This window comes from Mercenaria mercenaria, chromosome 16 (genome assembly GCF_021730395.1).
Source record: "Mercenaria mercenaria strain notata chromosome 16, MADL_Memer_1, whole genome shotgun sequence".
In the NCBI taxonomy this organism is placed as follows: domain Eukaryota; kingdom Metazoa; phylum Mollusca; class Bivalvia; order Venerida; family Veneridae; genus Mercenaria; species Mercenaria mercenaria.
In genome coordinates, this window is record NC_069376.1 from 32,097,814 (window position 1) to 32,169,902 (window position 72,089).

The 72,089-nt window shown below is 34.1% G+C and overlaps 5 protein-coding genes and 2 non-coding genes across 8 annotated transcripts; 1 reads left to right on the forward strand and 6 right to left on the reverse strand.

Moving 5' to 3' along the window:
* Nucleotides 1–1,016: 1,016 nt before the first annotated feature.
* Nucleotides 1,017–17,336, reverse strand: LOC128549591 (uncharacterized). The gene is made up of 10 exons (XM_053526597.1): nucleotides 16,906–17,336; nucleotides 16,331–16,426; nucleotides 14,703–14,881; nucleotides 11,788–12,584; nucleotides 11,220–11,352; nucleotides 8,301–9,639; nucleotides 7,468–7,622; nucleotides 6,681–6,844; nucleotides 3,932–4,047; nucleotides 1,017–3,131 (listed from the first exon to the last, which is right to left on the reverse strand). The coding sequence occupies exons 1-10, from the start codon at nucleotides 17,141–17,143 to the stop codon at nucleotides 2,989–2,991; spliced, it is 3,360 nt and encodes a 1,119-aa protein (XP_053382572.1). The 5' UTR covers nucleotides 17,144–17,336; the 3' UTR covers nucleotides 1,017–2,988.
* A 1,896-nt stretch (nucleotides 17,337–19,232) lies between these two features.
* LOC128549287 (uncharacterized) lies at nucleotides 19,233–38,043 on the reverse strand. The gene is made up of 10 exons (XM_053525851.1): nucleotides 36,780–38,043; nucleotides 35,832–35,927; nucleotides 34,238–34,416; nucleotides 30,035–30,831; nucleotides 28,827–28,959; nucleotides 26,583–27,921; nucleotides 24,795–24,949; nucleotides 23,383–23,546; nucleotides 21,465–21,580; nucleotides 19,233–20,892 (listed from the first exon to the last, which is right to left on the reverse strand). The coding sequence occupies exons 1-10, from the start codon at nucleotides 37,015–37,017 to the stop codon at nucleotides 20,717–20,719; spliced, it is 3,393 nt and encodes a 1,130-aa protein (XP_053381826.1). The 5' UTR covers nucleotides 37,018–38,043; the 3' UTR covers nucleotides 19,233–20,716.
* A 2,853-nt stretch (nucleotides 38,044–40,896) lies between these two features.
* On the reverse strand, nucleotides 40,897–44,083 carry LOC128549846 (SPRY domain-containing protein 3-like). Its single transcript, XM_053527521.1, has 3 exons — nucleotides 43,973–44,083; nucleotides 42,536–42,680; nucleotides 40,897–41,984 (listed from the first exon to the last, which is right to left on the reverse strand). Exons 1-3 carry the CDS (start codon nucleotides 44,071–44,073, stop codon nucleotides 41,853–41,855), a joined length of 378 nt encoding a protein of 125 aa, XP_053383496.1. The 5' UTR covers nucleotides 44,074–44,083; the 3' UTR covers nucleotides 40,897–41,852.
* A 661-nt stretch (nucleotides 44,084–44,744) lies between these two features.
* Nucleotides 44,745–52,384, reverse strand: LOC128549288 (uncharacterized). The gene is made up of 5 exons (XM_053525852.1): nucleotides 51,355–52,384; nucleotides 49,003–49,073; nucleotides 47,788–47,846; nucleotides 47,111–47,211; nucleotides 44,745–44,896 (listed from the first exon to the last, which is right to left on the reverse strand). Exons 1-5 carry the CDS (start codon nucleotides 52,292–52,294, stop codon nucleotides 44,745–44,747), a joined length of 1,323 nt encoding a protein of 440 aa, XP_053381827.1. The 5' UTR covers nucleotides 52,295–52,384.
* A 3,293-nt stretch (nucleotides 52,385–55,677) lies between these two features.
* On the reverse strand, nucleotides 55,678–55,750 carry Trnat-agu (transfer RNA threonine (anticodon AGU)). Its single transcript has one exon. It is a non-coding gene; the product is annotated as a tRNA-Thr (tRNA).
* A 2,032-nt stretch (nucleotides 55,751–57,782) lies between these two features.
* Nucleotides 57,783–57,855, reverse strand: Trnat-agu (transfer RNA threonine (anticodon AGU)). The gene has a single exon. It is a non-coding gene; the product is annotated as a tRNA-Thr (tRNA).
* Nucleotides 57,856–59,891: 2,036 nt separating this feature from the next.
* LOC128549592 (C-type lectin domain family 7 member A-like) lies at nucleotides 59,892–70,485 on the forward strand. 2 transcript variants are annotated; one of them, XM_053526599.1, is made up of 8 exons: nucleotides 59,892–59,947; nucleotides 60,162–60,378; nucleotides 61,277–61,352; nucleotides 61,783–61,878; nucleotides 62,305–62,387; nucleotides 62,782–62,878; nucleotides 63,899–64,042; nucleotides 70,346–70,485. In XM_053526599.1, the coding sequence occupies exons 1-8, from the start codon at nucleotides 59,943–59,945 to the stop codon at nucleotides 70,459–70,461; spliced, it is 834 nt and encodes a 277-aa protein (XP_053382574.1). In that variant the 5' UTR covers nucleotides 59,892–59,942; the 3' UTR covers nucleotides 70,462–70,485. The 2 variants fall into 2 exon arrangements, with proteins under 2 accessions (XP_053382574.1, XP_053382573.1); XM_053526598.1 differs by having other exon boundaries at nucleotides 59,910–60,051.
* The last annotated feature ends 1,604 nt before the right edge of the window (nucleotides 70,486–72,089 follow it).

A 72,089-nucleotide genomic window follows, 5' to 3' on the forward strand; every position in this document is an offset into this window, starting at 1 on the left:
GCCATATTTTTCAATGGATCTTCATGAGAATTGGTCAGAATGTTCACCTTGATGATATCTAGGTCAGTTTCGAAACTGGGTTACGTGCGATCAAAAACTAGGCCAGTAGGTATAAAAATAGAAAAACCTTGTGACCTCTCTAGAGGCCATATTTTTCATGTGATCTTCATGAAAATTAGTGAGAATGTTCACCTTGATGATATCTAGGTAAAGTTCAAAACAGGGTCACGTACCTTCGAAAACTAGGTCAATAGGTCAAATAATAGAAAAACCTTGTGACCTCTCTAGAGACCATATTTTTTAATGGATCTTCATGAAAATTGGTCAGAATTTTTATCTTGATAATATCTAGGTCAACTTTAAAACTGGGTCACATGAGCTTAAAAACTAGGTCACTATGTCAAATAATAGAAAAAACGACGTCATACTCAAAACTGGGTCATGTGGGAAGAGGTGAGCGATTCAGGACCATCATGGTCCTCTTGTTTAGATAAAGTTAGTGGGAGATCCTTAATTGATCAGGAAATCGGACACAACGAAAGAATAGCAAACTGATTATTTATATTTGAAGGTGAATCTCATTCCACAATAAGAAATAGGTATGTTATCAATCAAGAATATATCAGTGTGAATGCGATGAGCGTTATTTTTACGTTAAACTGTCCAGCACGAATTACACGTGAACATATTTAAAAATACGTATGTCCACCATGTTTTCTATAGCCAAAGAAAGAAAAGGCGTTTCAACCTTATACATTTTGTATAAATTTGAGCGACTAAAGGTACCACATACTTGCATTTTCATCCAGTACACTGTCGGGACACGTTTTTGTGTTTTATTAATACTAAACAATTTACTTAAAGGGATATCAGTTCTCATTTATTGATTTCGTTTTTATCACCATGCGTTTCTCGTGCTGTTTGGACGATTTCAGTGTTACAATAGAAATCATTTTTACATTATGCACGAATTAATATGTGGCTAAAATACTTCACAAAAGAAAGCAACCACCGAATATATTAATAATTTTAATGATCCAATGATATGTCACAAAATGTATTCAATGACTATTACATTATGATCTAACAAATGCACACAATATATATAATAAAGCTGCATACAAGAGCTTACTTAAGCAACAGTCAAAGGTTCAATTTACAACTTTTCAAAATGACATCCAGCTATTAAGAAAAGCTCGAATGCTTTACTGAAATGTACTATCGATCTTACATCACAGGTGTAGGGATAGGGGCACGTGTGAGTGTGGTTTTTGTCCGAACATTTTCAGGGAAAGGCCGGTTAAGTTTAGCTGGCCGGCCTACCCAATGCCTACCCCCTCCACCCAGCTTCCTTCGTCACTGTACCCGTCTCAAATAAATCATGTACAAAAAAAAACAACATTACATATATCAAATGACATGTATTTTCTAGTATTTTTATATATTATTTACAAGAACTGTAAACTTACCTTTTTATATAATTACTGCCTGCGTACTTTTAAGAAAGTGCCAATTTCTTTAATAGTCAGCATAGGCTTTTAAACATCTTTGAAAGTCACATTTTTACAATAGGTTATACATCCAACTTACTACAGAAACATTTTCTCTATTAGGAAAGATTAATAAGAATAAGGAATGATGAATAAGAATTAGGATTGATGAATAAGAATTAGGAAGATTATTAAGAATTAGGATTGATGAATAAGAATAAGGATTGATGAATAAGAATTAGGAAAGATTAATAAGAATTAGGATTGATGAATAAGAATTAGGATTGACGAATAAGAATTAGGAAAGATGAATAAGAATTGAATGATGAATTAGAAACAGATTGTATATAAAAGTCACACTTTGCTTATGTTCTTGCATGACTATATGTTATGACCTTTTTGTGTCGACTCGCCATACAATCAAATAAATTGCGAAGCATTAAAATTAAGTTTTTCGTTCATCTCAGTAAAAAACTTCAATGTCTTTTATATTTCTCAGCGCGAAAACTGGCGAACATCAGACAAACAGCTAACGATTCAGTAGCATTGTTGTCATTATAAATATTTTAATATAGTAATATATGCTTTTAAAATAGTCCAATGATATATTATAAGCACATACCGTAAAATATCTTTTATAATCACGAAAACAAGTAAATAAAAAATATCCAATGACCTGTGCTTATATTCATCAATGTTTAAAGCATGAAACTTTAAAATACTAAATCTTTCATTCATTCAGTACTACAACTTTGCATGAAAGTACATTTTGCAGCTGAAGACAGATCTGAAATTTTTATATGCGTATATGATATCAACAAAGTTTTGGTATTGAATAATGGCCAATCATGTCAATGTCTTAAAAGTTTGAGTTAAAATCGAACCCTGAATAGAAACACTATGATTAGCCAATATTTCACACACTGACTGTCATGATCAGTAAAAATGTAGACACCATTGTTAAAGACCCACCACAACCTAGTGACCTACCTTTTTCCTACAACGTGAACTTCGTGAAAATCATTCTAAAAATACTGGTATAAAAGCTATTCAGCAAGATGGCAGGTGGACAATTAAGGCTTTCCCGGAATTAACGTGTTTTCACAACTTCACCTGCAAACTTATTCAGTCATTTTCTTTTCACTATATAGTTGTTAAAACATAGAATAGTAGCTATCTTACACTGTAGAAACAAAGTAAGTTCTAAACTCACCTTAATCTTTCAAGAAATGCTCACACTACCACAATAATTTAATTAATAATATATTAGACATTAAACACATTGTCTTGGCCTTATATATATAATCACTGTCAAATTGTAACGAGATACTTGTTATTTCTCAAATGTTTTTTTCATACAAATTATGTATGATTACCATCATGGAAATAGTTATTGTGTAGCCCGTCTTTAAAAAACTGAGTCGTTTGTACAGATGTACTTATGTTGACAGGCATGCTGTACAACACTAGTATTATAATACTGTATTCTATCTGTTGTTTATAAGGGTGACTGACTGTCCATGGGAACATATCTACGTTCATGGTGTGCCGGGATTTCCATGTAGATTTTACTGGGCGTGGCTTGATCTCTCGACAGATCGTCCTGCATCCTTGGTCTAAGGTAAAGGTCATTTCCAGTGTCTGAAAAAGCATGTGTAAACTAATTTTAAGGGAAAGCGGGCTATGTTCAAAATAAATTCATTAGATACCCTATTTTTACTTTTAATGACAGACACTTGCGTGCATGTGTAATGCATGCATTTTATAATTATTTACATTTGCAAGACTAAATTAATAGAATACCGTATTATGAACTGACACAGATGTTTGCATTGATTGAAAAGTAAATTGCATTTTTGGTGAAAGAAAAGAACAAAGAAATTGACTAGTGATGGGCTAGTGATAAAATTACGTATTTGAATAAGCTATATGCTTTTTCTTACAGCGCTTTGTGATATAGCACATTGGTTATGTTTAAGCAAAGTCATGTTGAACATGCATTCAAACTAAAAACAACCACGAATTCAATCATAGTTACGTAAACATATTCGACAATGTGTACTAAAAGCGACTATTTAGTTGCTAATAAGCCTTATGTGAAAAATCCATAATCTTGCAGCTTTGATTATTATCTTCCGAAATTTATACGTTCATATCCGAAATTAAGCAAGGGCCATCAACCATGTTTTCAATAAAAATACAACGTAAATGTGTTTAAAACAGTAAATAAACAAAGTGCATGCTTAATGAGAACCTAACGATACTCATATATTTATTTGTCAGCTACATGAAACATATTTCGAAAGAAGTTTATGAACTAAACATGTCTTAACTAAAAGAAAACATTGAAATTCGTAAAACATATGAAGTTCGACAAAAAATTGACGTTTTCCAGATATTCAGCATCTGTAAGAAACACGGTCTATATTTTCTGCTATTACCCTTTCTGCTTTTCCGTGCTTTGTGTAGTAATACGGCAAGGATGATGCCGACTATCACCGCTACACCTAGGATTACGCCAAGGACTAGGACCAATGTCTCGTAATTCTTCGTGTCCCTGTGGAAATGAAAAGTGAAAGTAGAAACTTGTAAAGTATTGAATATTGTTACCTAATTTTGTGGTCTTGTACGAAATGCTATTTTGTGAGAATATGGATTCGAGAATATTAAATTTTGAACATTAAATGTATGTCAGTATTAATTCTGCCACATTGAACGCACACACGCATTGAATATTACGCTATAAACCTACATTAAACCCTAATATTTAGTCAGTATATCATACACTTAACGTGTACGCACATCCAATAGGTAGGAATCAATGTTTGCGATTAAATGGATGGAATTTTTCTTTTTCGCACTGACAAGTTGCTGTATTAACTCAATCAGCATGAAATCCACGAAAATTAGTCCTCAGTGAATTTTAATCATTTTACAGTATATAAACCCATATCAAATGCAACCAGATCCTCACACCCTGAATTGAACACCCATTAGCAAGCTTGATATTTCAAAAATGCTTTTGGGCCTCCGTGGCCGAGTGGTTAAGGTTGCCGATTCAAATCACTTACCCCTCACCGATGTGGGTTCGAGTCGTACTCGGGGCGATGAATTCTTCATATGAGGTAACCATGGCTTGCGGATTGATGAAATAATGCACGGAAGGGCACCTTGGGGACTTTCCCATCATCAAAGCTGGAAAGTCGCAATATGACCTATAATTGTGTCGTTGCGACGTTAAACCCAACAAAAACAAACAAAAATGCTAAAAATAAAAATGTTATCCTGCTTAAATATGGTTAAATTAAAAAAAAAATGAAGAGGGCTACATAAAATGCATACAACATGCATAACATATGAGCCGCGCCATGAGAAAACCAACATAGTGTAATTGCGACAGTCGCAATTTTAAGTACAACTGATTTTAATCTTCCCGTATCATCTCGAATACATTTTTGTAATTTATATCTCATTGATACAAAATGGAATGTTTTGAATTTTTAAACATTACGGTTTTACGCTTGTAAGGGTTTGTGTACGCAAAAAGTAATACAAACTAGTACTATTTTCTACATTCAGTCGACTCTGGTTATCTTCCTTATTTGAAGATGAAAGAGTCAAATAAAGAGCGGTTTCTTTTTAAAAATGATCGACTGTATTTATGAAGAAGGCAAATAAACGTTAACTTAATTGATTATACAGTTGTACAAAACATGCTCGAGAAAATCCGGTTAAACTGAACAATAAACGCATAAAACGAAAATGAAACTTACAGTATTTAGACTGAGTTGTCCTTTATAATAATTTTGAATAAAATCTAATCCTATTCATAAATGACCTCGAAACCGTTTACTTTAAAAACTTCCTTCTACTATCACTTACAACTGAAAATTATTTTTTGCCTAACTTAACTACGTAAACATTATGAAAGCAGGAACGGTGAAGTTGATAGGTTAAGACATCTCCTTAGTAGAGCAAATCAGCTTTCAAAAGTTTCGAGACTACCTTTTTTTTAGATAAATTTATTGAACCCAAAGGACATTCTTTTCTTGAAAAGTACCTAAAATGAAAATACAAACTCCATAACAAAACTGTAATGTTTTTGTTATTTATTTCTTTCAAATCTTCAATTTGAAGAAGCCACATTATTGAGGTGTGTTCAGTTAGTAGGTTTATTTTTGAGAGTACGTCCCGGTCCTTTTTCGTAAAGATCAGGATATGGACGCACTTAGGAGTAGACTAGGTTGAAACATTTTGTAAAAATTCGTTTATAACGCAATTTCTGGTCCTTTGGGACCATGGAGAGCATTCGGTTTGACTTTAATTAAATTCCACTTTAATTGGTGCTGTGGAATGCAGTGGGTGTGAGTGCACGGTTCGTTACCTCTCATGAACAGACTCATAAAACCGAGTTTGCTATTGTTTTTTGCTTGGTTGCCGTTCTACGCTTCCAACTGATCGTTTCACAGATCTTTTTTTCAACTTGTGCAAAACATGTGGAACAACACTCTTTAACAATATGATAGACAAATTAATAGGCTATATACGTACGAGTGGTTCTCCAAATGCAATGCTTTTTGTGTTAATGTTCTGAGCAAACAGAAAACAAACCCCTCAAAACATCTCAGTCTTTTATGTATTCCCCTTATAGCCTTATGTAGTAAAGGGCGCTGACACCGCGGATCCTAGTGACTTTTTCAAACTAGGCCTGTGTGAAACTTTTAGTATTTCTTTAACATGCCCAAGTAGGCGGATTTACTATACCCAGAAACGTTAATCAAGTTTAACACTAGTTTAGTACAATTACATGATTATATATTTAATTTTTTGTTGGGTTTTACGTCAGGTAGGCACAATTACAGGTTATAAAGCGACTCGTGAAGACCCCCAAGTGCCCCTCCGGGCAGCATTTCTTCAGGAGCGAGCACCTACGTAAAACCACTGACCTTCCGCATGCCGGCTGGATGGCTACCTCGTATGGAGAATTCTATGCCCTACGCGAGGCTCGAACTCACATCAGTATAGGGAAGGTGGCCTTAACCACTCGGTCCAGGAGTCCCTACGCCCCGTTGAATATTTTTCTGAACAAAATCATAACGACCTGAGCAATATCTAAACTTGCTTACAACAGTCAGAACGAAGTAAGCTATAAAGTCTACATATTTACCCTTATTGCGCGTTAGTACTTACTCTTTCGGCGGACCCAAACCACCATTGCCATTTTTTCCAGGGTATACGGAGCATTTACTGCAAACTTGTTCATTCGGACATCTTGAGTTGATTGGTACATCGTTTGGGTAAATAATCTTGTCCATCTCAAAAGTAAAAGTACCTTCAAGTGGATATCGCCCAATCTGTATAGAGAAATAGAAAGCGATAATGCAGTGTCACATTTGAAAATAAAATATTTGTTCCACTCACTCTTCTTGATTGATCATAATTTTGTGAGGAGCCTCCGTAGCCGAGTGGTTAATGTCACTGAGTTCGGATAACTTGTCCCTCACCGACGTGGGTTCAAACCTCGATCAGGGGCGTTGATTCTTCATGTAATGAAGTCGTCCGTTTAGCTTACGGAAGGCCGATGGTTATACCCAGATGCCCACCAATGACGAAATAATCCCTGAAGGGACACCTGGGATCTTCCTCCACCATCAAAATTTGGAAAGTCGGCATATTACCTATAGTAGTGTCGGTGTGACTTTAAACCGAACAAAAAAAAAAACACAATTTTTGACCGACACTCTACAGAACATGAAACACAAAAAAACTTGCTTTTAAGGGAGTGGCTCGGCAAATTACAAATTCTCCGTATGCGATTTCGGTAATTTCCGATTTTTTACGGAAACCCACGAGCGCGTGGAGCAATATTTACGCCCGAAGCATGCCGAAATGTCTAGCGATAATACGTAATCACACGGAAATTGCCGAGTGTCATTACGGGTCCACTGCCTTAAATAAAGGCCACAGATAAACATACCTCTTTATAGGTAAGCTTTGACTGATCGACATCATCTTTCTGTATGTTGTAGATTCTGTACCCTATATTGCCGTCACCATTACCGTTAAACACTTTCATCTTGTTCCCAGACCCATCCAGCTCCAGTTTAATTTTCATTATTTCTTCTACCAAACCTGAAAAAAAGAAAAGCCATTTCTGATACTATAAGCATCATATTACATAATTATATATTTATTACGGACACGATACTTATACATCATAATACATAATTATATAATTTATAACGGACATGTAGTATACATGTATTCAAACTTACAATCATTTGAAACTCATTTACCCCTTACTGTAATATCAAATGAACTAATTTCAAACTTTGAACCGATCACAACCTGTATATTACCATTTCAAGTAAGGATTATCATCATGCTCTAAATCTCATATCAAACGAGCTGTGATATAACCCCGTATGCCTCCGTATACTAGTATGTGATATGTTGAGAGTGTTCTCGTTATGCAGAATATATGTCTACATACATTGTAGTCACTCACACTGGCATCAGACCGGTGAGAAATGTGAAATTGAAATGCATTATTACGCTTATCCGTTCATGACCATGGTTCTTATAGTATACCAAGGGGTAGAGTGTAACAGTATAACAGTATATAGTGGCTTATTAATTCCAGTTTGGTGCCAGTGGTGATTCATACGTAACGACATACAGACATGGTATTCGCACTGGCAGTGTGACTTCATTCCACTATACAGTGAGCGAGTGATAAAAAGTGATATTCATAGTCCTGCTCATGAACACAATATCTTAATATTGTTTGATTGCTATACGCGCACCTACCTTTAGTGTTGCCAGTAAAGTCTTTACAGAGGCTCGAAACCGGCGATCCACACTTGGCCTTTAAGAAAGCATTTGCTCCAATCAAAAGACATTTTGCGGCTACATAAGCTTGGGTATCGTATGTGTCTAATGTGAAGTCTGGATCTCGGCTGTAATCATTGGTATCACTACATATCTCAGCTTGCTTCTTGTCAAAACTGAGATCAAAGTAGCATTTTCTCTTGGCTTGAATAAACATCATGGCCCACGGGTCTTCGTGTTGGGGTTTATACTTTATGTTTTGGGCGTGGTTCCTCAGTTCTCTATCCTTGTACATTTCAAGTGACACGGTAAATGAACCAATTAGAATTTTGTTTGTATCTTTACTTAACACTTCCCCGTCACGTGCCCACGCCTCCGATCCTATGAAAACAAACTCGCCACGCTTCATTTGAGTCGTAAGGGCGGATACGACATTAAAAAGATGATTCGGGTAAAGAAAAACTATTACAAGTTTTGCTTTAGGGTACTTTCTTAGCGTATTATAAATCAGAAACGAACTATCTTCATCATCTATAACAATATCTTGCACAACACACATTTTATTGGAAACTGCAGCTTCCTTAATTTTATCACGGCCATCTTCCCCGTAAGCTCCTGCACTGTAAACGATCTGTATAAAATTGGCACGTAGCTTTTTGACTATTTCTATCATAGCCTTAGCCTGTGCATCATCTGGTGTGACAACCCTCATGAAGTATGGAAATCTATCCCTATCACTTAAAGCCGGGCTCGTTGATGCATAGCTGATCTGTACAAACTTTAAGGTAGACAAAACACCAGCAACAGACATACTAACAGTACTTGTATATTCTGCAACATATCCAATTATTTTGTCATTTACATCAACATGAGTGCCATTGTCTAAGGCTATGCCATTTTCATGAAGGTTGTATATCTTTCTTTGAACAACAGCAGGGCTCATACACGAGTTGATAATTATCAAACCAATTTTCATACCAGGGAAGAAGGATGAATAGTCGCCGATTTTATCGTTTATCTTTTCCACTGCAAATCTTATCGATTCAGCTAGCTGGTACCCGCTATTGTCAGATATTGCGCCGCATTCTTTTATACCACTTTTCTGGAAAATGGGAACCACGCCGACTACGTATACATCTCCAGCCTCATGCAAAATATCTTCTTGCAATTCTTTTAAAGGAATGCATTCAGAACATATTTTATCAGGTATACACTGGGCTTTACGTACGTTTGGCCACAACAACTCTTCGCCCGATGCACGATAATCTCGTATCTTGTTGTAATCAATGGTCACTTCATCTTTTGCTAAAAAGCCAATCTGAAATTTAAATTGATAATGTACATATAATAAATGCAACAATAAATTCACTATAGTCTGGATTACCCACCCCTTACATTTGTTCTAAAATATATAGTACGACGGGAACCAGAAATATACTTTAGTAATCGGGAACCAGACTATAGTGTAGAGAATATATTTCAGTACGACGGGAGCCAGACTAGAGATTCACATTAAGAAATTGTAGAGAAATGTATTTTAGTAATTAAACATGGTCGTTTGAACAATAACATGGCTTGGTTATTTTTAATGGCATTTAACAGAAGTATTGAAAATCTGAGTCAACGTAAATTATTGTTTCTTTCAAATAAGAAGCATTGATGACATCAATTTGATGTACTCTTTTAGCACAAAAAAAAAACAAAAACAAAAAACCAACAGCACAGAAACTGTGTTTGTATCATAAGACGAATGTAAACGTTTTTATCAATACTTTACAGTGTAATGGGTATATAACTTGTGCCATAAGATTAAATATCACACTGCATACTAATTGTGTGACATTAAATTTTCACAAAAAAATATAAGTTAGCAAACATGCCAACAATTTTCCTCGTTCTTTTGAATAAATATTGTATTTGATGCCAATATAAACATATGACAGGTATATAAATAAGATTTTGTTGATGCGGAATGAATAACATCGCATACCTGAATACTAATTGCAACGACATTTTATGAAATCTGAGGATGAAAAGGAAGTTATAATGTAAAATCCTTTCCCAAACACCTAGGTTTCTGTTTCATACCTGACTAAAATGACAGTGCAAGTAAAATCTATTCCCATTCACCTTAAAATCTATCACATATTGGACCAAATTGTTACATCTAAACCTTTACCTCGCTAAATTTCTAAAATGGACTGTTCCATCATTCAGTTTGGGCAGTACCATTTCTTATTCAAAGGGGTGTTCACTGAAAATTTACTGACTAAATAGCGAACAGTGCAGACCGAGATCAGCCTACTCGGACGTTCAGGCTGATCTTGGTCTGCACTGGCCGAAAAGGCAAAATCACTTGCCGGCAGCAGGCTTAAGATCATTTTAATAATTTATTTATCAAGCCATTACGCTATAAATTCTAAGTCAGAATGTTATTAAGTATAATTTCACTTTGCAAAGAAACTAACTCAAGATTATATTACATGTTATGAAAAGCAATATTCTTGATTTAAATAGATAAAGATTATGCTTAGGCAAATAAAATGTTATCAAAATTCATTAGTACTTATCATTTGCACTGGATATGTATATCAAGGTCATTTATGTCTGAGTATTAACAATTTTCTTTTGGTTCCGTGGCAAGTTCTGTACAAAAATAATTGAAACCACTGCAACACAGTCTTGCCTTTGCATGATCGTAAGAGGCGACTGAATAGTCCGATTATTTGGTTTTTGTACACATCTCTTTGCATCCAGTATGTACAAAAGAATTGATTCCATATTTGATGTAAATGAGATGTGAGACCAAAACTTTCAGTCCTGTTTGGTGTCACGTGGCCTTTCCTTTGTTGGTGCAAGATAAAATTCAATGTTAACATCAAAGTTTGCAAACAATACCTTCTCAAATAGTATCTCTTTCGACTGTCCTGGCGTCTGGATGTTAAACAGTTCATACGATGGAACATCGTCTTGTTGCGTTATTTCACCTGTCTGGTCGGTTGCAAAGCGTTCATTCTTCAGAGAATCTGGCCTTAATTCGAAGAAGAAACAATACTAATGCGATGGAAATGTTAAAACAAATCTTACAATAAAGTAAAGATATCACGAAAGTATGTCGAAAGTAAAACATTATGTATTGCACAAAATTAAATAATGGATATGCCCAGCATTTTACCTTTGGATAAACTGTTTTGAATGAAAGTAAACTTCAATTTAGGCGTGAAGGACGCAATCTTCAGAAAGACTAATAGAACTTAGAAAGTTTTTCTAAAATCTAGCATGAGTAACTACCCGCTAAGTGTTGGTCTTTAGAATAATAAAACAATAAAATGTTTAAGTGGTGAATTCTAAATCACTTTTCGGACGGCATGGATTCAAACATTTATACAGCCAAGATCGTGTGTTTTCACAGAACAAACTAAGGAGCATTAATATGAAAGAAAGGAAACAAACAAATATTTCTTACGTCCATGAAAAGTCATTCTGAAAGTTTATGTCCATTCCCTTGATGGCATTTATCATATCTCCCTGGTGGAAATTGTTAACAAACCCAGTACAAGGATTCGACTGTGTCAAACAATAGCTCGGTCGAAGGTTGATGGCAGCTTTAACCATAGCATGTGCAGCAATTACAGCGTAACTGACAAACAACGGTTGTTGACTGAAATATTCTTTCATTTCTTCGTTTGTTAGAACACGAATATCACAGTCCTGTGCGGCACAACTTGTTATTTTGTAGAAAACATCAAGTAACCATGGGTTTGATGTTGATTCAAGGTTGAATTTTGAAGCGTTAGTGAAAATTGAATTCCAGTGTTCTGTGAACTCGAGAACTTCTCTGTACGGTGGGGCAAGGACTAACGACCCTTTTGATTTTGCGATCACGTCCCCATTAAATTGCTTGAACACTCGTCCGTCCAAGTTGGTACCTTCAGAGAACATAATGATTGGAAACGATGAATATTTGGACTGATCTAAGGATAAAATGACAGAATTAGCGACTGATGACGTGGCTATCAGTATAATTCCATTTATTGGTGGTCGTGAATTTGGAACACCAACGGTGATATCTTGAAGTATCTGGGAAATTTCATTGGCGTTTATTCCATTATTAATTGTTATAGTCCTTGTTAACGCAATACAAATTCCCTCTTGTTCAACCCTAGCCTTTAGTCTGGTATACCCGTCTTGCCCATACACATTGTCTTCATATACTACAGCTATCCTGTTCCAATCTAGCTTCACCATGGATTTGACCATCATCTATTAATAAAGCAGTAAATTTGATAAAGTAAGAGACAACCGCTATTGGGCATATAAATCTAATGAAGTTAGCGACAATAGTTATGAAGAGTAGACATGCATATGAATCTAATAAGAGTAGACATATAAATCTAATAAAGTTTACTGGGCATATTAATCTAAAAATCCTCGCGGCAATAGCTAATAAGAGTGGGCATATAAATCTAACAATCTTAGCGACAATAGCCAGTAACAGTGGTCATATAAATGTAATAAACTTAGCGACAATAGTGTGGGTATATGAATTTAACAATCTTAGCTACAATAGCTAATAAGAGTGGTTATACAAATGTAATAAACTTAGCGACAATAGTGCGGGCATATGAATTTAATAATCTTGGCTACAATAGCTACTAAATGTAATAAACTTAGCGACAATAGCTAATAAGTGTGGGCATATGAATTTAACAATCTTAGCTATAATTACAGCTAATAAGAGTGGTCATATAAATGTAATAAACTTAGCGACAATAGCTTTCAAGAGTGGGAATATAAGTCTGATAAATTTATAGAAGAAAGTAAATAGTGGGCTCGAAGAGTAATGTTTATCTAAGGATATGTTTTATATCTTCCGATTGTGTTAAATCATCATTTGAATGAACCAGTGGTCACTACGGGATGAATGTGTGACTTCGGTTAAGTCTACTCGATAGAAGTACTTAGATGAAGTACAGAACCCAGGAACACTGGCTAGGTTAACTGCCCGCCGTTACATGACTGAAATACTGTTGAAAAACGGCGTTAAACCCCCCAAAAAAAACAAAAACAAAAAAAAAAACTTAGATGAAATATGAAATAAAAGCACATCTACCGTTTTAATTCTTTCTGCGTAAAGTTTAATTTTTTTTTCTGGGTAGTCTACTTCCCTATTTAAATCCGGGTGTAAAGATTTCTTGAAAGAGATAACTGAAATTGGAGAAAAATGTAAACAGTTACACACCTGTTTATTAAAAAATCTTGTTTTTCTATTTATCTTCCGGCATTATGTTTACTTTCCGATCTGGTTAACGCGCAATAAAATGCATATAAAAAAGTGCGATTTCTCGTGTCATATTAAAAAGCTTACTTTGTTTAATGGCCTGAATTCATATTCTGAGTTTATTTTCTGAATGAAATGTCATTCTCACAAAGTAAAGATACTACTACAATGTTCAGAAAACGTTACAAGGGCCATTGAATATATGATGCAACCATTTTTATAATTCATTTACAGTTTTTGATAAACTGATAATTAAATACACATAGATTATTTGTCCTTGGTTTTTCCAGCTGAATGACCAATTCTTAAGTTTCATCAGCTTTGTTGTTGTTTAGCAAGAACAGAATGTCTGTCAATTCTTTCTGGCCGCGTGATTTTGAAAAGGATCCCGTTGGACACCTCCATAAAAGTTTTATATATAATAATGTCTTTTTAGACAGAGACGGCAGGCAAACCTTATAGTAGTAAACATATTGTCACTGGCAAGATTAAGAATATTTTAGAATTGCTGCAAATATCTGCGGAACAAATGTTCTCAGCTATGACCTTTATGACGCCTGCTTTAGCATATATTTTTTTTTCAACTGAAAAGTAAGAAAATGATTGTTTATGATATTGTGCAATACATCTTTCTTAAACATAAGGAATTCTTTGAACATAGCGATGGAAAAATTTGGAGAAAAGAACATTTAAATTTTGAAAAGAAGACTGCGTTGCTAAGCAACCAAAAAGAAAATGTACGTTATTTTCGAAAATACAATGCTTTGTTTGTTTTAAGCTGACCCAATAATACCAGACAAACATGGCATGTGCATATTGTTCAAAAACTGATAACGAAAATTTGATTATCTCTAATTTCTCCTTAGATGGTGACATATCTAATGATGGAATTCGTTCGTAATTCCATAGAACTACCTAGCAAGATGAGGAAATGGATTTAGATTTATTGATACAGTAAACGATATCTAGGTCGTTGCAGCATATATTGAATAAATCTTGTGGTTACTTCCATAGGCTATGGTATCTAGTAAATCTTTGAGGCTGGTTTATTGAAGTATCCGTTTGCTTTGCATGTAGAGATATAAAGCATAAATACAAACCTCAGATTGTATGTCATCATTTGGAACAACACGGACAAAGTTAGGATATCCTTTGTCGTTGCTAAGCTCCACTGCTGTTGTTGAAAATCCTACTTGGAGTAACTGCTGTCTTTGCGGAACGGAGCCAAGGATATTGGATACAGTCTCGGCTTCGGAACTTGTTTCCGGACCGAGGACTCCTAGCCAAATTAAACTACATATATATTGAAAATTATTCTTTTTTAGCATATAAAGAAATGACACTAATATGAAGTTTTCACAAATCAAGTAAATTTCATGAACATCGGAATTTTGTATTTTAAAACAAATATGATGAATATGGAATTCCACAATTATATTAATACATTTATATATAAGTCTTATCCAATGTTTGTTTTTATTTGATAAGGGACACAGTTTATCTTATTTTACATACTCTTTTTGAAGACGGCTTTTTTATATATTTATACAACAGTTGGTATAGTCAGATAGTCTAGAACAAGCCGAAAACTGAATTCTTCAAATACAGTTATGCATAGCGGCATCGGCTGTAAGACACTCAAAATGTCACTATGTATTAACAATTGTTTTAAGTTAACAACATTTGTAATAATGGTGATAGCAAATAAAACAACTTTACACACGTACAGGTCATTGTAATGGGCAACTCAATGATAATATATAGACCCACATGCACTGCTTAGTGTGTCATGATTGTTTGCGCTTGAATTCTAGACATACCTCTTTAAAAATACAAAAAAAAAAAAAAACAAAAAAAAAAAAAACAGAAAAAGAGAGGCTTGTTTACTAAAAGATTCGTTACTTCAAACATGTTCTTTTTAAATCAATATTTTCACCTATTAGCAATAACTGGTGCATTTACACGTACTGTCATATCTCAGTATCATAAATTAAAAAAAATTACTAGAGCAAGTAAAATACAGAACATGTTTACCGACATGCATGACATTATGTTATTTAAAAACATCTACAAAAGCAAACACAAAAAACCCAGCGTTTATAATTATGTTATGAGGTAGTTTTAACGGGGTAAATGGTACATTGAATAATGTGAAAAACCAGTTAAAAGGACAATAATTATCACAGTATCGTGTAGATTAAGTTACAACTTCACAATAGGGAACACTAAACTCTCAACTAGTTTTGAAAGCTCGTTTTTAAAATTTACAATACGAATAGCAATCCTTATGAACTAGCTATGTAATAGTATACAATTACTGATGGACAAGCCATTCAATAAGTATTTTATCACATGACATCAGAAATGAATTTCAATTTTCAAATTGCTTTTCTTCAAGTTTTGACTAGATCCCAGTAAAATTAAATGTTGAACTACAGACCAGTCAATAGCCTAAACTATTGACCGTCTATCTGCATAAGATGTAATGTAAGAAAATAAATTTCTAAATCGATCATAATTGCTTCCTGTGACAATTTATTTTATTTTATTTTTATTTTGCACAGCAATCAACAAGTTCTGGTTTTATATTACATTTTATATATTAAACATAAAGATATACTATACCTATTTTTCACTGAAATTGTTTATTTGTAGATATTGACTATAAATATAAAACAAAATGCTCATCAAATGTTTAAAAACCACAATGTTCATCATATGTTCCTACCTATTATGGTCTCATTACTAAGAGCCCTGTGTAATATTTCCACTGCATGCGCTGCCGCCTTGTCGTCAAGCCAACACGTTTCAAACGATTCCAAACCTTTAATGATAATAAGTCACAAGTGAGTGAGTGAGTTGGGTTTTACGGCGAATCGACACAAAATGGTCATATATCGCCGAGAAGAAGTCATATTGCAAACGCCAAATAAGTCACAAGGTACTAGAATTTGTTAACTTTGCGTTTGATTAACATTAGTCAATAATAATTGTGCTTTTTAGCCGAGCTAAAAACAGTAGAATCTTAATCAAAGTTTCTGTACTCTTCGTCTCCTGCAAGCGAGGTTCGAAGTCAAGTCTCCCAGTCTGATATTTATTCGGCGTTATATATATTGAATGGTACTTATTAGCTGCATACATGTTAATATAACCAAAATTCTTTTGTAATCATTTGTTTTAAATGTTTCAATATAAAAAAAACAAACTGTAAAATGAACGTATACAGTTTTCAAAGTTAATAAATTCAAAAAAAAAAAAAAAAAAAAAAAAACAGAAGTAATTTTGTTAGAAATTGATACATACCAATGCGAAAAGGTAAAGTGTCGAGACCATTCAATTTTTCTATGTACCATTTGACAGCCTCCATTGTCATAACAGAATTCACGTCCACGGTAACACTACATTCCTTGCCATTAGGTTCGTGAATGCCAAAAAGACCCGTTAGTACCACATCACCTTGGATATTTATTTTTCCATCTGAATGTCTGTATAAATTGTTTAAAACAACGAGGAGAGTAATAATATTTGTAAAGTAAGCCATCTTTATGTGACTGTTTCGAATATTTTTTTACTTCCTCCTTTTTCACATCATATTCAAATTTCAATTTAATAACGACATTTGAACACGTATTCACGATCTTGAGAAATGGATTTATAATTTACACTTCACAGCGCAACGTTTATATATAGTCTTTCTTTGGTTGTTTGTATCATATGACTGTACTTAACAAAGGTGTCGACCTTTTATATGCAAAAGGAACCTACATTTTTAACATATTTTTCGGAAGATGTCCATTTACGATAATCGCTTAACCACTCATTTGGTGATGTTGATGTTGTAAGTCATACATATGTAAAAAAGACAGCTGTTAAACAGAGTTTATCAAGGATAATATTTTGAATATGTTTTCCTCAATAACAAGAAATCGCTGTTCAAAAGCTAGTAGGCCTAATACAAAATAATCGGGTATCAAATGGGGTAGGGAAATTCGGCTGCATTATGTATACATTGTTTAAATGTACTATGATGTGATGTTTAACTCCAATCCCCAAGAAATCCATGGGAAGTTGACTAGAGACAGTTTGAAGAGTACTGACTAGTCTATTTGACTTAAACTTTACGATTAATGAAAAAGCATCATACCTATGATGCTTATCCCGAACTGATGAACCTGTTTACCGTATGCATTAATTCTTTTCAATAAAAAGTTCAAACAAATTCGACATTGTAAACGGAAGTTGTTGTCAGATTGTGCATAATTACTTATAAGGACATGAAACTCTACTACAGCGGATAAGTTCATCTTAACGTCTGTTAGTTCTTTAGGCAAAGCAAATGGAGGCTTACAGAGTCCACTTTGCTTCTTTATGTGTTTGTTTTGTCCACATGGTCTTTATGTTCATCTTGTAATTCCAAGATGATGCTATCATATTTCATATGAGATTTTGTACATTTGAAAGAGTCAAGTTTGCATTGCTTTTGCTATAGTTTTCTACAAACAAACAAGGCGACATTCAATATGGTAATGTTTGAATATTGTCTGCAGATAAACCTAGGTTAAGTTTCAGCTGTAACTTTTGCATATGATCAAGGCGATATTCCAGACGATAAAGTTTGGATATTGTCTGCAGGTAGACTAGGTCATATGCGATAGGGAAGAGTCTGTTCTCTTTCAAGATAAACCAGGAACTAATTGATAAGAAAAGTGAATACTTTTTCTGATTTTCTTTTTCAACACAAACTCGGGCGATATTTCATAACGTAAACCTTCTACTTCTTCTGCTAGAGCTTTCTACAAATAAACCAGACGGTACTTGATAGGTTAAAATTTGATGTTTTCCCTTGAATTTCCTATAGATAAATCAGGCAGTATTAAAACAGGGCATTTTTGTTTCTGCTATTATAATGTTTCCTACAGAAAAAAACAGGCGATAGTTGACGGGAACCGTTAATACTACTGTGCCTTTCTACATTTAAACCAGGCGATATTTGATAAGGTAAATTTTATACTTCTTTTGCTAGATATTTGATAGGGTAAAGTTTGATTATTGGCTGCTAGAGCTTTTTACAGTCACACCGGGCGATATTTGATTGGGTACAGTTTGTACTGCTTCTGCTGTTATAAGCGTTCTGTAGTTTATCTGCCATGCTTACATTTAAACCAGGCGATATTTGATATGATATAGCTTGTACTGCTTCTGCTTTTATAAGCATTCTATACTTCAACAACCATGCCTACAAGTATACCGAGCGATATTTGAGAGGATGCAGCGCTGTTATAAGCGTTCTGTACTTCACCTGTCATGTATTTCTACAAATAAACTAGGTGATATTTGATTGCTGTATTGCTTCTGCTATTAAAAGCGTTCTGTACTTTATCTGCCATGCGTTCCTATATTTAAACCAGGTGATATTTTATAGAATACAGCTTATATGTTTACTTCTATTATAAGTGTTTTGTACTTTATCTGCCATGTCTTTCTACTTTTAGACTAACCAGACGATATCTGAAAATTTTGTACTTCTCCTGCTAAAGCTTGTTTAGTGCTCTTTGGGAATCACTTTACTCTTTACCACTCAATAATGGCAGAGCTCATTCATCGGGAGAGAAATAAGAATTATAATAAAGTAAAAGTTTTAAATATACAAGCTTCTTCGCATTATCATTAACATTTTACCACTATGTTTTTATGTGTAATATTATAATGTAACACAATATAGTACACAAAACAAAGTCATATATTGAGCATTTACTGTCGTTAGAGCATTTTAATTACCGAATCGACCGTAATTTCTTAGAATATGTACAAAAATACGGGTACACTGAAACACAGTTATGATTAAAGAAATTTAGCAATTAATACAATGTACTAATATATCATATCTACTTTCACTTGTAGAAAATTCATACTGTCAACAGTTTCGATTGCATTGCTAAAGAACTAATATATCTCAAACAGTGATTGATTTGCCGTTGAATAAAATCACTGTTGGAGTTATTATGCGAAGGAATTATATCACGATGGCGCTGCTTGAGTGGTAAAATCATGCGCTTCTGAAAAACAATATTACTAGTATTCAAAAGTAAATCACTGTTTTAGATATATTATCTAGGCCCTTCCCGAACCAAACACAACTTCAGCTGCAATCTTATGCAGCCAATCTCTTCTCAGTATATTTTTTTTTTCAAACATAGACAAATAACTGTAGAGACAATATATTGTCCAAACTCCCCTTAAAATATCAAATACTATGCATAATACTACATTCAATGAATGAAATGTTTAGACATTAAACACATTGTCGGCCTAATACTACTATGTGTAACAAGTTACCTGTAGTGTCAATATTTCAGGCAAATCATGTATAATTACCATCATTGAATTACAAAAGAATACATTTACTCTGTGATGCGTTATAAAGAGCAGTCACGGCTAAATACACCGTGGCGAAAAACTATACAAGGTAAAACGTTATACATTGATTTTGACACAAAATCGCACATTAGACATTTATCTGATCCTTTGTTTTCTTCGTTTGTACTTTCTAAACCGTCTTTCCATAATTTTGAAATGACCCTCCAATGGTTGATGAATTAAAAGAGTAATAATAGATGGCAACAGTCAAGAAGACTAAAGAAGAGAAATATGATATATCTAAACCAATCTAAAGAAGAGAGAAAACAATCTTAGAAATCTAGGAATACACAGTTGAAATTCGATATTTCGAACTCATTTATCTCATAATTCCGGTTATCTCGAACACGTTTTCAAGTCCCGTCCAGAATAACGTGCACAGAATATCATTTTAAGTCAAACTTCGGTTTTCTCGAAGTAAAACGATCGATCTCTTGGAATTCGGGATACCAAGGTTCGACTTTGTCTTCTTTCGTTGTGGGTTTGAATGATAAAGTAGAAATAAGTAAAAATCACAGCCCGCCCAACACGACAAACGTTGCAGGTTTAGTCTGATTGGGTCAGTTCGTCGACGGTAGTGGAAGTGCAATCTACCGTCCGGCGCGGCGCTTTCTAGCCCCCGGTTGAGCAGAACTAAACATTTATACATGTTAAAATAACAAAATACAATTTTGAGAAAAATTTAAGATGTCTGCAGTCATTTATTGTCCACTCTTGGATTCTCGGTTTGGTTGTCCATTCGAACATATCTTTGTTCACGTGTTGCTGGGATTTCCATGTAGATTTTACTGGGCGTCACTTCCTCTCTCTTCATTATAACCTCGCCCTGTGAATATGTCATATTTGTTCTGAGGAAAATGTCATTTTTATTGTCTGAAAATATATGATAGTTGGTAAAATTATACAGTTACATGTACGCGTATGCCATGCGACGGAAAATAAAATAACCTATAAATATTTGCATAATTATGTTACTTTTTCGCCCATTTGATTCATACATACATGAAACAAAATTTAGAATTGACATTTACGTTTCTTACAATATCGTCATCGAATTTGATTTATTTAGTGTTAAGCATGAATCTACTGTTTGTATGGGATTAACAAGACTTGATATTTATCGAAATAATATTGTTATAGAGTATGATTCAAGTTATGGTATCATTTACTACGAATAAATCTAATAACTTAAGGTTCAGAATGCTCTCTTTTGTTTTTCTGAAGAACGACAACTGTGTTTTGTATGGGAGAATATACTTTTACGTCATCTGTCCTTGTTATTGTTATGTACATTTACTATTTTGTGTATTGTTGTCACCATAACATCATAAGAGTAATAAAATGAGGAAAAAAATATCATTTTTTGAGGTAGAAAATCAATTATCATTTTAAATGAAAATGGAAGAAGCTGGATATACTCATCAAAATATATTTTTTACTATCACCTTGTTCTTTCCTTCTTTTTGTACACAGTATGGCAGCTAGGACTGCACCCGTTACGATCGCTATCCCCAGGAGAGTACCGAGAACAGCAGCTAATGTCGTAGTAGCAATTGTGTCTCTGTTAAACAGATAAAAAGCGTTTTTATTCAACCACAAAGCATATGACATACTTATTGCTCTCTCTTTGTTATCATGTTGACAGCATCAAATTATGATTTATGAGGACTTATAATCTGACTGTATGTGCTGCTCAGGGTGTCGTCTCTTGTTTTCGTTCAAATGAATATATGATTGACACTTGCCTCTTAAATTCTGAACTTTTGTTTCAAATAAGTTGATAAAATCATGCGAACATATTAAACATTTGAGCCGCGCCATGGGAAAACCAGCATAGTGCATTTGCGACAAGCATGGATCCAGACCAGCCTGCGTGTCCGCGCAGTCTGGTCAGGATCCATGCTGTTTGCTTTCAAAGCCTATTGCAATTAGAGAAACCGTTAGCGAACAGCATGGATCCTGATAAGACTGCGCGGATGCGCAGGCTGGTCTGGATCCATGCTGGTCGCAAAGCCACTATGTTGGTTTTCCCTTGGTGCGGCTAATTTTATAAATTTTCGTGTTCTATTTCTAAGTTGAAGCAAAATCTACGGAAATTTGGGTGTGAGCGCATCAATATATGAACAACTAATTACTTGTACATAAAAAAGAATGTATAAGAAGTCCACCGATACCCTTAATTATATAAGCAACTAATTACTTGTACATAAATTGGTAATGTAAAATTAAGCAGCCCGCCACTACCATTAGGTATATACATGATAAAGTGTCATTTGAAAGAGTGAAATCTTTTTTCTATGATATATATTTTGATCTTATATGAGAATGGAACAACTGTTCACCTTGCATTATATATTTTCAATGGATCTAATCATTGTCCGCAATTAAACATTCTCCAGAAAAAAACAACAAAAAAAAAACAAAAAAAAACAAAAAAAAACGTGAGGTCACGCACAATGTCAAATAAACGACCATTGTATTTCTAGAAATCTCCTATCAGTGAATGCCATTCCATGAAGCCATACAATTTTAATCTGTGCAGAAATAAAACACCATTTTATACAAAAAGTAATGTAATGGCTGAAGTTCCATGGCCAGCTTTTGTAAAGTTCAGGTATTTCAAAGATGAATTAATTTATTTCCTCTTTAAATCGCAGAAATAACTCGACTTATTTACCTTTGAACATTAGAGCATGTTCACGAATATTTTTTTCTTGAGACATATGCAGATTTAATGGAAACGTTGCAAGATAGGTCGACGTTTTGTAAATGCTACCACATATACTACACTTCTGTAAACTCACAAACCATCCTTTTCCATAACAAACTAAATCGAAACTAAACTATATGACTTGTAAAATCCCTTCATAAAAATGAATGAATTAGGTAATTGTCTCTTTTACAATAACAACAGCATTACGGAACGAAAACTAACATTAACTTCCCTGTATGAAGACATGATGCATGATGAGATTTTAGAGTTCGATAAACTAAAGTTAAACTTTTTGAAATGTTATCTATCCGTATCAAAATATGATGCGGAAACTAAAATACTTTCGTGTACAAACATGACTGTACCACTTCTGTCACAACAATTTACCTAAAATTACTTCATTAAAGTGTTCAAATTAATTTAAATGAAACATCGCGCTGAAAACGACCGACATTAAAAATATTGCTTTGTTGCCTTTAAGACACAATTATGCCATATATCTTCCATTCCACTTTGATTGAATTTGCATTTATTTTCCTTTTCGTCTAAATATGACACGTGAAAGACGACTAATGACATTATAATTTGAAATACGTACTCCTGCGGTGTGCCTGGAACCGACTAATGACATTGTAATTTGAAATACGTACTCCTGTGGTGTGTCTGGGACATTCTTTACATTATTTCCAATGCGTGCAAAGCAATTGATGCAAGCTTGCTCATTCGGACACTTTGAACGTAGAGGCATATCGTTTGGATAAACTATCTTGTCCGTTTCAAATGTGAAAGTACCTTCGAGGGGATATCGTCCTATCTGTATAAAAACAAAAACAAAACAAAAACACATCAACAATAATATTTCGTTTATGTATCTTTACATGAAATGTTTGTGTATTAAGTATTGTTGTTTTCGTGGTGTTTACATTTTGTTTTTAAGTCGCATTAACATAGTTTAGTTTATTTGGTATTTTACAGCAGAAAACGATAGAATATGTGTTTGTTTGTTTATATCTGTTGGGGTTTAGGTCACAGCATCACCATTTAGGTTCCCACCAGGACTTACTTCACCGGCATGCATCTGGAACGAACCATCGACATTCCACAAGCTAGTTTGATAGAACTGTTGATAGGCTTGCTATTCAATACATATTAGAAATAACGACTATTTGAAACACCTTAATGTGTCTTATAGTTCCGGCAGGACATGCAGATATGCATTCAAAACAATGTAGCAGTGTTTATGGAATTAAATTTCTTAAGTAAGATTTATTTGGCACATTATGTAACCGACTGCTAGTTTGACATTTTATCTCATATGATGTGGGCAATATCTTAAGATGGCAGTTTATCAAAAGATTACCTTTATTGTAACTAGAACCAACTATTTCATCACTTACAGGTAATTAAGGGCCCGTATTCATCAGAATATTAGACACTGACACAGACTGCATTTTCCCTCTACTTTTGTGAATAAACTGCGTATAGTTCATAAACTTTAATCAAAATACTTAGATAAAGCAATCGATATACGTAAGGTGCTGATGGATATTATTATTATTATACCAGATTAATATAGCGCCCTTTTCATGATAAACACGTTCAAAGGCGCTTTATATATAGCAAACGCAGCCACAACGGGCGCAAAATTCATCCTCTGGTAGTACAGATACAGAGCGATCTGACCAGAGGGACAGAGTGAGATAAAGCCCCAAGAAGAAATAAAGAGAAATCCTTTTTAGGTACAGACTTGTCCGGCTACCTTAAACTAGCTCTTTGCGAGTAGACAGTCTAGTTCTTTAACATGCACGGTATATAGCACCGATACACGTGAAGCCGTCTTTCCTGAGAAGAACCAGTACAGGCCTCTAAGTTAGGTGGGAGACACTCAAGAGCATCTCAGAAATTTCCAGTGCTTGACCCGGGATTCGACAGTCAAGCGTATTACCACTAGACCATCGGCCCGGCTAAAAAATGAATAAATGTCAGGTGTCATATATTTCGGGGAATCACAGTCTGTTTAAAGCGAAAATGCTATAGTTGCTACAGTCTCAAAGAGGCATACCTCTTTATAGACAAGCGTTGATGGATCAACATCATCTTTCTGTATATTGTAAATTCTGTACCCTATATTTCCATCACCGTTTCTGTTGAACACTTTCATCTTGCTGCCAGACCCATCCAAATCCATCTTTGTTTTCAATATCTCTTCTACCAAACCTATTTGTACGAAATTCGTTTCAAACACACATGTTAAACATAGATAAACAAAATATACAAGGTAACTAAAGGTTATATGAAACGTTTAGTATTTAAAAGAAATAATACAAATAAATGCATCGTGAAATGCCTTTGTTGATCAAACAGATGATAGTTAAAATAACAGCAGCTAACCCATATTGCAAAACTGCCAATAAGTGCTATGTCCAGCATTAAAAGAGGCAACACTCTCCAATATCAGCTGGCAATTTGACAATGCTTCAAATGCTTGTTATGCTTTTTCATCCAGACCTAAGAACGATAGATGGATTAAGCCATTTACCTGATTTCAATGCATTAATTGTATTTCTAAGTTTTCGGTCTGACATCCATTATTACCAGGAAAGTTTCTTATTCATTTAGTTTTTCCGCTGATTTTACAGGCAAAGAAAATCTCCTATATAAGTGACCCCCTCCCCCCCCCCTCCCCCCCACATTCCAGACTTTTTAATCCGCAATATACAAGATCCTGTCTGGTCCAGTCTGATAAGGGTCCATAAAACCCCTGTAGACTTGACATGTAGTCTAATTATTGTCAGAGAATCATAAATTTTATTGCCTACAGGTAAATTGGTTATTTCCTGTGTTTTGCATTTTATTAATTGAAATGCTGTTGTTTTTTTAGTCTTTTTTCAGCATGTACACAAAATTATTTTAATTGATAAGATACTAATTTTGATTGCTTAGTCATGTTGAGTAATGTCCTGGCCAATTAAATTTTAACTCTTATAGCAAAGCATTTCTCACTATAAAATAATTATTCAAAACTTAATAAGAGAAATTACAAGTTTGTTTATTCAATGATTATGATCTTTTTATCAAAAGTAACAAAATAAAAACGAAAAAAAAAGATAATTGCTGGATTTTATTGGAAATTAAAGAAGTGTTCAGTTGCATTTTTAATAGATAAAGAAGATATATAGACAGAAGGATGTTATATAATAAAAATGCTTAATTCCTCTTGTGTTGTCTAAATAATGTTAACTTTCTTTTATGTATAATAAAATCCAGCAATAAAGATATATCATTGTTCAAAATACACAATAATTTATTACTTCTAAAAGCTATGTGCCTGAATGCATTTTTTTTATTTTTGATAATAAAAAACAGCAATAATGAGATGTAATTGTTAAAAAACTTACTTTATTAAAAATATGATAAAACACTGTTGTATCTTATTACTTTGTTTATTTAGCCCTAATTCAATCAAGCTTTCTAAACTCGTTATAAAGGTGAGAACTGATTTGCTATAAAGGTGAGAAATATCACCTGCAATTTATTTACTGCACAGTAGCTATACAGTAGCTTATTATGATAAACAGAAGCAAGTCTACCAATGGTCCTGACTTGTATATTGGCCCTTATCGCCAATACGCAGACCTTATCATCTCTATAGGCCACATACCAGGCATACCAGAATCAGTGTCTTTAAATGCAAGGGATTACAAGCCATTTACTTTAAATTTGTCCGTGACTTAAAGAAACCATGTTTCTCCTAATTGAATGTGACGTCTTTTCAAGTAATTTAGGAAAGTGAAACTAAGTCCTATGAATAAAATATTTTGTTTTGAATGTTCTCTATATTCAAACCTACCTTCAGTATTGCTAAGAAAATCTTTACACAGACTAGAAGCCGAAGATCCGCATTTGGTCTTTAAGAAGGCATCTGCTCCAGTCAGAAGGCATTTTGTTGCGACGTAAGCTTGGGTATCGTATGTGTCTAAAGTGAAGTCTGGATCTCTGCTATGGTCATTAGCTACACTGCATTTGTCGGCTTGGGTCTTGTCAAAACTCAGATCGTAGAAGCAATTTCTCTTGGCTTGAATAAACATCATAGCCCACGGGTCGGTGCGATAAGGTTTGGGCTTTATGTTTTGCACGTGGTTTCTTAGTTCCCGATCCTTATACATTTCTAGTGACACGGTAAACGATCCAAGTATAATGTGGTTTGTGTCTTTAGCTAAGATAGTCCCATCACGTGCCCACGCCTCCGATCCTAAGAAAACAAACTCTCCGCGCTTCATTTGTGTCGTGAGAGCGGAAACGATATTTTGAAGATGGTTGGTGTAAAGGAAAACTATTACAAGCTTTGCTTGAGCATACTTCCTCAATTTGTCGTAAATCTGAAACGAACTATCTACATCATTCACGGAAATATCTTGTACAACACAAATCTTATTGGAAACTGCTGATTCCATAACTTTATCACGGCCATGTTTTCCGTAGGCCCCTTCACTGTAAATAATCTGTATATAATTGACATTTAATTTTTTAACTATTTCTACCATAGCTTTAGCCTGTGCATCATCCGGCGTTACAACCCTCATGAAGTAAGGAAATGTAGCCCTGTCACTTAAAGCTGGGCTGGTAGATGCATAGCTGATCTGTACAAACTTCAAAATAGACAAAGTAGAAGCCACAGAAATGCTAACAGTACTTGTATATTCTGCAACATAACCAATTATTTTATCATTAACATGAACTACAGTTCCATTGTCCAATGTAATGCCATTTTTATGAAGGTTGTATATCTTTCTTTGAACAACAGCAGGGCTCGTGCAAGAGTTGATAATTATTAAACCAATTTTCATTCCAGGGAAGAAGCTTGAGTAGTCTCCGTTTTCACCGTTTACTTTTTGTACAGCAAATTTAATAGATTCAGCTATCTGGTATCCACTGTTGTCAGATATCGCGCCACAGTCCTGTATACCACTTTTTAGGAAAACAGGAACGATACCGACTACATATACATCCCCGGCCTCAAATATCATATCTTCTTGCAGCTGTGTTAATGGAATACATTCAGAGCAAATTTTGCCAGGCAAACATTGAGCTATACGGACCCTTGGCCACCGTAGTACCTCGCCTAATGTGTTATAGTCTCTAATAGCATCGTAATCAATAGTTGCTTCATTATTTGTCAAGATGCCAATCTGAAAATACAATTAGGCATAAACCATATATTCCTGGACACATTAGTCTGCTTTTGTTGTGCATTTACGGTTTGGTCCAGTGCATCTATGGTCGTACAAATCTACTGAGTAACAATACTATGCGCAGCAAACTGATACAATACAGATATTAACTGTAACCGTTTCACAATACAAACTATTTACTTTCATTTCAATCTGAGAGCCGACAAACATTTTTGATATGTGTAAATGTATCCTTAATTATTTACGCAGCCTATTTTGCTATAAGGCGAAAACGCAGCTAGTTGAGAGGTCTGAATTGTATCGGCGTGGATATTCCGCCGTGTCAAACTGGGTTCAATTCTGTGCTCCAGCAAAAACCATTCAATGAAATTTTCATAATTTTCCTCAGTTCTTTACATATAATAATGTTTTTTCGAAGCTTGCACTGACAAAAAGGCATGTGCAAGTAATTGAGATGGTTTCAGTTTCTGGTAACATTGATACAATTTATGCAATTCGACTCGTTTGTTTTATTTTCATGAATCAAGTGCTAGAAGGCAATTGCCAAGAACCAGCTAATGTATATCCAATAGGAAAAGCCAACGTTCCAGGGCCGATACATTCAAAACCGCAACCCCATAACAGTACAATGCGCCATATTTACAAAAGTACTTAGCCAAAATAAAACATATAAACACTCTGGGCGAAACGAACAAATGAAGGAACAAAGAGGGGCACCACCTTGTAACGGGTAGTAGCACATGAACAACTAGGGTTTTAAAAACCGGTTAATGACATACCTTTTAAAACATCTGGGAGTTAAGTTTGTAAATACTATTTATTTTGTACTTTTGAAATGTCACAATTTCTATATGTCACCAGTGCTATAAAATAACTGTTATATCTTGTAAATGTTTATATACCTTCTTAAATCTCAAACCGTCTAACTGGTAGTTTTTTGACGTCTGGATGTTAAACAGCTCGTACAATGGCTGAGTCACTTCCCCTGACTGGTCAATAGTGAGCCGTATGTTTTCATTCCGGAGGGAAGCGGGCCTTAAGTAAGCAACAAAATATATTTGTTAAAGCAGATCATGCAATTAATCTTATGATAATACGTCAGAACCATTACAAAAAGTATGATTAGGAGAAACATACGCTGTTATCCATAAAGGGATATCTTTCAACGCCGCTAGTATGTATTCTCTAATAATGAATACACTATCAATCTTATAATAATCAGTAGGACATGAACTCCGGAGCTACATTCATTTTTAATGGATAAGTATCAAACTGAGCAATAAGAATCTTGCATATGTTCAACTCGTAGATTTATTTGCTTGTTTAATGCTACAACATTGCGATACAATTTACTTCTAATGGCATCGTTTAAGTTTCTAATGGTGGAAAAAGTGAGGCAAACAAATAAATTTAGGAATAGGATAACTTTCAGTTAACGTTTAGATGGACGTTCTTCTCATATGAAAACGAACATCACCAAGTCATATGATGCATATGTATATATACATTTCTTCGCAAAACGTGTCATCTGCATGTCATACATAACGTACTCAAGAATATAGACAAATAAAAGGCTACACTTCCGGACAGTTCAACACATTCAGTGCCCCACTATGTTAAAAGAACAGATACACCTCTTACTTTTGAAATTTATAATAATGTTCGAGTGCTAAACTTGCAAAAAAGGAAGTTTAACATTCCTTTTAACCAATTTATTGTTAGTGATTTTTGTAGAATGTTGTCATTTGGAGATAACTTTAGTAAAACAATGTTCATTTTCCTTTCAAGAATACTCTAGGCAAAGAAATTTGTTATTAGTAATCAAGCCTATAGGCACAAAGTCTAGACCCTGCATGTATCGAAATACAGATAAATAACCTACAAATAAATTTCTGTTTTTGTAAGTCATTTGTTAATCTATGTTTTTATTATTTAAAGTATAATTTTGATACCAATTTATGATGATGTATAACATCTTTTTGCGTTCCAATGTAGCTCAGCACTAGTGAAATTCACTGAAAACTAATACATGTATACGAAAATTAATCTTACATGAATATAAAATAAGTTGATAAATTAAGCAAGTTTAAAATAGACAAATAATCCTTACCCCCATAAAAAATCACCCTGAAAGTCAATGCGAAGTCCTTTTACAGCATCTATCATTTTGCCCTGTTGGAAATTGCTCACAAACCCAGCACATGCACTTGACTTGGTGGCACAATAGCTTGTTCGAAGGTTGACAGCAGCTTTAATAATGGCATGTTGAGCGGCAACAGCATAACTTACATAAAGCGGCTGTTGACTGAAATATTTTTCTATTTCTTTGTCGGTAAGAATAGTAAAGTTACAATTCTTTTTCCAACAATTTCTTACTTTGTAAAAGACATCAAGTAACCAAGGATTTGATGCAGTTTCTTGATTGAAGTGGGTCGCATTTTTGAAAATTGACTTCCAGTGTTCTGTAAACTCAGTGATTTCTCTGTACGGTGGAGCTACTGCCAAAGACCCTTTCGATTTAGATATCAAATCCCCGTTAAAGCGCTTAAACACGTTTCCATCCAAATTTGAACCATCAGAAAACATTATAATTGGAAACGATGAATATTTGGACTTATCTAAAGATAACATGAGAGAGTTAGCGACTGAAGCTGAGGCTATTAATACAATTCCATTTATTGGTGGACGTGAATGTGAAATACCAATTATGATATCTTGAAGTATCTGGGAAATTTCGTTGGCGTTTATTCCATTGGTATTTGTTATAGTCCTTGTTAATCCGATACATATATCCTCTTGTTCAGCTCTAACCTTTAGTCTGGTATAACAGTCGTGACCATAGACATCATCTTCATATACTACAGCAATCCTGTTCCAATCCAACTTAACCATAGATTTGACCATCATCTTTAAATAAAGACAAATATAATATCGTTTTACCTCCATAAGATTATAGCATTTTAATTGGTAAAGAGGTGGTCAAGTTGTGACCCCTATATTTCTGTGGATGGACAGTATATTTACAAGTCGTCCTAGGCTATAAATAAGTGGTCGATAAAATAAATCAAATATAGGATTTGTTGGTGACCCTCCAAAGAATATGTGGGGTCAGTATGATAAATATTTGGACTCGGCAGACGCTGCGACTTCCATTTATCACACTGACGCAACCCAATAATTAATAATAAACTACATGAAAATTATATTTAACGAATTGTTTATGTGATACAAGAATGGGGCTTACGGATCAATGTTTAATGGATCTATGAATTTCGTTTTGTTTGATCTATTTTAATAACTTCTGATAATTTTCATTGTATAATCAAAGCTTTTTCTATGCCCCCAGCATCTACTTATGCGGGAGGTATATAGTAATTGTCCTGTCCGTTCGTCCGTCCGTACGAGGTTAACCAAATGGGACCATTTCGTCTAGCATCAATACCCCTAACTAGAATGACTTGATACTAATGCAGATGTAACCTGTGACCGTTCCTCATCTTCAGACATCACCTGACCTCAGTTTGACCTTGACCTTGAACTTGACCACGTTTTGGACTTAGGTTGCTTTGTATCGACAAGGATGCACCCGGGGGCATCAAGCGTTTACTGAACGCAGCTCCTTCTTTGTATTGTTATTGGTCTTTACTCCATTTATTAACAAAACGCGATAACTGTGGCCTTTATTTACTAATACCGGATTAACCCATAACAATGAAATCGGGAATCAGGTAGACATATTATATGACAAATATCTTATTTCGCAAAACCAATGTAAGAAGCGGCGTGGTCTAGTGGTTAACACGTATGATTTATAAGCTTACGGTGCTGGTTCGAATACATGACGAGGTACATTTTAATTATCTATCATGTTTCTACCTGGAGAAGGAATAAAGGTAACATATACTGAGTACTTACTGACATTTTGCAGAGGATCTCATATTAGAATAGACATTGAATCTATTAACATTGCAAAATAAATAAAAAAACCTCTTGCAGGGAAAATAAAACCAAAGTTGCGATCGTTAAAGACATTATGAAAGTTAATAAAATGTTATATTTAAGACACATCAGTAACATATTTATAACGACTCGTCTGAGCATTTCATTATTGAGGTCAGTGGCTACAGACACTGCTAGCGAGCAGGATGACTACTCAGATACCGACAGTGCTTTTAATGAACTTCTGTATACATATTTGTCATGACATGAAAAAGAAACTTAAACAAATAAATAAAAAATAAAAAATGAAAGAAAAATAAATACAAAAGACGATATAAAAATACCTGCAAAAACGAATAAGTGAAAATCACAAAGAAGGGCTCGAACATACACCATACAAACATAAAAAGAACAGAAGACGGACACACTATCCACTAGACTACAAATCTGTTATGATATACCAGATCGTATTTAGAGTTAAGAATACTACATTATACAAATTAACACAATTTATCGGATAATACACCTGCTTTACCTGTTTTTGGATTTTACCAAGTACCGTTATAATAAAATTATCGCGGTTCATTAATAGTTACTAGAACATGAGTTGTGTACACAAAATACCAGTATTTCAGTGTTTTAAGGTTTCGATGGAGGCCTTGAGAAACAAAAATCAAACACCACCAAATCATAGAAAGAAAGAGTTGTTTGACATGAAAATTGAACAGCATGTAAAACATGTATATTACTTTACGAAACAAGTATCAGTATACTGATATAAACATTGAATTCCGGAAAAGGGCTGCCTAAAGGGGTTCCACTTCCGGACAGTTAAACGCCTTTAAAAACTCACCATTTTCAAAGAACAGTTACACATGTTCGTTTTGATGCATTTGCAATAGCGTGCGAGTGGTGAAATTTCGCATAACAAGTTGGAACACAGTTTTCAGCAATTGTTTATCTTTATTTCTTTACAAATGACATTCATTTTCAAAGGGAGACAACTGTTCCTGATTATTTTAAGTACAAATGGCATTCATTTTCAAAGGGAAACAACTTTTTCCAATTATTTAAGTAATCTTTGAGAAAAAGTTGTCTCCCTTTGAAAATGAATCCCATTTGTAAAGAAAAAAAGATAAACAATTGCTGAAAACTATGTTCCACCTTGTTACGTGAAATTTCACCACTCGCACGCTATTGCAAATGCGTCAAAACAAACATGTGTAACAGTTCTTTGAAAATGATGAGTTTTTAAAGGCGTTTAACTGTCCGGAAGTGGAGCCCCTTTAGGCAGCCCTTTTCCGGAATTCAATGTTTATATCAGTATACTGACACTTGTTTCGTAAAGTAATATACATGTTTTACATGCTGTTCAATTTTCATGTCAAACAACTCTTTCTTTCTATGATTTGGTGTTGTTTAATTTTTGTTTCTCAAGGCCTCCATCGAAACCTTAAACAAACGCATTAAATGTTTATGGGAATTTCTGTTTTCCATTATTTTGCTTTATTTACCTTCCTATTTCAATTTAGAATGCAATGAGGATTCAAAAGGTCGTAATATAAACATAGGACTGGGTCAAACAAAACATGTATCATTTATCTTCCTTCTTTCAGATTGATGAACATTTTTTGCAATTACATATTTTTTTTAAAACATGAAAGAAAAATATTAACTGTATTTACTTGATTGTGGTATCGCTACGCTTGCTTAATAAAAAATCTGTTCGCTTTCCGGATATCAAACGATTTTCTGTCTTGATATCATATAGCATAATTTAACCAGTTTATTTTTTAAAGGTGTATTAGACCCAATTTTCATATAATTTAAGTAAACATGAAATTAATGACGTACATTAACATAACTATGCATGACGTTTAAAATAGTGCACACTTAACATTCTGTATAAATGTGAACTGCCACTTAAACAACTGGAGGTTGTTCTAAGAAACGACGACTATTATTGTAGAAAATTTAATTATGAATTTAGCTCTCCGTACACAATTTCAGTATATATCTGGTAAAGATAAATACATATTGTTAGGATTTTGTATTCATGAAATAATTAGAGATAAAATATTTTATTGAAAGGGGGGCATTGTATATCTTATGATGGCATTTGTATGATGTATCATCATTGAATATCACGCAGAACAAAATGTGTTTCAATAGAAATTTGGTCTAAGTAAATATTTATAAAATTATATGTATCAGGAGATATGGTTTCAGAGGAAAAACATCAATACGAAGAGGTTTGTGACATCACCCTTTCGGCAAACGATTGACTACAGCAAAGAATCGATTCAGTCTGGATCATGAAAGATACCATATCAGTTTAAAAGCGACAAATAAAAAGTGAAATTCAAATTCAAACCTCTACTTGAATGTCATCATTTGGAACAACTCGAGCAAAATTAGGATATGTTTTATCATTGCCCAATTCCGTTGCTGTTGTCGAAAATCCGATTTGGAGTAACTGGCGTTTTTGTGGGACTGAGCCAAAGATACGGGATATGACTTCGGCTTCGGAACTTGTTTCTGGTCCTAGAACACCTAATGTAAACCAAACAAAATTAATTCAAGAGTAGTAAATTCAACACAGCTTATAGTAACTTTTATAAAAGCAAATTTAGTATTTGCAAATGTGTTTGCAAAATCAAGTAACTGTGTTCGATTACCAATTCTTCACCAATAAATCACTTTTAATTTAACATGATGGTATAACTATTAAATCAAATAGTTAAAAACTGAAAACCCAGAAACAATATTGTCAGAAAACTATTCATAGAATGTTTCATAGTTACTTTTAAGGAAAGAGTTCAGTCAATATTTCTTTTACTGCAGGACTAGAGACTTGGATCTCTATTTCATATAGGGACAAGACTGAGCTTTGAAGTATCGACAAAGGAACTAAGGTGAACTCTTGATTTAATATAGACAACTATGAGGAATTAAACCTTTAAAGAAAAAATCTATATGCCTAGACAATTTTCTGATGATCATTCTAAGGCTATGATGTTCTATCATATCTATACACCTAGTCATACATCTAAAAGTCTTGGGGTGTAGCCCCAATGGACTATGGTATGTTGACGAGTACAGAAGCACAACTTATTTACAGATATTTTTTTTTTCAATTTATATGTGATAAATACAGACATTAATGTTACATTCAATGATTTATGTTTCTTTGTAACAATTACAGAGACAGTAAGAAATAATTCTACAACGTTTCGAACAAGATGCCAAAATTGTATTACTAGTTAATTGATTCAGTTTTTATTTCCACTCGTACTTAAGTTCATTTTAACTCCTTCTAGCGTCTTTATAGTGCGCTTCTGTACTCGTCAACATACCGACTTACGAGTGGGAAAAACGGAACCAATTTACTAGTAATACAATTTGGCATCTTGTTCGAAACCTTGTCTATCATTTGTTTTTCTTTTTTAGATAAACATTTTATTAAAACTCAGGTGTAGACAGGTATTCAAATCTGTTACACAGAATGTTTTAACAGGATCCTGGACACTTCTATATCCAATGCCTAACATTTATTGGTTTTACTGAAATCAAGACAATGGTAATCTTGTTTGCCTCGTCTACACCTTCCACGATGTTTTCGTTTACATCTCTGACTGTGTTAATAATTGTCGTTTTTGTCATATTGTTAAGGTCCCGAATTTGAATCACGTGCTCCCCATTATTCCTATTTTTCCAAACTAACTTACTTTTGTATCAGTAGTGACATTCTAGTCATAAGTTTGTTTTTCCTCAAAATTATTTCAATACCATGATAAATAAACGTCCCTTATTTCCCTTATTTTTAGGCCGTAACAGATAATCGCGTTTTCATAACAACCAGAGAATGCCGAAAAACGCATTCAGAGTGTACGTAATTAAACGGAAAATGACGTTTATCTTAAGGGGTCCAATACTTTAAAGACTATAAAAGCAGGCAAAATTCTTACCTAGTATGGTTTCGTTACTTAGGGCCCTGTTCAAAATTGTCACTGCATGTTCTGACGCCTTGTCGTCAAGGGAACACGTTTCAAATGATTCAAAACCTAAAAATAATAATGTATGAAATCTTTATTTACATACAATTTCGTCATCCACTTTTACTGTTTATGATTGCCTGATCTGTCCATTTGATCGACTTAAACCAGTGACATTAATGATATAAACGTTATAATTAATTAAGCAGATAGTATGGAAATTACGATAAGCACTTTTCAAAATATTTTTATATATATTCTTAGGTAACTTAAAACTTAACAATATGAATTAGAAAGTACAGTTCATTTAAGAAATAATTTATAGAAAAAGGGTGTTTTAACACTATTTATGCATGATGGGTCGTTATACATCGGGCTCAAAAATTTCACGAGGGCGCAGCCCGAGTGTATAAATAGTGTTAAAACACGGTTTTGCTATGAATTATTTCAATTCTAATATGCCCTTAATATAAAACAGTAGATAAAATACAGTAGCGCTCTTTCTTGGCCGCAACAAAAACACTGACGTCACCGCACGTTAACGTGACGTCATTCTAGCGTAAGAATGTTTTAACAGAGAAAAGCATATTAGAATTCTTCATATATAATTGGTTAAAAATCAAGATAATATGCTTTAACAATTTGTCAAAATTTACAACATCTCAATGTAAACTCACATTTTATAGGCCTACTTACACAAAGTCGCGAAAACATAATATCTATCTCAAATACATAGTAACAAATCATTTTTTCATTGGCAAAAGTAGGCAACACGCGGAAGATGAAATTTGTACAATTAATATAAAGCTCAATTTTTTAGCAAAGGAAGGTAAAACCGTATTTAAATAAATAAATAAATAAAAATAAATAAATTAAAAAAAAAAAAAAAAAAAAAAAAAAAAACAATTAGCTGATACATACCAATGCGAAAAGGCAGTTTACCATAATCATTCAGATTTTGGAAATACCATTTAATTGCTTCGACGATCATAACAGAATTCATGTCCACAATGGCACTGCATACCTTACTGTTTGGTTCATAAATGCCAAACAGACCTGTCACTATAACATCCCCTTGAATATTTACTTTGCCCACAGAAAGTTTACAGAAATAGTTTAATAGTAAGAATGACGCGACAATATGTACAAATTGCGACATTTTTTAGCTGTTTCTGATAAATTTTAGTGATCTAATTATCGATGAATTCTAAATCCTTCTGTCAAACTTACAGTTCACAGTGACTTTACATTTTAAAAGTACTTTACACTTTACGGCGACTTTATATTTCAGACATCAATGGCATGTAATGGGAATTTTCAGATATATTACCCTACGTAGTATACAGATAGCGATCTTTTGTATTTACCAACCTTTTCAACACATATAAATATAGTTTTTAAAATAATTTCCTTATTGTTTAAGCCACTCTGTTTACAAACATATTTAAAGGTAAACATAAAATTATATTACTTGCCATTCAAAACTTGCTTTTCTTTATATCTTCTTTATAAATTTGTAGTATTTATTTAGTTATAAATTAAAGTTCCGTGTAGTATACAAAAATGGTATAATAACAGGGTATATTATATTCAACCACGCGAACATGTCCCAGAAAATATAATACGGAATTTGTTTAAAAACTATCAATTAGATTCATTTAAAAAACAGTTACATAGACTGAAAGATATATTAGTTCAGCTGTACGTGCTTAGTAAGTGCGCTTCAAATGGCCAAATAACAATGCCTTTAAATTGTTCAGTTAATACCAGTAAACTCCAAAGTACATATCTAAAACAACATACAATGTACATAGGTATGGTATAGAGCCTAATAAGAACAGCCGCTTTCCACATTCGATTATCACACACATTGAACGAGGAAAACGAAGCAACCAGCTTTAACCTGATGCGGTGTTCCTCAAATTAGTTATCATGGATGAAACGTTTTGTAACATTACCTTATACAAAAGGAAATAGCCATGCCACCGAATCTTACAAATTTGTAAATAACATCCTCATAAATATCACCTGATTATTTTTATGTTTGTTTTAAAGCCAAATTCGGAATTTGGACAGAACACTTAAGTATATTATTTACTCAGCTTACTAAGAAATGACAATGATAGCTCTGCTAGATAATATGTACAAATTTAACGACTTTAAATTTAAAGTCCTTAACATTATTCGTTCAAGCAAAATTGACTATTTTACGCGGTACATTCATATCTATATTAAAGGTAGTTTACAATACTCATATTAATACCATCCGTTTGCGTACACTTTCTGTCGTTAAATGTAGAGAGATATAAATTGATGCAACAATATCCGATTGACAGTTTAAATTACCGAACAAAATATAAACTTTATTAATTACAATAAAACAGCTGGACAAGCTTGACCTCCCTAGTGATTTTCGCCGCAAGAAATGCAGTAAAAGATCAATGTCTACCTCTCATTGAACTCGCCCAAAAGCCCCAGTTGTTAGGTGAAATATACATCTAAGATACCCTTATTTGCTAAAGCCTTCCGAGATTGTTTCCTGTTTCTAGAAAAATGTAAACCTGATCATTTTTGAAAGATCGTCAAAATCTTTAAACAAATAAAGAAAACTTATAACCTCGGAAATATGCAAGTCAATAAATGTAATAAGAATTTTACCAATCGTATTTTATAATTTCTTGTTGTTTTTTTATTATGCAATACGAATAGATTTGACATTAAACTTTTAAAGTCAAACGCTATTACTTTATGACAAATGTCTATTTTTATTTCGTAAACGTGTCAAGTAACTTGATCTTACTGTATATTTTTGCTTTGATGCGTTCTGTGCTTTCAAAGTAGTTCTTATAAATGTGATAAATATTAAGATATTAATTAGAGTTTTCATAACTTATTAAGATCCAGCGTTTATAGGACTTTTCAAAGTCTTTGAATAAGATGAATTTTAACTCAGCAACAAGATATCAAACGTAAGTTGCTGTGACCGTTATAATGAAATCTTTCAATAAAAAGAATAATAAGAACAGAACACTCATTAAAGTTTTCATAACTGAGTTGAGAGTTGTTAACGTGAATGCCAATTTTAAACTGCAGTGGTATTGACAATTTTATAGTAATCTTTGTAGGTTGCCATGTACTAGTTCCTGATGTTTACCAATTTGACCAGGTCTGCAAATTGAATATCAAATTAATCTCCATCAAAATATTGAAGGGACAATAACACAAGTTATAGAACAAAATAGTAATAATAAAATATGATAAAATACGAAGGGGGTGAATGTCTAATGCAAAAAATAACGGCATGATTATTAACTCGGTATACATACATGATTTAATGAGTTTATTTCCAAATGATGATTCTTCAGCCATTTTCTGATTTGTGTTCTTAATAATGTTTACATAACTACATGAAGACGGGTATATTTTTTCGAAAGCCAATAATGGCTCTCATTGAAAATTGAAGTTTAACGTCGTATTTGAATTTAGAAAATGATCGGGAACCAAATTGAACATTCGGGGCAAATGACGGCGCAGCAATGAAACTACTACATATTTATGTCTCCAACATGTAGTGTGGGAGTTTGTATGTAAGTCTTCCATCTGTCTGTGTGCCGGTCCGTCTGTCAAATGTTTGTTCACACAACTCCTCCAACACCACTGGACGGATTTACACCACACCTCACAAAAGTGATAATTGCCAAGCTCAGTTGTTCGTTTCGTCGGCATTTTCCGTTTTGAAGATTTTCAGCGGAGTTATGGACCTTGATAAGTTAAGTTTTATGATGTTTTGACCACTTCTCTTACATTATTAGGCAGATTTCCATCAACCGTACAGGAGTGATCAGTGCTAAGCCTCATTTCCATATTTTCAGCATTTTTCGGTTCGATTATTTTAAGTTATGGCCCTTGATTCATCAAATTGTATGTTGTTTTGGCCACTTTTCTTTCATAATTGGGCGGATTACCACTAAACAGCAGTGATCAGTGTCAAACCTCATTGAGTATATTGTCAGCATTTTCCGGTTCAGTGATTTTCAACGGATATATGGCCCTTGATGTGGGTTACATGTACCTTGTCCGGTTAACTGCTCCGATACCACCAAGAGGAATTACACAAACCTTCACAAAACTAATCACTGACAAGCATAGTTGTGCATGTCGTTGGCATGCTCCGGTTCGATGTTTTTCTTCAGAGTGTTTGCCCTTGATTCATGTTCAGATTTGGATATTTAGGCAACATCTCTTAAACGATCGGGCAGATTTAAACCAAACCTTAAATGAGTTATCAGTGTCAAGCCTAGTTATACATATCGTTGGCATGTCCAGTTCAGTGATTTTCGGCAGAATTATGGTCCTTGATTCGTTATATTTTACAACTGAATGCAATTAGACTGAATTTTACCAAACCTCACAAGTGATTTGTGTAAGGCGTAGGTGTGCATATTATCGCCATGTTCTAACTAGTTCAATTTCGGTGGAGTCATGTCCCTTGATTTGTCAAATTCATTTATCCCTGCTACCTCTCCATTCCGCCAAACTTCACAGGAGTTACTTTGGCCAAGGTTACTTTTGTAGAACATTGGAATGTTATGGTTCAAGGATTTTGCCTGGAGTTATGATCATTAACTTGTGGCATTTTATAATATCTGCATGGTGGTCGGAGACATGCGTTTTTCGTGAGAAAACAAAACAACCTCTAGAATTAAATGAATTAGCAATACATGGATTATACAAATTCAAACACTGAATCTTGGTCTACTATATATAAATATCTACATTAGTAGAATTGTGATAGGTTTAGAATACAAACATCATACATATTATCTAATACTGCTCACATTTACTTCATTGCAAGGAAAAACAGTTATATTAAAAACTATCAAATTCTTATTTCTTGAAAATTCTGCCGTTGCTAGGTGACAATTATTTCAAAGTTGTTTCTATATAAAAGCAACAATTCATAATAAACTTAGAAAGGAATTTATTCACAACAAAACTATATATATACTCAATATAAAATAATTTCCATCACCTGAAGTTAAATAATTAGCAGGCAATAAATGAGGCATACAGTGCAACCTCTACAGAGCGGCCCTCTCTACAGCAAAAACCTCTCCACAACAGCATCATAAAAATGTTCCAAAGCTGAAATTTACTATTAATATAACCTCTATAGAGCAACAACCTCTCAACAGAGGTCAATATCTGCTTCTCCCAAAGGGTGTTGCTGTACAGAGGTTACACTGTATTTAATTAGTGACAGGATATAAATATATATGGAAGTTCTAAATTTTTATCAATGACCTTATACATTCTTGTAAAAAGGTATACTGCGGTAACATGAAAAACAGTTATCAATAAAGTTTTTACTGACTTCCTGCATGTGCCCTTAAAAATCAATTATCCCGTTCCAGGCACTGGAAATTTCTGAGATGTCATGAGTGTCTCCCACCTAACTAAGAGGCCTGTACTAGTTCTCCCCAGGAAAGATGGCTTCGCGTGTATCGGTGCTATACACCGGGCACGTTAAAGAACCAGATTGTCTATTCGCAAAGAGATAGACTAAGTTAGCCAGACAAGTCTGTATCTAGAAAAGGATTTCTCTCTATCTGTTCTGGGGGCTATATCTCACTCTGTCCCGCTGGTCAGATTGTTCTGTGTCTGTACTAGTAGATGATGAATTTCGCGTCTTGTGTGGCTGCGTTTGCTATATGTAAAGCGCCTTTGAACGTGTTTATCATGAAAAAGGCGCTGTTTAAATCTGGCATAATGAATAATAATAATAATAATAATAATAATAATAATGATAATATTAATAATAGATAGATAGATAGATAGATAGATAGATAGAAGAATTTACAGCTATTGTTGTATTATATATTGAACGACCCTTGCACACAACAGAGACTGTTCGTCATCTATCCTACAACACTCTTGCAGACATCTGTCATTGGTCTAACCGCATAATATAATATAACATATCTGCACTTTCAGCTACGACCTCGGTATGTCCATGTGGTCTGTAACCACTTTGACTTTTTGCCCCGGATAGTGCAATTCAATTGCAGGATAGCGCTGAACGTTTGTTCCTGTGGATATGGCACTATAAATTTTCTGTTTTAAAACCTGAAAAAAGATGTTACGCTGATTTACGTAAAAAACAACTGAGTGACTGATTTAAACGTTCGTATTTCCTATGAGTGAAATAAGAATCATCCTTGGAATGAATAGTACATGTGTATCAGTAGAGCATATGTACGGATAAAATGTACTATGTTTGCAATTGGGTACGGCTGTACTGTTCCATATAGGACGTTTAGAGGTCGTTTACGTAACTTCATTTAGTTTCGGCCTACAAACTGTTGTAGTAATTAGATGTGCAATAAGCTTGCATGGAAAAAGCCCCCTAGTTGTAATACAAAATGATAACAAAATACATATACGTTAATATCCCTGTAACAAAAGGCATCGATTCACATTCATTAAAGATGATACTCTTTAAAGAGTAAATAAAAATGAATCTCTGATGAACAATATAAAAAACTGTATTGATTTATTATAAAATTCTGGCATTTTGCAGTGTCAAGAGGACAGACATTAGTGTAATTATTTCCTTTTTGAAAAGCGAAATGATGTCTGAATATTTAAAACGGTATTTAGTTATTTCTTTATCTCACCACTTCCCCATTTCTCACGAAAAAGGCGTTGAGTTCCGTGTTATACGGCTTCAAAGCTTCTTGTTTTCTGATTTCGCAATGTATACGGTCTCCAACATTGCACTTTGGTCCAAAGTCTTTCACAGAATCATGTTCAAAGTATAATCTGAAACATAAACACAAAATTATATAAACCAGCAACATGTTTGCAAGATATTTTTATAAATAACCTAAAATAGTGTACATAAGGTAGTAAACTGTTGCAACGTTTTTGAAATATGTACATTCTTCTTGTATTTGTACCAATGTCTAACTTTTGTTTTTACCCACTTTATCATTTTTCAGTGTTGTATATACATTCTATGCCAAACTTGTGGAAATAAACATGTTGAGAAATCTCACTCAAACTGTGGGCGATTAGCTTTAATAAATATACCATATTAAAAATCACAAACCGACATCAATTATTGTATACTTAAACAGTCACAGTATATTTACAAAACCAGGATTTTGGCTAAATTACTTCACTATTATTTCTAAATGACTTAGAATAATCTACTTTAGTTTGGATAGTAGTTCAAGCGGTCAAGGAGAAATAACGGCACAATTTTGTAATATTTCAAAAATGTTTATGTACAAAAAAATTAATCAAAATTTTTCTAATTGAACTTTCCTAAACTCCTATTGGATATTCGCCGGCTTATCGGACATCGGACGATTGTCCCATAGTTTTGCGAACTGGAAATTTGTCCGGTCGGACATAATGAAATTTTAGAAGTTGTGCAAAACTGCTTGGATAATGTTAAAATAGTATGTTACAATGTTAACATCATGAAAAAGACGTCTTCTGAGATTTCGAATTTTGACCAGTTTTATTTTGCTGGAAAAACGGCCACCCGGAAAATTTTCCGATTGGACTTTTTTCCAGTCGGACATTTCTCCAGTATTATAAACGGGAAAATCAGATTGGGCATTTTATTTCGTTTTCTTATTGGTACATAAATATAACTGTTATCGAGAATATTAGTATACTTTAAGTAAATTGGTAACATATCTCACTGCAAAGTGAGACAACTTAAAATACTTTCACGTGCACATAGCGGGAATGACAATTGCCTAAATTTGTGGTAAAGCATAGTTCATTTTACGAACAAAGACCAATTGGACTTTCAACAATCCGATTTGACACCGTATATACAATCGGATTTTTTGAAAAATATTCGACTGGACAAAATTATTTGGATTGATTTTTTTTGTTCATGATAATTTTTGAAATATTACAAATCTCAGACATTTATTGTTCCGTGGTCCCTTAACTACCATCCAAACCATAACAGAAGTTAAGTTCTTAATTCATTTAGAAATGGTAATGAATAATGAGGTTTGCCAAAAGTTCTTATAAAAAATCTTGGTTGTTATTTTCGTTCCAAATATGGATTTAGAATTCGAATTACTTACCCACCGTAGCATAACGAATACCCTATAGAATTTCTTCCAAATCCGAGTTGAATATGCTTTGGATAGTTTTCTGGCACAAAACCTACCACTGGAGTAAACATTTCTATTTTGAGTATCTACAGCATTACTGCATTACTGTAAAAACGTACTTTCACAATTGTTTATTCATCCCTAGCAAAGAATACAACTTGAACAATGCAGAATTTAAAAACTCGTGCAAATACTATATTAACTGTTCGATACCACTCTCCCTTTTGTTATCACGTCGATGATCGACCAATTATCTGTCTTAAAATATATGTCTATAATTCAATTAAAAAAAAATCAGCCACTCTTTAATGGTATCGTTTCAAAATTTTGGTTACCAAATGGGCTTATTTTCGTGCTTTTAGAACTCATTCATTGTAATTTGTGGATAAAAGGCATTCATTCTGGAAGGAGTTTCACGGTTTTAAGATTTCCATCATGATGGCAATAGAGTATTAAATGTAGAGAGGGTGGGTATTCGTTCCCGATAAAAAGTTATACAATATTACTAAAACGTCAATTTTTATAAGTTCTTTTATAAGTATCGTTTGAAAGAAACACATTTACTACAAATCAAATAAGGGCTGGGATATTTTGTATATTTGAAAAATAAGTGAATCAGTAAGTGGGTCATTCTTACTTCAAAAAGCAATTTGACTGTTTGTAAGCTTATCACACCGGTAACCCATATAGTGCAAGATGTAGAAGAAGCTACAATTCCAGAGGCTTCCCTGGTTCATTTGCGTTACAGGTGTAAAGCACCCATACGCAGGACGCTTATTCCAATGTTAGGACTTTTTATTTGGAGAAGCGGGGGCTTGAACTCACGACCCTTGGTTTCGTAGTCAGACGGTGTCACCACTGGACAACTGCGTCCGCTTTCAGAAAGCAAATGGGCTAGAAAATGTTTCAATCGGCAGTTTTACATGAGTTGCAGGCTTTGTCCTCTCAAGCCGCTTTCAACTTTCCTTCGTCGAACTACTACCAAAAGAGTGTAGGCCATTATTATTGTATCCGGCCGGTTTTATTCCCGAACCCTAATTCACAGTATAATATGGAGAGAAAAATCTAAGTTTGCTCATGAATAAGTAATATTTTTCCTAATAGTACTACAACAAAAGTTCCGTCTTAACAAATGTACTAAACTGTTGAAAACGGTGATATTTACTTTAAAACATAAATTTTCATTTTAACACGACAATATTCCTCTCGTTTCATCTTTGCCAAGTCCCATAATCATTTTCAAATGACAAAATAATCAAACTAATAGTAGAAAAAGGAGGTGTGCACATGTTGCGTACAACTGAACTGTTATGTCTTTCTATTGTAATATCCTTTCTTGCGCCTTTTTACGAGAAAATGATTAAATGTCGTACAAATATCAAATTATATTGCACGATAAGGTGCGACAATGACGTTATTTTTGTGTTATCAAAATGATTAAATGTCGTACAAATATCAAATGATCTTTCTCGATATGGTAAGACAATGACGTTATATTTTTGTTAACAAAACATGTATCACTAGCATGATCATTCTATACACTTTGATGTATTTCAAATCGTTTGAAGTCGTAGAATGATTAATTCTATATGATGTAATCGTTCGATTTTGTTGAAGTTTTGAAACATATTGTTTGAATCAAGAAAGTACTTTCAGTAAGTCTAAGATATTTGCAAGATAACGAATGGCAAATTAGTTCAGTACAGTATATATACTAACTACGATTTCTGATTTCACCTGAATAAAATGGTTGTAGATATATAAAATAGTTCAAATGTTTTGTCAGACCCATGTGCTATTCATATCATGTTAACCCTTATAGTCAGTGATTCATATGATAAAAGCAGCATAAAATCACGATTTGTGTTAAAAAACATGCATTTAGTTTCCATGTACATTTGTAGCATTAATATTGGTAGAACTTTGTAAAAAATATTAGCACAGCTTAATATTTTATGTTTAAATAAACCTTGTTCCTTTTCTTGCAAATGATTACATATATAGTTTAAACGCAACTAGTTCATATTCTTTCATATCAACACTTTCTACGGATTTTCTTAATTAAGTAAATAATCTTTAGTGAAGATCTATAGTAAACCTAATAACATAATAACATACCAGGAAAAAATGCTGCGCTATTTCCAAACATCTCTCAAAAAATTGTTATGATCATGACAGTAATATATCAAACGATTTAAAATCAAATCTATATCACAGAGTTTGCAAAACGAACTAGTTGTAATTGCCTTTTTGTTTGTGTTTAATATATTTCACACGATATTACATATACTTAAAATTTGGATCACAGTTTGACCAATACAATCCGCAACAGGCTTATTACGAGAATTATGTCTCTTAGCATGGTAGTAGGAGCTCTTTAAAGTTTTTAAATGTCTTTGAATATGCCAATTTTATGGGCAAAAAATGTACTTTCCTATGGTAAAAACAGGGCAAAATCCCAATTTCGAAAAATGATTTATTTTGGAAATTTTACAAAATATTTGCATGTCAATCTTTCGTTTATGGTAATCCTGATATTCCTTAAAGTTTCACAAGAAAGACCCGTCAACAAATAAAGCCACAATTTCAATTTTAAAATCTGTTGGTGTCTTAAATTGCCGAACTTTACAATTATGAAACATATCCCACTCAAAATTAATTTTAATGATTTTCAAAACAATATCATATTTATTTACTATCATGGGAGAATTTTAGAATGATGTATAATATCAATGATACTGCCTTACATTTAAAGGGGGCCTCCATGGCCGAGAGGTTAAGGTCGCTGACTTCAAATCACTTGCCCCTCATTGATGTGGGTTCGAGCCTCACTCGGGGCGTTAAATTCTTCATTTGAGGAAGCCATCCAGCTGGCTTACGGAAGGTCGGTGGTTCTACCAAGGTGCCCTCTGGTGATGAAGCACGGAGAGGCACCTGGGGTCTTCCTCCACCATCAAAGCTGAACAGTGGCCATATGACCTGTAATTGTGTCGGTGCGATGTAAAACCCAACAAAAACAAAAATAAAGATATGGAAAAGGTGGAGCAAACAACAGCCATAGGATAAAAAAAAAATTAAAAATAGTAATTATTCTTATTTTGCTATTACCAATTGTTCCATGTCGTCCCCTGTTGATGATTTCCACTTTAAAGCCAGTTACAAAGTCAAGTACATAAAGTCCTGTTTTGCCAGGCATACGAGGTGCGTAGCTACAATAAATATTTTTAATATATGAATTACATTTAGCATTCTTGTAACGTCCTGTCGCAAGTTTTAAAACACAATTCTGTTTAGCCCATTTAAGTGGCAGCTAGAGCTAAAATTCATGAAACACTTGATAGATCTTCGCGTCACTTTGTTTTATTTGTGTAAGGTCCCTTCTGCCGTTTGTAAATTTTTAGCTTGATCCATTTAAGAGACTACCATGATGGATCTTCACCACTTCTTGTCTCCTTATAGGGACACCTCTCTAGACTGTTCGTTTTGCTCGACTTCTTTGTGAAAAAGTAGCGCTTAGAATGATATTTAAACATTTGTTTTTCATACAAATTGCTCGATGATATACCTCTGGTGATACATGTATTGTGATATACATTCAAGGTAAACGATCATGTAGTGAGCTACAAACAGATTTATAATTCATTTATTTATTTCGTATTGATTCTTGTTTAGCAACTTTGATGCCTTTTATTAAACATACTAGCACATTTTTAAAATCAATTGCTAATTCAATCAGTCTCAATACGATGTAGTCTTTACATTCATATAAAACTGGAAACATGTACCTGAGATATTCTCCATCCACGGCAATATTTCTACAAACCAGTTGTCTATCCAACAAAGGCTGTTAATAAAGCAAAAGAAATAACAAATCTGTTTTACACAAACGACGCATAATATTAGAACCATTCCGACTTCTGAAGTCAGTTAAGCTGATATGGTATTTCTTCAAGTAGAACAGGCTACAAGTGCTATAATCGGAGCAGTTCAAAATTGATCTGTCTTTAGCAACATATTTTAAAGTAATAAATAATCTTGACCCAGTTGTTCGAAACGTTAACAGGCGATTAAGCTAACAGTCGATTAACTTTTAGGGTTATATTTCAACATTTTAGAAGACTTAGAAAAACAAAGTTATAAGTTAAGGATTACGTGCGCTTAAATGTCTTCACAGTATAATCAAAACATCATACTAGTGTTTACCACAAAAACAAGGATTTTGAATCAAAATTTAACTGGCAGTTAGTTTAACAGCCTGTAAAAAGTATCGAACAACTGGGCTCTGGTTTTCAAAACATATCAAAATGTTTCACCTTTTGGGGGGAATTTGAACTACTCATGGCGCAAATTTTTGTCAACATGAAAATATAAAAGCACAATTCTAGCATGTTTTAGTCTTAAAGAGAACACTTAATCTTAATTGTTAAAATGTTGACTCTGGGAACCAGTTTAGCAAGACAGAATACTATACGATACGATCATATAATATTATATTTTACAAGTAATATAATGAAATGTGATCATACCACGTTTCAAGATTCATAAAGGTTTGCAATTCTATTGTTATATGATATCATCCCTATCTAGACTACTTAGAAGCATTATTATAAAAATATGTATTATGATCCACATTTCCTAAACTTACTTTCCTCATGAACGTCATTTAATAACCAGTATAATAAAGTATACTAGGAGTTGACAGGCGTATTTAAGACACCCACTCCCTCCCCCTTTGTGAACCCTATTTTAATAACTTCATTTTGTTTTGTTTAAAATGGATTATAATACATTTATACTGTATTTGGTAATACACTAAAATACCTATAGCGTTGCATTATTTGACTGATACCTCCTGGATGTCAACTTGTATTTTCTATAATAATTTTTCATTTTGAGATGAAAACAATTAAGAAAATAAAACAATACAACACTTAGTTACGTTAGTTATATTACTGTTAATTTATAATCAATTATACATACGAAATAGGACCCCAACTCACCTGAGTTTTCGATGCTGCAATGGCACGAGCAGTCTTGGTATAGCTCTTTGGTCTGGCTGTTCCTTCTGAATCTACAAGTTATTATAAAAACATTTAATAAATGAATTTGATAAGGCTTGTCGTGTAATGAACTTCTTTGCAGAAAGTATCAGATTTTAAGATTTTCTTTTCCATATAAAAACATTCTTACAGCTTGTTATGTCTAAAACGTCTTAGAAAGGTAAGATGGAATCTACAACATTCGGCCATCCACATAATATATCATAATAGAAAATATATGAGAAGCACGAAAATTGAAAAGTACATTTTGCAAAAATTGGCGAAAGTTTAGACATAACTAAGAAGCTTTCTGAATATACGGTCTTTAGTTCTTAAGTATTTTGGTTTTGAATTGCTTATGGTACATCTACCGTGTCAGGATACGAGTTATATGACCCAGGGAAGTGCCTACGCCTTTAGTATCTTGAACAATGAATTGGGTCCAATCGCTAAGGTGACTATGTCTCAGACCAGCTGACAAACGATATAAAATGTCCTTTGTTAAAACGTATAGCTGGTGAGACCAAATATCTCATACATAAATTTTCCTCTGTCTACCTTGCCTAAATGATTCGTGTACCAATGATTCTTAAATGATTTCAATTACGAGCTTGATAATTTCAGGGATCAGGCTAATCATTAAATGTTTCAAACTATCAATCTTCAGTTAACAATAATTTGCTCAAACTCCTATTGGCTAGAGACTATACTTGACTGGTTTTTTTGTTGATGTTCCCGTCAGACAATGTCTTTGAATCAACAACATACGAGTCCTATCCCATAGATGCTGATCCGTTTATAAGCTGGAGCTCTCCTACTATCTCAATAGATTACCAAACTTTTGGTCGCTGTCTCAGCTATCGTCTATAGCATTCAACTACCCTTAATGTAAAACTCCTATGCGCTGGCCCTATAGCTCGAAACCTTGTTGAAATTCTGCAACTCTTCTTTATACTATGAACTTCAAACGTTTTTTTTTAATAATTTATCCGCCCTGACAGTGTAGTTGCAATAACTTCCTTATCAAGGTACTGGGATAAATTATTAGTTGAATCCTCGATGTGTCTTCTTCTATCGCTGGATACCGAATGAGCTCATTGTCATCCATCTATCTATTTATACCCTAGCAGACGTGCTATTTATAGAACTTATTTCTGATTGGTCCAACTTTTTACATGGTATTTTACAACGAGTACTTGCTCTATCAAATATCTGGTTCCCTTTTACTATTGTATATGACATAATGTTTGATGCTGGGATCCAGCTATCATTGTAATTAACATAAATCATCACAAATGACCCAAATCCTATTATTTACAGCAATTCAACAATAATCATAGCAATGACACCATGAAAAGGGAGTCAAACACAATTTGTGCTTATATCTCACGTTATCAATATATCAGATATACAAATTATATACATACCGCTAGAAGTGATTTAAAACTATCAAAATAATACTTTTTAGCCCTAAGTCTGCAAAAATTCTAAAATTGAATAGTCAATTATTCAAATTGGGCTATACCATTTATTATTTGAAGAGGTGTACACCTAAAATATACTGAATGAATAGTGAACAGTGCAGACCATCATCAGCATGCACATTATTACAGATCAAAAACTTGTTATCAAATTTCGTCAAGTTATACATTAATTGAATAGCAGTATCGTGCCCGAGCCGGGTCATTGGCATACACTTAATTCTGAATTATGTACCTAAACGTAAGGTCCAGTTACTGGCATGGCAGGGAACAGAATAATTTCCTGCTCAAATTTTATATACATGTAATAAGGTTCAATAATGAACGAGGTTTAAAATTTAAACACTGTTTCTTCAACATTTATTCGAAGATTCAACAGCGTTCACTCAAATAGAGTGTGTAATAGTGATGACGTGTGTCTCTGGTGACTGTCTTACATGTAAAAAGCGAGGGGTTTAATGCCTTCAGGCAGACAAACTACCAACAGTTACTTTCAAATCGACAGGTAAAACGTTCGCAGTTTTGGGAATGCTAGACTGACATATAGGGCAAGTATAGGATTAAAACGGTTAAACATGATTTTAGACTATTGGTTTATCATTGATGGTTACACGTCGATATAGAAAGCTGAAAATAACAAAATATTAGTTAAGTGGGTGTACTGTTAAAATGACATCCAATGACACTTAGCTTGGAGGACAGCTAAGTAATGCGTTGCAGACTGTACCTAAGACCCACGTAATGATAATAATCAATATTTTCATTCTACTAAAAGTTGAAATCAATATGATTGTGTTGTGCTCTTTTTCTACAGAAATTTTATATACATTACCCTTTTCTGTTTTCTCTTTGATTTCTTGTATCTGTCCAAGTTGTTTACTATCTTTTACAACACGTTCGAGATTGCCATTTCGTTTGAACTTGTAGTTTGTGATCCTGGTCTTGCTGTCGAGATTCCTAATTTGTTCTCGAACTCGAGTGAGTTTCGGTCCCTCAAGTATTGAACTAACAAATAGTTTATACGGCTGGCCAATCTGTGACTCAAGAACTTCATCCAAGGCAGTAGTTTCAAGCATGACCCTTTCACTTTCCTGTTTTAATTCATCCATATACTTGATGTCTTCATGTATAGCATCTTTCCCTTGTTGTAACATTGCGTTTGCCAATTCGTTAACCTTTGAAATAATTTCTACTCTAAATTCCTGCACATCCCGGATGAATTCATCATTGGCTTCTGTAAGTTGAAGTTTCTTACTTTCTATAGAGGATACAGTCTCTGTTGATTGCATACGGCATTTCTTTATTCCTTCAACAAACTCTTCAAAACTCGGACTTTCTTTAAAGTTTTGTACTTTATCATTTATAAGTTCTATCTTGCAACTTGTATGTTCTAGAACCATACACTTGTTACAGCCAATTCGATGATGTCGTGTGCAGTAATATTTAACAAACCCGTTTGGATGCGCGTTACACTTAACTAACTCTTTTGACAGTTCTTGTTTAGCTGTTCCGTCTTTTCCGTCGGTAAGTGTATGACCTTTATTTAGTTTCCATTCCTTATGTGTATCAAAACACTTTATACACATGTATTCTTCACACTCCAAACATAATCCGGACGATCGGTTAAATGCTTTACGATCTTCACAATGCTTACAAAAGAAGTAATTCTCTTTTGCTGGTTTTCTTCGTCCTGAAACTTCCATGTTAAACTCATTTCCTGAATATGTACGAAATTCTAACGCTAATAGCTGATCACACTCTGAATGAAACATGTTTAGTTTTCAATTCATTTAAACATTAAATTATACAAAACGGCAAACTGTGAATTATTACGGTTCATGCAAAATATGACACAAATATAATTTCTGTGTCAAGTCATACCGCATTCAAAAAATAGCAATATATTGCGAAACCGACACATTGTTATAATATCATCGAGTTTACTTTTCATTGTATATCTGAAACACTTCACTGCGCTGCGAAATATAAGACACATACCCGGAAGTCTGTAACTACATTTGATATCCTCTAAGACTTTGTTTGTAGAATAAGAACTTTCCACAGCAGAATAAATTAACAGTAAACAGGGAATATTCACAACCTTATAGGGCCCGCCCGCTTATCTCAGTAGGGAGAGCGTTGGTCTGCGGATCGCGGGGTCGCGAGTTCGATCTCCGGTCGGGGCGTTTGATCTCCGTGACGATTTGATTAAAGACATTGTGTCTGAAATCATTCGTCCTCTGATAATTCATGTGGGGAAGTTGGCAATTACTTGCGGAGAACAAGTTTGTACTGGTACAGAATCAAGGAAGCCTGGTTAGGTTAACTGCTCGCCGTTACATGACTGAAATACTGTTGAAAAATGGCGTTAAACTCAAAACAAACAAACAAACAAACAAACAACCTTATAGGAAAATATCTTATATAATTATATTGCAAAGTTTGATCCTGTACAATGTGTTGAAAGGGTCGCAGCACGTTTCGAAGGATCTTCTTACAGTTTGTATTAATTACCCCAAAACTCTACCAACAATTACCCCAGAGTACCGTCTGGCGGCTGTATAAGATATCGCTGTCCTAAGACACACAGTGTTATATTGTCTAGTCTACGTGATTATGAGGTCCATTCAATATTTATGTATAATAAAATTACATTTAAGCCGGTGCTAGGGGACATCATAACTGTGTACACTACGGTAGCGCTTTCGTACTGACGCACTATGTTTAGAAAGAGATGCGCATGTCATTACCGCTCACGAACATACTCTGTTATTGTTTTGCTTGGTTCTCTGTTTTTAAAGGATCCTCTTATAGATTATATTCATTTTAAGCAGGGAATAAGAGTATCGGTGATATGAGTGAATGTCTTTTGTTCAATCTCAGAGCTGGTGAGACCTATAGATATCATTTTAAAGCTCATAATGCCTTTGTTTATCATTCGGCTGCCAAATTATCTTTTGTTTTGAGCCAAAAATATATTAATCCTAATTTCAATAATTGTTTTCTCTAAACTTGTCAAATGTTTGGATATTAATCAACATATTAAAAGGTTTTTATTGAATCAGATGTTTTTATTACCCCCCTTTACGGCTCTATCTGTATAGGTTCGCGTAAAGTAATGAAATTAGTGCTTTTCAAACCGTGTAATTATGCGTAAGATATATTTGGACAGCTGTTTCATCCTTTTCTTAACATAAAAATAAAACCTTAATGGAACTTCAAATGTTTAACTGGCTACAACCTCTAAACGATCCGTGTAGCAATGATTTTAAATGATTTATATTTTGAGCTGTTTAATTTCAGAGAGCAGGCAAATTAATCAACGTTTTAAACTAACAGCATGTAACTCATAATGTTCAGTTTAACACCTGTAATGCTGTAACTACCATACTTAATTGGCTCCTGTCAGACAATGAATTTGATGAACCAAAAACTTGCGAGTCATGTATGAATGCTCAGCCTTTGTTTTCTTAATTAAATTTGCAACTCGATATCGCCCGGTTCAGACTACAGTTTAAGTAGGTTTTGAAACAGATTTATTTTTTAATTCTGTTTGCGTACATACGTACTGTGTATTTGAATGTGTATTATTTGAAGGTTAAGTGGATTAAAAAATTAATATAACATTATAAAACTACCTCCAGAAGTAGTTTTAATATTACATTAAAATTTAATCTACATCTATTTGACTAGTGTGAACACACATGTGGAATATTACGGTTTTCAAATCTATTTATGGCTTTCCCATTAAATCTGACATTTTGGCGGGAGAATACAGGTTATCTCTAGTGTTTATATAAACAATGGATGCAATGGATTTGAATTCTATATATCGCATTCATATTTCTACACGTATCCTTGTTTGTTATCCCGTTTTGTTTATTACAAATCATTCCCTGAAACAGCCATATTTCTTCATCAATGTTTACTTCCGATAATGCAACAATGCTTCCAGATAATCATTACTTTTGCATGCATATACTTAATACCACATTCCACTGCCTAGTGTGAATGCAAACTAGATTAAATTTATCGTAACCAGCAATTAGAGCTAACACTAGAATAACACGAATGTATACGTTTGCCCTGACTCCTGAATGTTCAGCACCTATATGCTCTCATATATAGCATTCCACTTCCATTCAACTTCCATAAATGTATAACCAAGATGGCTTGGCTGTACTTCGCCAATAACGCTGACACTCGTCTGTAAACTGGAACTCTCTTACTGTCTCGGTAAAGATTAAGCTTCTTTTCTTGCTTGCCGGATAGGATTTTCCTTTTATTTTACGGTGCTGGAAAATCTCTTCTTACACCCCGGGATGTAAGATGACTCACGTGCTATAATTTATGAATAAATGGGTAAATTAGTACGCTACTATATAAAATTAAATAGTGCTTAAAAGAAAAGCATTCGTTTAACTTTATTTCTTCTACTGAGAGAAGAATACGGCATGCAAGAAAAAGAATATATCAGAAGTTGAAGGTACATTAAAGTAAATTAAACATACACTTTAGAATTATTTCAATTAATAAAACTCTACTCAAATGTAATATTTAAGATTTCTTAGACCTGTATATATATTTTTCATAGATTTGAAATTCTTAACTTTGACGTAGTTTTCAGCGTCTTCTTTTTTGTCAGAAAAAGATGCTGAACATCACTGATCGAGTGGTTTTTCAAAAAGCGAGCGAATGGCTGCAACTAAAGAACGACTTTTGTGCATTACAAATATTCTCATTGGAGAAATATCTTGTTAAAAGTTTTGGATTCACATGAGGATTTGTTATCTTGATATTTGCTTAATTTAATGATATGCCTATTGCAACAAGAACTTTCTTTGTCAAATACTCATATTACTGGCTGGCGAACGAAAGTAAATAATGGAAAAATTCTGCATCACTTTAAAGTAAGTAAAACTAACAGATCGGTTACTAGTCTAAAACAGTTAAGTTCTGTAAATTAGCCTTATGGAACTTGAATGTAAAACCCGCATGGCATAATTAATTAAATTTCTTCCTTGTCAAATGCTATCTCAGAGTCGTATCAGGATTATTGCTCTTAGTCAACGAAGTCCATCAATAAAGTTAATGACTCATAAGGTTTTATCTTTATAATAAAAACAGAAAAAGAATCAGAGTCATTAAAATAAAAAGGCTCCAGAGGGGATCGAACCCTCGACCTCCTGTTTACTAGACAGGCGCTCTAACCACTGAGCTATGGAGCCGCTGTGCCGAGTAGTGGTTGTTCAATTGATAACATCTACATTTATTCGATAGGAAATAGTACTACGCACTATCCATGAAATCTCACGAAATCAGTATGTGGAGTATACGTGTATATCTTAATATTGTGTCATTAAAGTAATTGTTTTATCATGCAAATGTTAATACGTTAGATTCTTTATAATTATACCTTTTCTGTCGGTAAATTGACTTCAGAAATCATATTGACGTGTAAGCTTACACACTGGGTATTCTGCTACCTATTAATGTGAGCGATACCGTCCTCGTGTGATTTATATACATGTAGGTGTACTGAATAATCACAACTACCGTATTTTATTTAAGATTTGAAAAGTTTTTGTATTGAATGTATAAGATCATACATTAACTATATCCATGTCAAATTTCTATCTCATATATAAATACTTGTGAAAAAGTACGTTTTTGTCGCGAAAATGAAGATATTTTAAAGCGATGCTATCTGTTTTCATAAATAATGGTATCATTTAGGATTATATTAGGAAATTTTTGTTAAGAAAATGAAAAGCAGCCATTCTGTATGTTAGCCATTGCTTTTGTTTCACAAATACTAGAAGCAAAGTAAAAATAGGGCGTTGTTTTCGAAGACACTGTGTAGAAAAGGGGATACCTCTGACAATGTATCGTGATACCATCCTTGTTTTTTTTTTCTTCTTTTTTTTTTCGTTTTTTTTTTGTCAATCGAGCTGATACCGCCCTCGTTATTGAAATGAACATTACATTGACGCAGACCCCTTTTCTAATTTAGCGATAACATGTCTTGTCGTGTTTAATATATTCGCCAATTAAGGACTCGGAAGATATGAATTCGGCTGTTCCACTAGTATTTTATTGCAGCGGTGTCTACAGATAGAAGTATTGCCTATAAACATTATGATGCTCCCTTACTGGAGCTGTAAATTTGCCTTGGCATTGTTTTTCTGCCGCCTTTTATTAATGTCTGCTACTCGAAATAACCCCTAAAACTGACATCTGTATATACAATTTATATATGCTCAGTACATCTAAAAACGAAAGGTTTTTACCCTCGATTTTTCCATACTTTCCTTGTACATGTATATTTGAATTTGTGTAGTAGTATTGTAAAATCGTGTAGAAACCTGACCATCATCCAAAACAAACCCCAAAAATAAAAAAAAGAAGTAAGTGCACTTTTCTTGTCAATTATCAGGTTAAAAAATATTGACTGTAGTACAAGTGTTGCGTTTCTAGATGTACTCAGTATAAAACAAAATAGTGCTTAAAAGAAACGCATTCGTTTAACTTTATTTCTTCTACTGAGAGAAGAATGCGGCATGCAAGAAAAAATATATCAGAAGTTGAAGGTACATTAAGGTAAATTAAACATACACATTAGAATTATTTCAATTACTAAATCTCTATTCAAATGTAATCTTTAAGAGTTCTTAGACCTGTGTATATATTTTTCATAGATTTGAAATTCTTAACTTTGACGTAGTGTTCAGAGCCTTCTTTTTTGTCAGAAAAAGATGCTGAACATCACTGATCAAGTAGTTCTTCAAAAAGCGAGCGAATGGCTGCAACTAAAGAACGACTTTTGTGCATTACAAATATTCTCATTGGAGAAATATCTTGTTAAAATGTTTGGATTCACATGAGGATTTGTCATCTTGACATTTGCTTAATTTAATGATATGCCTATTGCAACAAGAACTTTCTTTGTCAAATACTCATATTACTGGCTGGCGAACGAAAGTAAAGAATAAAAAAAAATATGCAGCACTTTAAAGTAAGAAAAACTAACAGATCGGTTACTAGTCTAAAACAGTTAAGTTCTGTAAATTAGCCTTATGGGACTTGAATGTAAAACCCGCATGGCATAATAAATTAAATTTCTTCCTCGTAAAATGCTATACTCAGAGTCGTATCAGGATTATTGCTCTTAGTCAACGAAAGCCCATGAGTAAAGTTAATGACTCATAAGGTTTTATCTTTATGATAAAAACAGAAAAAGAATCAGTGATAAAAATGAAAAGGCTCCAGAGGGGATCGAACCCTCGACCTCCTGTTTACTAGACAGGCGCTCTAACCACTGAGCTATGGAGCCGCTGTGACGAGTAGTGGTTGTTCAATTGATTACATCTACATTTATTCGGTAGAAAATAAAACTACACACTATCCGTGAAATCTCACGAAATCAGTATGTGGAGTATACATGTATACCTTAATATTGTATCATTAAAGTAAAAGTTTTATCACGCAAATGTTTATACGTTAGATTCTTTGATAGATTAAATTCAATTCCCAACGAAACACGATACTTTTATTATCTCGAATGACAATTACAGAGTTGTCCTGTTTCAAAATCTTCAAGTGTCGGAAAATTTGACTTCAGAAATCATATTGACATGTAAGCTTACATACTGGGTATTCGGCTACCTACTCGTGTGAGCGATACCGTCCTTAGGCTAGTGTTATTTATATACATGTAGGTGTACTGGATATTCACACCTAAAACGTGTATTAATTCCGTATTTTACTTAAGATTTGAAAAGTTTTTGTACTGAATGTGTAAGGTCATACCTTAACTATATCCATGTCAAATTTCTATCTCATATGATATAAATAATTGTGAAAAAGTACGTTTTTGTCGCGAAAATAAAGATATTTTAAGGTGATGCTATCTATTTTCATAAATAATGGTATCGTTTAGGATTATATTAGGACATTTTTGTTAAGAAAATGAAAAGCGGCCATTCTGTGTGTTAGCCATAGCTTTCGTTTCACAAAAACTGGAAGCAAAGTACAATTAGGTAGGTGACCCCCTTGCCCCTGCTTCCGTTCCTACGTCACTATGAAGCGAAGAGACCCAGAACGGTAGGCCCTGCAGAAATTGAAATTGAGACTGACAGTAGCCACAATGTTTCATTGTTACCCCTTCTAATGAACAAACACTAAGGGGTCTATTCAAGAAGATAATAGGGTCTGATACCCGGATTTCCATATCTGCTTCTGTTTCTTCAGTTAGTCTTCACCTGTAAGACACTTATATATACACTGTAGTGTATATTTTATGCACTTGTAAATAAGTCGCATATGAGCACTGCCTTAATGGATAGTGCACCTACAAACAGAGGCGAATATTACCCGATACGATATAAGGCAAATTTATGAAACCGAAGCCTCTCTCTCTACGCATTCATGCGCATATCAGGAGATGGGACCCGAATTCTCTTTCGGGAAGGAAAGGATGGTACGGATAGATGCACGGTGCGCCCACAAGTTTTGTCGTATTTGGAAAAGAGACTGAAGGAGAAAAAAAGAAGTACTTCAAGATGAAGAGAGGATAGAATGTGTAGGAGTGGGTGGGTGTTAGAGAAGACTTAAACTGCCAAGACGATCCACTCTCACATCTTTACATCATTCTTATCATATAGATCTACTAAAGGTCGGGTTTCACATCATGTACTCCATTATCTAGTTTTGAAATAATTTGATAAAAGACATTGCATCTAAAATCATTCGCCATCCACCTCTGATTCATGTGGGAAAGTTGGCAGCTACAAACGAAGAACAGGTCTGTACTGATACAGAATCGAGGAACATTTGTTAAGTAAACTGCTTGCCGTTACATAACTAAAATACTATTGAACAATGGGGTTAAACCAAAATCAAACGAATCAACAAAAAGAGAGGACATATAAACCGTGCCATAGGAAAACCAACATAGTGCGTTTGCGACCAGCATGGATCCAGACCAGCCTGAGCATCCGCGCAGTCTGGTCAGGATCCATGCTATTCGCTTTCGAAGCCTATTGCAATTAGAGAAACTGTTGGCGAACAGCATGGATCCTGGCCAGACTTGGCGGATGCGCAGGCTGGTCTGGATCCATGCTGGTCGCAAAGCCACTATGTTGGTTTTCTCATGCCACGGCTCATATAAAGAACATCTACGTTAAATGCCTTGAATTCGTGTATACACATATCAAGTACCTTACATTATATATCATAATAAATGACACAAACGGGACACTTCACTAGCAGATAGTAAAAGAAATATAGGGCATAATATTCCATATTTATCTAAAAGTTTCGATGATAACAACAATTGACTCTAACGGTAAGTATTTAAGTGGTGTCTATCTTACATTTCAACACAAGGATATACACTTAGACAGAGAATTGTGTTTTCAAATGTCGTAAGATAAAAAATTGTAATAAGTACTTTAACAAAACAATTATAAAAAATGTTTTAATTGATGCGCATCTTTTACTTCCTATTCGTAACTAGTGGTAATACAATGTATGTGGAATAATATGGAGAGTATATTCTTTGTTTTCTCTTCTTTAAATTGTACTGATATTCTTCTATTTGTGCAGTTTCTCGCATGCTCATGATTTTATTTAATACAGGTTTTTAGACCATATTGGAACAACTTTGCTAATTGTAACATATTTTACGGGAGTATCGTTGGAATCTCAGTGTGTCTGCTCTATAAATGGATCACTTCCGGTTTACAGTCAACCACAGTTGTCATCGACAGTTATAGGAACAATACCGGCAAAAGACTGTAAGCCATATGTATACCCAGTCGATGGAAATTTTACTGCAATTTTGATCAACAAGCAGGTATATATTATGTAATTTAATAACAAATATCAAATTATAAGTAATGAGCTTTTTTCACAGTTGTATATAATTCTAACACGACCCGAATGTTTCCCTTATAAAACAAAGAATGCTTAAAATTGTATATTAGTATGAAAGAATTCATTTTTCCGACGTCACAAATATAACGTCATAGCCGGCGTGCTGGAAAAGAAACCATGCAACAGAAAACAGGCAAATATATGATGTCGCCAAGGATGTACATAATAGTCCTTGATATCTTGTTAAGAAGAAATGATTTATCTCAAACAATGATTTGCTCTTGAATGAAAGCATTGCCTCTTAACAAATCACTGTTTGGGATATATCATTTCTGTATTAGAAGGCGGATGTTAATCTGAACATGGTAACGACTTCTCACAAGATATGACGTTGTGTTTTGTTTGCTTAGGTTTTTAGAGACGGTTCAGTTTTGCCCTTAAAATGGCCTAAAACTGAAAGTTTCTAAATGAATTTTTATATCTTCCTTTCATCATGGACTATTGTTTCATCAAACTGTATACAATATTTTGCACTATCATTATTAAATAAACAAATCTGGCTAACTTAAATAAAAACAAAAACAGTTTTAACATAACGAGTATGGGGAACATTTTTGTTTTAACGGATTCTGTAGACAGATCTGAAATTTTCAACATTACTACAGCTTAACAGCTAGTTTTTGGTCTTTGCCCGCACTCTATTTAAAACAACCCCCATAAGTCTTAAATATGGTTACAAACGCTTATTTTTTAAAAGCCTATAAAACATCCAACCTATGTATATTTACTTTTGCTTTGAGTCAGTTACGAACACATAGTTGCCTAGCCGAACGATGTTACATATTTTTATCAAGCTTTTTTTTACTTTAACCTTCTAGCTTGGCTTTGTATCCATATCTGTGGATCAAATCAATGTGATTAGTAACTGTACTGGAAATAACTGGCAGTCTCAGAGTGAGTCCTTTGTTATTTTCCTATCTTATTTCAAATGCCATTTACGCTACTAAATTTCTAAAATGGACTGGCCCATCTTTTAAATAGGCAATACCACTTATTATATTCAAATGGGTTTTGACTGAAAATTTACTGACTGAACAGCGAACAGTGCAGACCCAGATCAGCTTATTTTTGTCTGCATTGGTCGAAAAGACAGAATCACTTGCTGCCAGCAGGCTAAAGGTTAATATAACCACTCATATCGGGTACTTCTATGTAGCTTGTGTTGGAAACTATAAGCATTATCATCATAAAATGGCTCGTGGTTTTTAATAGCAACAATTGTTCTTTTGCCTTGATATTTATATTAAATAATCATAGAAATGAATACCCTTTGATCATATATCATTCAAGCAATTGCTGCATATTCGTTTTGATATTAATCTAGCATCTCAGCATCCAGCAAAATCAGATATTGCATCAACAACTACAGGATCAACACCAGTACAAACATCAATGACAACCTTATTGAAACCTCAGCCGTGTATGTTTTGTATTTTATTAGATTAACAAATTCTAGACAAATTCCATGATGATTATTTTTAGAATACTTTTTTTTTCTTTACTTACATTTCTTATTTTTCATCACAAATGTGGCGACCTCCATGATCGCTGATTCCAAATCTTTGAGTGTTCGAGCCCAGCTCGTGACGTCATAAGAAAAAGCCAAGCGGAAAGATGGTGGTTCTTCCAACGTGCACGCCCTTACGCGAAATAATGCCCAGAGGGGTAGGTGGGCTTTCTTCTTCAAACATCAAAGTTGTGAAGTCGACATACGACCTCCACTATGTCAGTTGGACATACTTAACACACCTTAATGAAATTAACCTTAGTGTAGATATGACATAATTATGTATAGTTTACATGTTACCCCTTTTGTATTATTTTAAGATACTTCATTTATATTTAGCGTGTCCCAATGGCTGGATCATGCATGGTTATTCCTGCTACCTGTTTCATACAAACAGCCGGAGACATTGGAGTGATGCTAATGTAAATATTGCTTCCACATTTCAATAGTTTTGTATCAGCTGTGAGCTGAATGACAAGTTGACTTTGATTGGCAATTACTACATTTCTAAAATGGACTGGCATATCATTCACATTTGGCAGTACCACTTTTTATTAAAAATGGTGTTAACTGAAAATTTACTGACTGAATAGCAAAGGGTGCAGGCCATGATCTTGGTCTAGGCAAAACAATTCCCGCAAGCAGGCTTAAGGTTAAAATATTGTTACTCAGTATATATTAGAGTGTTTCTGTTGATGAAATCGCACAGTTTTTTCCGAAAGAGGTACTCGCTCTCGCAAATGATACATTATAAAATATGTATACTAACTTAATTAAAGCCAAATATTAAATGCCTTATTATATATGTTTGATAAGCGTGACTGTGTCAGCAGTGCGTCACATTTGGTGATAATTGAGACAGCGGATGAGTTCATATTTCTGAAGAGTCAGCTAGATCTTCGAATTGACACGCGTAAGTTGGATATACGTCCTAGTTATTAGTCTATATTATTATAACAGGTGCTTAATTCATACGTGATACGTAACTATAGAAATGAAAACCTACATCGAATTTCAAACATTTAAACAAGAGAACAGTGACACTGATTATATATACATCAGCGGCCAATGAAGGTTCTTCAGCTTCTCTTTTCAAAGATATCATAAGAGTGATTGTATTTGTCTATGTGACGGAGTTGCTTTCGGTATATTGTTTAGTTCTAACTCTTTAAATTCCACAGCTTTTGCCATATTTGTTAAGGGCAAACATAGTTTAGTTTAAAGTACACAAGAGTTCAGTGTCATTGGTATCAGATATTACAGTTCTAAATTTAACTTCGAGACCTATATTCATTAATAGACATAAGAAGTGGTATGAGAGCGTATAATTTTTGGTTATGTGAAGCGAAAACACAGGAGAGTCATTTTATCATTTTCTATGTTCACGCATATTGTGTCTTAGTAACGCCATATATTGACCTTCTACCCATATTTTTCTTGCCCCTGATTCCTATCAAAAACCCAAAGCATTCAGTGAAAACTTTTACAGATTTTGTATTGCATCCATTGTTTTCCGTCGTTGTCGCCGCTCCAATGGCAATTTTATGTAATCGAACGCACTGTCGCATATGTAAGTGAATTGAATCTTCCAATGTTCCAATTGTTCCAATATTCTTGAAATGCTATTGTTCTTGTTCATACAATGGATTCAAGCAAACGATCTGCTAATGGAGTAAACAAATGTAGCCAAATAATAATTAATCTACAAATGTCACTTTGAAATCGCCCCGAATTTTAAGGTACATTCTCCGTGATATTTTGTATTAACTGTTTTGTTTTATTTTTTCCTGTTTTATTTTGTTTTTGTTTTTTCTTGGATATATGTCAAAGTTAGTTAAAATATAAACTTTCATAATGCTCATTATGAGTCATAAATATATTGAGGCGAACCCCTTTAGAAATAATCATTTAATCGTAGTACATTGATATTTAGATTATCAAGATAGTTCCGATACATCTGTCTGGGGAGCAGGAAGGGATAACAGATACGAAGGTCATTGGGAATGGTACGATGGTTTTACGAACACATACAAACCGTTTACATACACACACTGGGGACATGATGAACCCGATGCAGGTTTGCTTATTGCAAATATATCTCGATAATACTACTTTAGAGCCCACCACAAACTTGTCCATCCCTTCGTTAACCGTGCAATAACATCATTCAGTTACATGTCTGTATACTAAATATTGCTTCAAACCTTGAATTAGATTGCGGTAATGTTAGAGGCATGTACTTGTTTTATAAATATTATGGTAAGAATTAATAAGTTTTTTTAATTGTGCTTTGCCTTCTATAAAGGCATATTGAGTACATGCGTATATGATTCGATAAGATTTTTTATTCTAATTATTTTGAGAACATTATTTTATTTGTTTTACATATCTTGACTTTAACACTATCACTGCACATGATAGATCATGATGCAACATTAAAACATGTTCGGGGTTTGTGTACAATTAATTAATCTAAACTCCCTGGTGGTGGCTTTGCCACTGACCTTTCAAAGGCGGTGTCCCCTGTGTTCGTTTATTAATCCGTAAGTAGTGTGTGTATAATCAACTATATGCACATCACACACGCGCGTGCAGCAACAAGGCTCGAAGAGAATGTGGCTTTTTTTCTTTCCTATGGTATATTTACCCTCTCTTTTAGACATGTTATGGTATCATGGTTGCTAAAATTGTAAAAAAGTGAACAGAAAATACTTTAAAAATGGGTAACGTTTTTCTACCCCAAACTGTCAAACGTTTTGGCCATAATGTGTCCCTTTCACCCACTGATACAAAATGAGACTCTTAACTAACTCATATGCCATACTAACATAGTACTCACAGCATACAAAAAATCAAAGCACTGAGAGTACTGATGGGGCGGTGCATTTCAGCTGTTTTTGTAACATTCTTAGATGAAAGTCAAATATTGAGATAGGAACCTGTGGTTTGCGCAAGAGACTTCGTCTGACTGACGATGACACTCATGCCAAATATAAGATAGACTGCATGATAAAATGTGAAACACCACATTTTATCAATTATATTCAAAGAGTTTAATAAATTCAACGTGGATAGTCACAAATGAAAGATGAATTCTTTTTATCACATGTTAGCCTTTCTTGTTGAAACACCAAATATTCGACTTTCTTCTGCTATATAAACAAGTCAATTTGACCGACGTCGCCTATACTATAAATGACGTCAATGTCAAAGCTTTATTACAATAGTGTAGTATCGTTTTTATTTAATGGCTGTATTACACTCCTGCAACGTCAAATATGTAATTAATAGAGAATATTAGGTTACTGTCATATAAATTTAAATTTATTAAGCGAGTCAGAGAAAATTTAAACAAGAGGGCCAAGAAGGCCCTGTATCGCTCACCTGAGCTATTGACCTAAAGATTATCAAAATTAACATTCTGACCAAGTTTCATTAAGATATGGTCATAAATGTGGGCTCTAAAGTGTAAACTAGCTTTTCCTTTTATTTGACCCGGTGACCCAGTTTCTGACCCGACATAACCCAAGTTACAGCCTGACCTAAAAATCACCAAGATTAACATTCCGACCAAGTTTCATGAAGATACAGTCATAAATGTGGCCTCAACAAGCTTTTCCTTTGATTTGACCTAGTGACCGAGTTTTTACCCCACCTGACCTAAATTTGCACTTGACAAAAAGATCATCAAAATTAATATTCTGACCAAGTTTCATTAAGATATCTTCATAAATGTGGCCTCTTTAGAGTAAATTAGCTTTTCCTTTGATTTGACCTGGTGATCTAGTTTTTTATTCTAGATGACCTAGATACAAATTGGACCTTACGATCTTTAAGATCAACATTCTGACCAAGTTTCATGAAGATATAGTCGTAGATGTGGCCTCTACAGTGTTAACAAGCTTTTCCTTTAATTTGAACTGGTGACCTAGTTTTGACCCAAGATAACCTGATATCAAACTCGTCAAAGACTTTATTGAGGGTAACATACTGGCCAAGTTTCATTAAGACTGGGCCCAAATTGTGACCTTTGGAGTGTAAACAAGCTTTTCCTTTAATTTGAACTGGTGACCTAGATTTTGACCCCAGATGACCCATTGTCAAACTCTTCCAAGATTTTATTGAGGGTTTCATTCTGACCAAGTTTCATTAAGGTTGGGCCAATCATTTGACCTCTAGAGTGTTTACAAGCTTTCCCTTTGATTTGACCTGGTGACCTAGTTTTAGAGCTAAGATGACCCAATCAAGAACTCATCAAAAGTTTTATTAAGGGTAACATTCTGACTAAGTTTCATTGGGACTTGCTCAAAAGTGTGAAAATTTCTGCGTGATAACTGTTCAGATTTATGGAAAGATGTTGTTAGTGTAAAATAACTTATGGTGTTTTACTAAAAGTTGAGGGCATCTACGGCGCTATTTAAATCATATGACATTTAAAACGGTCATTCATTTTCAAAAGATATTTGAATAACGTTAGCATTTCGAAACTTTTTTGATTTTTTAATATCTAAAAATGAACGAAATTATTAAGAATTAAAAATTCTAATCCCATACAAAAAAAAAATGTAAAATTATTTTTTTGCCCACCACCAGATAAAACAGGTGTTGATGCGTGACGTCAGGGTGATCTATCCTATTTGATAAGGAAAAACTGTGGCTACAAACAACAGTTGATTTCTTTCTTAATTAAGATTTAATTCGACATGGAAAAGGTTGTGAAACCAAAAATCGGTCATGTGGTTTACGGAATACCTAAGTTATTATCGATTCCGAAAATGGCAAATCGACAGGATACAGTTAATTGGAGTGGTATTTGTTGCACAAACAATTTGTTTTTCAGTGTACACTAATAGAATGAGGTCCAATTGATTGGATACCAATTTGTAAAAATGTGTGTTTTGTAATATTATTAAACCGAATGCGACTGGAGCCGTACACCTGTTGACTTTCAAAGAACAATTACCTTTAACGATATAATTTAATGCTCGTTCATGATCATCATCAAATACATTTGACTACCCAGGGGTGGCAAATTCAATTGTCCGTATTGCCCAGGTTGTCCCAAAGCTTGTACGGACGAGTCTAATTTAACTAGAATTTACTATATAACTACTATACGGACAAGTACAAAACAGCAACTGACAAAAAGGACAAACAAGTCAAAATCAGATTTTGCCACCCCTGCTACCTTGCATAGAAATATGAAGATTAATACGTCAAACCGTTACAGAGTACGAAATTCAGATTTGAATCCACTAGCCCGTTCGGGCTACCAGATGGGAAATTTTCCAAGCCCGACACCAATTTCACTAGCCCGAACTTTAATACCTTAAAATACATAATTTTTGCACCATATAAAAAATTTTGTTTTACAGACATCTCTATGCATGTTTGAAGTAATAAAAAAGACATACAGTACATGTTTGCCATGTTTTTGAAAAATGTTTACTCTAAATACTCCTGTCCAGATCAGCATCGCCAGAGTCCAAAAGCATTGGACATGACACTCCTTGCCAAAACATAATCTAAACTGTTACGCCCGATTTTTTAGGATCCGCACTCGCCAATAACTGCAACTCGGACTGTTGACAATTTGCAAGATGTAATAACGAGTGCTGAATACACATTTACACACACGCTGATAACATAATTTAAGCTCCGCCTACTGCAGGTACTTGTGAGATTTTCGCGAGAAGTATGAAAGCTAATCAAATTATCCGTTACGCTAGAGGTGATTGTATTCAGCCAATTAGCGCTGCGGTTACGTCTTTGACACTGTGTTTGATTGTCAACACGTCAGAGTGCAAAACCAACAATAATTCCATAAGCGTTTCTCAGTCTGGATGCAGTACTCGTTTAATTAGCATTATTTTTTAAACAAATTAGGAAAATTCGGTAGCCTGGTCGGGCTTGTACCTGCGGAAAATCGGTAGCCCGAGCTGAAATTTGGTAGCCACGGGCTGTCAGACTACCGCGAATTTCGAACACTGCCGTTATCTATCTATTTATATTGCATTACCCCTCTTTACGAGTATTTATGTGCAGCTGCGCGCCTGTACAAGAAATTTAAAAGTAGAAATGACAGTAGAATACTAGAATACACAAACAGCTAAATTATTGAATAGAGCCTTTGAAATAAATCAAACATATTATAAAATAAGAGTAGTCCAAAATATTAGATGTGTACATGCTCATTTTACCTTCAACATTCATTATTTTATATTTCATTTTTAATCTGCATTGTAACGTCTAAAAGGGCCCTAATATGTAGAATGTAGCATTTTTCTCAAATGTAAAATATACGATGTATGCAGATTTAAACAGTTTAGCCTACCGTTATATATATATATATCATATTCTAGTAATATATCGTTTAAATTTACCTTTAAAAATTCTTATGTCCAATATATGCCAATTGTGTACAGTTTTCAATACACATTCCGCCATTTTTCAAGCATATGCAGCAGGTTATATTATATTTAGATGCGACTTAGACGAAAAACAACGTGAACTATTTGTCAAGTGATTTAGAGCGAAAATATTTCGTCTAAAATTGATTCTCAAAATAAATTGTATTTACACAACATTCGGAATAGACCGGCAATGTTGCACACCATAACACAGCGATACATATAGTGGAAAGAAACAACCTGATATTTATACATGAAAAGTAACTTTTATTTTGTAATTATTCACATATACAGTTGAAAAAGGGATTATTTTCGGTGTATAGTGGTGTCCGGTAATATCGCGGGTTCTCTTGTATCGCGGTAACCTCCCTTTGCCGTAAATTCTTTGCCGAGCAGCACCGCAGTGACTTACATTTGTAAACCGGAACCATGAGATTTTGTTTACAAACATTTCTTGCAAAATTCCATCGTAAATGGTAAGTATTACTTAGTTTTATTGCAACCATTCAATATCTCAAAATTATGCATCTGCTCATCACCCCTTCCCACCAAAAATCGCTTTTATTTAAATTAAATTAAATCCACAACCTGGACAGCTTCAGAAAGTTCGCCTAATGCATTGTTTTTAGGAATGAAATTATTGCGGTCACATGATGACGTAAGTAGGCATGTCCCGCAGCTGCCAAAATCAAATACCGCGATATTTGAGAACTATGGGATTGTTAAAGTAGGTCAAGTATGACTGACAGTTCATTGCGTTTTTTACACATTATCCGCTAGCTGAGAAAGATAGATGACTTGCAAGTTATAACAGACAGTTGGTTTAAAGTTTTAATGTAGAAAACAAACTAAAGATCAGACTTTATTGATATGTTATTTATGTTCTGGCCGTTAGTACTGCGATACAAGGGAACTCCATCCTAAGTAGTGTTCTTTCACTTCGGATTGGGTTATGTTGTTCGAAATTTGAAGAATAAAGGCAACATGATGTGTGTTCACTTCTGACTACATATATTATAAATGGCGATCCGATAAGACCTGACATATCCGATAGACGTTAAAATATGTTATGTCAGGTCTTATTGATAGGACTAAAATATGAGCTGATAAACAAACGCTAACCTTGTTTAGCTTTTTGCCCGACCTCTCTGTTCTGCTTAACATTCTTGAATAATTTTGATTTGCCTCAAAATTTTGTCCAAGTTCAGTTGTTTACCGAATTACCCATCTTCACCAAGCAAACAAATGACGTGACTTTTACACACGCCATTACGCCGCTTGACAGAACAAATAGGCAACCCGTATCCTCGATGATTTTATTCAATAACACTCCATTCCAGATGCAGTATCTTCCTAGACTGAATTGCAGAAAGCTAAAATCCTGAATAAATGCTAACATGAGTCACTTTCCGTTTCCTCAAGCGTTTCCGTTACAAAAACTTTTATGTAGTAATTGCAAATACGGTATGCATACACTATACATTTGTACCATGGTCTCACGAACCTATTAAAGGTCCAGTTTATAATAATAATCGCGTAGATATGTTTTTTGCAGTTATTCGAAAGAACAAGATGGCGTCGTTTTAAGAGAAAAATTTAAAAAGTAGTCCGCCAGGGTACAAGTCACTGACTTGTATATATTTTTAGACAATTCAGATTAAAACCAAGTGGGGTTTCCCTCAAAAAATAGTCTGGTTTACCTGCCCTTCCTTCGCTGTCGTACTAAAATACATAGTACGACGGGAACCAGACAAGTCTAAAATAGCCGCAATATAGGTCATATTCATCCGCTTTGTTTAGGTGTTCTTCTTTATGAGAGGATGTAGAAAGTGGATGCGCTTTGCCGTTTTGCACTAAGAAGTGACGGGCTTTCATTTTCCCGTCTTAATTCCATTGGAGGCGGAGCTTACGCACCGCTCCAATTATCTCTGTAGGAAGCAGCTAGCTTCAACTTATATTGAGTATTACAGGTGAAGGTGAGCACGAAGAAGATTGCCTAGCAATGGTCGGAAATAAAGGATTCATATGGGCAGATATCTCTTGTAATGAGAACTTGTTTTACGTATGTGAACAATCAGCTGTGTAAGTTTTCATTGATAATTGTTTGACAGCAATAGTTTTTGTCGTTAATGAATACAGTACGAGTTTTAAGTTATGTTTCTGTGTAGATCCACGTGCAAGTGGTCCTACCTATAAAACCATAGGTAAATATATAATCCCCAGATTACTGCGAGTAGAACTTTTCTGACTGTGAAATAGTTGTCAGCTATATGCATATTATATGGCATCAAAAAGGTTTAAAATCTAATAAAATAAATTTATATCCAGTATTTAATGTGAAATTGAAATATATTATGTGTACCATATCACACATTATATATAAAAACAAGAATAATCTCTTCAGTATTTACCTTGAAAATTAATTACTTATAACCAAGTTTTTAACCATATATTTAGTTCATTGTTCTTTTGTGCCATACAGGTGCATAGATTAATACCAGGTAGGCTTATCATTTGTGTCATTGATTATTCTCTGCCACAATATCTTAATATCTTAATGCTTGAGTTTAGGAGATTTATTTAACCTCTAGCTCTGCTGGCCATGTTCTGTGATAAATCGGAATAATTGGTAGGGTTATTTCAAAATCGGGATAGCAGTTTCTGACATGAATATTTTTTTTTAAGTTTCCACAATATACATACAGGGAAAAGTGACCACGCCCTCTGTCTGATTTGGCTTTTTTTTAACGAAAATGTTCATTTGTAACAATCTTATCTTTATGACAGGTTACTAAATGAACATTAATGTAAAGTTATTAAAAGTCAAGCTAAACATTTCTGACGCAAAGATTTTATATAAATATGGAAGCTAGCGCACGACAAATCGAAAAAAAAAATGAACAATCATGGTAGAGGATCACTAAAATTGTCCTGTTCAGTTATTTTAAAATCACAGGGCGGACAGTTTATATAATTCCGCTTATAAACTGGCGCTTAGGGGCATTAGTGGTGTTTCACACTTCATTGCCTGTCATTAACAGACTCAGCCAAACCGAGTCTGCTATTATGTTGCTTGGATGTATACTACGCTTCCAAAGAATCTTTTCACTACCTCTCATGAATAGACTCATTCCAGCCGAGTCTGCTATTACAATAGCTCACATAGTGTTCGCTGTGCGCTGGAGGCCTAAATACTATAGAGTTATGCTCTCAATAATGTTTAAAGAAACGACGGCGTTAATTGTCGTCGGCACATGTTTGACAGCTATCGTAAATGGCATGGCATCAAACAAATATTATTCAGTTATTGTATGATGATGTGGTGAAAAGCCCCTTATAGTACCCATCAATATCATCATACAGTAAGTATTTCATTTCGTAATATCTTAGTTAGATTGTTCGTAAGAAAAATTGTTTACAGTCAATACACAATTTTATCGAAATATAACGAGACTGCTGATTGGATTACGCGTTTATGGAAATTAGATATGATTGGCTGGTGTTTGACATATCTATATTAAGCATAGCGCGGGAGTTTGTTTTGGAGAATGTAGCTGCTGTACAAGACTATCACTTTTTTGCAATAAATATCACTTTTTATTGCACTGCATGTGTCCAATTATCAACAAATGAGATGAACAGAATTTACGAGTCATGAGATGAAGAAGAATACAGTATAGACTTCCGTCAGTCACTTTTCGATGTACAGATAGT

Coding starts and splice junctions, on each gene's coding strand:
- LOC128549288 (XM_053525852.1), bottom strand. CDS start 52,294: ATGTTTCATTCAGAGTGTGATCAGCTATTAGCGTTAGAATTTCGTACA. Junction 47,847..49,002: donor TTGCAGCATCGAAAACTCAG/GTGAGTTGGGGT, acceptor CTTTATTAACAG/CCTTTGTTGGATAGACAACT. Junction 44,897..47,110: donor GGGACGACATGGAACAATTG/GTAATAGCAAAA, acceptor AACATTTTCTAG/CCCATTTGCTTTCTGAAAGC.
- LOC128549846 (XM_053527521.1), bottom strand. CDS start 44,073: ATGTTTACTCCAGTGGTAGGTTTTGTGCCAGAAAACTATCCAAAGCAT. Junction 42,681..43,972: donor TATTCGTTATGCTACGGTGG/GTAAGTAATTCG, acceptor TTTATGTTTCAG/ATTATACTTTGAACATGATT. Junction 41,985..42,535: donor TCGTGAGAAATGGGGAAGTG/GTGAGATAAAGA, acceptor ATCTTTTTTCAG/GTTTTAAAACAGAAAATTTA.
- LOC128549592 (XM_053526598.1), top strand. CDS start 60,008: ATGCGCATCTTTTACTTCCTATTCGTAACTAGTGGTAATACAAT. Junction 61,353..61,782: donor AAATAACTGGCAGTCTCAGA/GTGAGTCCTTTG, acceptor ATATTAATCTAG/CATCTCAGCATCCAGCAAAA. Junction 64,043..70,345: donor ACATGATGAACCCGATGCAG/GTTTGCTTATTG, acceptor TGAGTATTACAG/GTGAAGGTGAGCACGAAGAA.
- LOC128549591 (XM_053526597.1), bottom strand. CDS start 17,143: ATGGCTTACTTTACAAATATTATTACTCTCCTCGTTGTTTTAAACAAT. Junction 16,427..16,905: donor CACTTTACCTTTTCGCATTG/GTATGTATCAAT, acceptor TTATCATTAAAG/GTTTGGAATCGTTTGAAACG. Junction 12,585..14,702: donor ATGATGACATACAATCTGAG/GTTTGTATTTAT, acceptor CTTTATTAATAG/ATGATGGTCAAATCCATGGT.
- LOC128549287 (XM_053525851.1), bottom strand. CDS start 37,017: ATGTCGCAATTTGTACATATTGTCGCGTCATTCTTACTATTAAACTAT. Junction 30,832..34,237: donor ATGATGACATTCAAGTAGAG/GTTTGAATTTGA, acceptor CTTTATTTAAAG/ATGATGGTCAAATCTATGGT. Junction 27,922..28,826: donor ACGGTTTGAGATTTAAGAAG/GTATATAAACAT, acceptor TTGTATTTTCAG/ATTGGCATCTTGACAAATAA.